General features: G+C 40.2%; 2 protein-coding genes across 7 annotated transcripts; one reads left to right on the top strand and one right to left on the bottom strand.

Annotated features, from left to right (window-relative positions):
- Window positions 1-4607: 4607 nt before the first annotated feature.
- Window positions 4608-6031, top strand: LOC119796487 (the record flags this gene model as incomplete). The annotated part of the gene is made up of 5 exons (XM_038305074.1): window positions 4608-4967; window positions 5049-5132; window positions 5221-5320; window positions 5415-5583; window positions 5715-6031. Coding segments are annotated over 4 exons (707 nt in total), but the record flags the coding sequence as incomplete, so codon positions are not given.
- A 15162-nt stretch (window positions 6032-21193) lies between these two features.
- On the bottom strand, window positions 21194-26836 carry LOC119796484. Of its 6 annotated transcripts, none has more exons than XM_038305069.1 (6): window positions 26711-26836; window positions 22905-23258; window positions 22302-22361; window positions 22118-22208; window positions 21814-22040; window positions 21194-21637 (listed from the first exon to the last, which is right to left on the bottom strand). In XM_038305069.1, exons 1-5 carry the CDS (start codon window positions 26793-26795, stop codon window positions 21965-21967), a joined length of 666 nt encoding a protein of 221 aa, XP_038160997.1. In that variant the 5' UTR covers window positions 26796-26836; the 3' UTR covers window positions 21194-21637; window positions 21814-21964. The 6 variants fall into 6 exon arrangements, with proteins under 6 accessions (XP_038160997.1, XP_038160998.1, XP_038160999.1 ...); XM_038305070.1 differs by having other exon boundaries at window positions 22905-23255; window positions 26711-26835; XM_038305071.1 differs by lacking the exon at window positions 26711-26836 and adding an exon at window positions 23649-23728.
- Between the last annotated feature and the right edge of the window lie 45253 nt (window positions 26837-72089).

Genomic DNA, 72089 nt, shown 5'->3' with positions numbered 1-72089 from the left:
CGATTTATGAAAACCGTCAAAATCGTTCGGTTCGACTGTCTCGGTTCGGTTCGACTGTGTTTCGTTCGGTTCATGCGCTGCTCCTTTTTCTCATAGAGGAAGCGATTACACTCCAGCAGAAGGTGGCGGTATTGCGACCAAAGCCAACCACCAGTAGTAAACAAGAAGAAGAAGAAGCGAAGCAGCTTAGCCGGGTGTAGCAGGGAAAAAAATCAGTTGTTGTGGAGAATTGTGTCGGACTAGCGAGTGGGAAAGAACTGGAGTTGGAAGACGCGCCAGCAGCACTTTATAGGTCTGCTGTATGGGAGCGCTTTGCATTTAGAGTGACCTACGACGACAGCGGAAAGTTGTGGATAAAAGTGCAACAGTGTGCAAGCATTGGGCAACACGTTTTGTTTATGCTAACAGCAACATGTCATGCTAACCCCAAAATCCCTCATACTCCGTCAGCAACCCCCGCTCCGCCCCGCTGCGCTCCAGACCGGCTGCTCAAAGCAAAGCCTACAGCCCCCACTGTGGCTTCGTCTGCTCCCCTCTGAGTTCCTTGGAGATGGTAGAGAGCATGTAACCTGACAACAGCCAGATGCAGAGCGAGACATGCATCTGGCTGTTGTCAGGTTAGAGAGCATGCGCCAGATGATTAAATTCAAAGCAGCAAAACATACTGAAATGATCCAGGGTTTCCACGGATCATTTAAAATAATTACAATCCATTATTTTTGGGGGGATTTTTTCATTAATTTCATAATTTTTTATGGAATTTCGGTGTAACAATCAACATGTATCGAATCGAAACCGAAAACCGTGACCAGAAACCGTGAATCGAACCGAACCGTGGATTTTGTGAACCGTTCCACCCCTAGTATAAAGAGAGCTTTTAACAAGGTGTTTCTGGATTCAATTTCTAGTCCACATGCATCCATCTTTCACACCTTCCGTTCACACAGTGTATAAAATTAGACCTCGACGTCTTACGTGAGATCCCTCTGGGCTTTAAACTTTTTACCTATAAACTTCAGCGAGCCGCTTTTCTGCTAAGGAAGCGCGTCCGTCAACAACTGTGTCTGTCAAGGAAGTGTGTCCGTCAAAAAATGTGTCCGTCACGGAAGTGTGTCCGTCAAGGAAATGCGTCTGTCATTGAAAAGGAAAAAGAAGAAAAAGAGAAGCAAAATATAAAGACAGGAGAAAAAAGAGATTATCAATAAAAAGATGAAGAGAAAAAGAAGGAAAGATATATATAGTACCGCCTAGTTCACTCCACCAACTTTTAGGATTAGACAAACAAGTTACCTAATCCGGGCATCAGTCTCTTCTAGTTTTATGAGGAATATAATTTTATCGTCTCTCTCTTTTCCTTTTATAAGAGAAGAGAAGGAAAGAGAAAAACACCTCAAAGGTCCGTTTCAACCCGATCCGCTCGCTTATTTCCAGTCTCGGTTTTTCGTAAATGTCCTTATGGGAGGTATACTGGCAAACTCTAGCCGGCTATGTGACTGGTTTCTGTCTGTGCGTCTGTTTTCAGAAGTGCATCTTTCGTGTCTGCAGGCAGACCGGGAATAAAATCACCGTCCCTTTCTGCATGCAGAAACCGTTGGGCTCTCCAACCAACTTATCCTAGTGAGCAGTATAGTTCTTGAAGACGTTTGCGCAGTCGCCTTCAGTCGGACTTTCAACCGCTACCCACTTTAGAACGCACGACTTTCTCTCTCTCTTTTTTTTTTTTTTTTTTTTTTTTTTTTTTTTTTTTTTTTTTTTTTATGTGTACACGTTCGCAATGTAAAAAAACAACAACAAATACAACAAAACCAAAACCGCAAAAACAAAAAACTAAAATCACTCTGAGCAATTTCTCTGTCCTCTTTTGCATAAAAAGCTTCAGCTCACTTCAGAAAATCACAACACAGCCAAAGTGTTTTAACAGTAAAAACACTGGAGATATTTTGTAATAAGGAATCTCCTCACCTTATCAGTTGTTAGCGGCCGCAGGCTGTGGAGCTTTTTCCGTCGGTGGCTCTGTTGTCCTGCTTCCAGGTCACGGGCGGAAACACCAATTTGTTAAAGGGGTTGGAGATTCAAAATGTCAGTCAGTAAATCCTGATTTTTGGTAATAAAAAGAGATATTTATATAGGAGAAATAAAATTGGATGATCAGCCTATAAAAAGAGTATCAGCGTTCAAATATTTAGGAACATGGCTAAATAGTTCATTTGCAAGGAAATTACATATTAAGCAGTTTGAAACAAAATGCAAGAAAGTATTAAACCTCAGGAAAACTGTGGCTGGGAATGATTGGAGGGCTGATAAGAATTCACTACTGAAAATTAAAATGAGACATTCTGAGACTTATCTGAGAGGGACATGTTTTACTTCTGTGGTCACCCTAAAAGTAAAATGTTGTCTTTTTCCCCCGTATTTTGAGCCATTCCTCTGAAGTTGCTTGTTTACAATGCTGCGGGCTACAGCGTTGTAGATGAAGTGCCTTAGGCAGGCCTACCCTGCGCAATGAAGAAGGGAGAAACGCTAATCATACACAGTAGAGGTCATGATGTCGATTTATTTTTCCTAAATTATAAAATCATTAAATTATCACGCTGCAGGCATTTGCACAGGAAAATCTTGGCTTGTTGATCTAATGTTCAATTCAAGACATGGTGCCGCCCTTTTAAACATACTGGTTAGCTGATTGGCCTATGTTGGTGATAGACGGACCAAATAAACCAATCAGATCAATGAAGCATATGACGTACTAACAGACCGACGACGAAAACACAACCACAAGCCAGGCTACTCTTTTCGAAACCAGTCAGGAGAAGAGCAAAAACATCTTTTCCTCTGAGAAAAGCCTCCAGAGCAGTGTTTTGCTCTTCTTTCAGTGAAGAAATACTCTGTAATTCCGATAAAACTTGCTCGATAGCCACGCTAACGCTAGTTTCATCGGCTGAAGCCGCCATGTTCTTTAGACTGAACTGTCGCACTTCTCGTTGCGTCACACCTCAACCCGCCTCAAAGCCAATGCTGATTGGACCCTCGTTTGGTGAACGGCTCCAAATTTTCTTTAACGGAAAGTCTCCAGACTGAACTGTGAGTGAAACCTTGAAAGCTCGCGAGATCAGGATGGTCTCACGAGGCTATGATTATGTGACTTATTATTAAGAAATTTTCTAGGGGCGCTCCAAAAATAATAAAAAAAGTTGTAGGGAAGTCGTATTTAAATTTTAAATCATTCTGGCTTAAACATGTATATAAATGTACTCTTTATCAGACCATATTGTCCCAAAAATTTGAAAATGTATATATTTTTTCCCTGTCTTAAAATCTTTTTTTTCTTCTGTTATCTTATGCAGGCCAGTTAGTTATACGTCAGTTTGTACACCTAAATTCGGCAAATCATATATCAACGGTCATCTGTCAATCAAATTTTTACGGTCATAGCATCTTGATTCATATGTCGCAGCTAATATACGCAACGGTTGAAATAGGAATAATTTCCTTTCCCATTGAGTTCCGTCCCAGTGTTCACAGGGATGGACGTCTGTGTCTTCAGCAGGCGTAGAGCTAACAGAACTGGCAGCGTTGCGAGGCAAGGGCTCAAACATGTACGGCTGGAAGCCTTCTACACCAAACCAAGCTTCTGCCGCCCTGGCGTCCTCTTCCACTACATCTTCGTCCCCGCTTTCCTCCTCTAAATAAAAAGTGTATGATGGAGGAGACTCATCCACGACCTCCGACACTAAACTCTCCTCCTCTTGCATGTTTCCTCTGTCCATAGAGTTCCTTGAAAGTGTCATTTCTAAGTCACCAATTTAGTGCTACTTGGTCCCAATGGAATTTCCCATTGGGAACCTACTAGCACTAAGTTGCTAACTGGTTAGCAAGATGCTTGTGGACCTTCCAACACAACAATCCCGCCCCTTTGATAAACAACCAATCACATTCCCTTTATTCACTTGTGTAAAGTGTTAAAGATAGTCTCTGTGTCTGCACCCTGATGCTCTATCTTTCCAGTTCTTTTCCTGAAAAGAGATCACTCAGGACAAAATCTTTGAATAACACTTCATAACTTACATGTATTAAATAACCAGGAGACATGACAACAGATTCTGATAGAAATTGTAATCTTACTCAGATCAGAGTAATTGCATAGAATATACAGAAGGCAGCTGTGCACCTCTAGGCTCACCTCTCAGGAAGTGGCCCAGATTAACAGGTAAAAAGGCATTTTATACATCTGCTGTCTGCCTCATCATCACATTTTACATCATACACATTACCAGATGATTAGACATCCATGGCTCCGGCCTTATCAGAATATTACACTTTGTTCTTAGCTGAAGGACACCGTTGTCAATCCATTCCAAATCTGAGGAACTGTCTTAATTAAAACATTAGTTCTGACGCGCAACAGGCAGCCAATACAAAGGTGTAATAAACTCACACATCTTCAATGATAATCATCCTAACACTCTCTAATCATGAATGTGTTTAACTCCTTTTTTTCCATCTTGGGGAAAATCTATCGGAAGCAGAGCCTGTTTGGTTTAGGAAAAGTTCCTGTTTTTACATTATTCTTATTTACAATAATTTCATGAACTCTCTGGTGTTTCCAGGTAACTATCAGCTGATTGTTCCATCTGAACCAATCCTAGCGGCTCCTGGAGATGATGTCATCCTTCCATGTCGGGTGGATCCTGACTGGAACGCCATGGAGAAGACGGTGGAGTGGTTCAGACCGGATCTGAAGGCCTCAGGCCCACAGAAGCGTGTGGAGTACGTTTACGTGCACCGGTTCAGGAAGATGGACAGGGACATGATGATGGAGACGTACATCCAGAGGACGTCTCTGTCAGAAGGACTGAGACATGGAGACGTATCTCTGAGGATCCACAATGTGAGCTTGGAGGATAGCGGGAGGTTCAGGTGTTTCATCCCAAACCTGAGCATAGAAGCAGAGGTTCTGCTGGTTGTTGGTGAGGAAACTGCTCCAAACTGCAGGTTCTGGTTGGTTTATTTGATTCTGGAGAATCTAATGGATCCTGTTGATGTTTCAGACCCAGACTTTGTTAAAATGACAACAGCAGGCACATTTACTCAGAGAACCAGTCCAGCCCCAGAGGAAGAGACCATCAGAACCGGTGAGTCTGCAGGTTGATCCAAAGACCTTTCAGCATCTAATAACCAAATTCTGCTTTATTATTGACTTCTTTTATTCTTCATTTTCAGGTGGTCGATCCAGGATTATGCTTTTCTTTCCTATTACTGTTTTTTTCTTCATCATTTCTCTGAGTTCAGTTTTCGTATGCAAATTTAAAAAGAACAAGAAGTAAGTAAGAAAGAATAAAACCCATCAACTCTTCTTCCTCCATCACTTAATTGGTTAAGTAATTAACAAAAATTGTTTCTTTTGCTTTTTAAAGGATTCAGAAGAGTCCGCTGTTTCAAGGCCAGACCTGCATTGATATAGATGGAAGCTCCATGAAGTCTTCTCTCCTGCAGCTTCCTCAGGATTCAGATTCTACCCGGCAGCAGAATCCTGCAGATGGACACAGTCCTCATGATCAGTCAGAGTCATATCGGTGAAACCAGGTGAGTCTGACTCAGCAGCTGGAGGGGGTCATAGGATGATGTCATCAGCTGATAGAGTGCAGTGTTGAATTTCACCTCACATAGATGAGAGACTCTTTGTTTGACTCTGGACTTTTTCTTTTCTCCTGAAGGTTCTACATGTTGGCTGTCAGACTCTGCAGGAATCCTCCAAAACTTCAGATGTTCTGATGTTTTTATCAAGTGTAGAAATATTTTTTTAATTTCTACACTTTAAATGCTGTTGTGCTGCCTTACTGCGGCTGCAGGTGGTTCAGAGAAACACCTCTTTGTTTCTCTCCAATAATTTGCAAAGCAAGGGAGATATGAACATCACCTTTTAACATGGAGAAAAATTTGAGAAAAAAAAGAAGGGGCTAGACTGGGAAAGAGGCCAAAAACAACGATGATGTGGCTGTTAATAGAAGAAAAAGAAGACTTTATAGGAAAGTGAACAGTTAAAAAAAAAGATCTGTAGATCAGAATCTGATGAGAAGCTTAAGTACAAAGTACTTTAATTATATTTCCTGACTTTTTAAGTAAATAGGCTGGTTACTATAAGTACATTAATTTATGAATGTAGGTGACAGGTCACTTGCTAATGAACTGTTTTATAAGGAGATGCTGCTGAAAACTGACGTTTTTCTATTTGAAAACCTCAAGCACTTTAACCGACACTGAATGATTTAAAGTATTTGAACAGACGGATCAGAACATGTCTGATAATGGAACTTATTTTTTTTTTTAATTAAAAAGTAAAGATGTGAACTTTAAAATGTTTAAATTATCTTTTGTCTAGTGCTGCTCAATCAGCTCCTTGTGTCTATTACTGTAGTTTATTTTAAAGTGTAAATCACCCAAATATCAAGTTTTTTACAGATAAACTTGAAATTGCTAAGGGAGCGTTTTTAAGGCAACCTATTGCTGTTCTATTATAGTCATACTGTTACTATTGCACTACATTTTTATATTGGTTCATATGATATGTGCCTATGTCATGATAATCTCATGTTCAGGTAACAAACTTTCCTAATCTGTCTAGACCAGGCATGTCCAACCATAGGTCAGTCTGCATGCTTTAGGTTTATCACATCTGATGCAGATGTATTTCCCAAAGGAACAGCTTTGTGCTCCACTGATCGTCTCATTTCTAGAGCTGGTGTATTCAAAAAACAGGACCTGAAAACTGCATGCATAGGCTTTCACACAAAGTTTTTGATTTATTACGAACAATGTTGGAGAGAAAATGTGCCGCCTATTACTCCAATTGAACATCTGCATATATTTTGGAGAGAGAGGGAAATTGGTGAGACACAGATAGTGACTGAGGGCAACTGAAGCCAGATTACACCAGTTACTCTCAGGCATTTAATATCCATTTCTGTATAAAGAGGCACCATTTGGAAATGGAAGAATTAGAGGGGAACGCATTTTCAGGGATTATCAGTGTTTTTCTTACCAGTTATCAGCTGATCAGACTCCATAGAGACCCACAGCATCCCTGCTTACCACAGAAGGTTAGTGTGCAATAATTCATGGTTCTAAAGAAACATAAATGTATATAAACAAGCTGTGGAAATGTAAAATATCTCAATAAATTATAAATGTAAATAATTTAAATGTATGATATATTCTTTCCACCTCTGGATTATGGTCCCATTAGTGCTCACTGGAACATTCAGAAATTTAGAAATCCTTCTGTAACCAAATGCCATCATTACACGCTGAGCAAAAACTGGTTGAAAAGACATAGAAAAGGTGACACGTCCAAACAAGGTCTGAATTTGGTTGAAAAGTGAGAGGTGAAAAGCCGTTATCTTCAGATAGTTGGAAAAAAGAGGACCGACCAATAACAGCCCAATTGTCAACAAATATTTCTGCATTAAATCAGCACTATGGCGGAGCGACCACATTTAGCCTAAAAACCAACAACTAAAGGACGTCTGGTGTTTTGGGGGTAAGGTTGCAAAGGTCTTAATAAACCTCTTTAGTTTTATCCATTATGATATTTCATGTGTGATACCAGAGCCACCTTTTTATAGGCCATCATTTGGTCCTTGCTTGAGGCGTATGAGGTGTGTATAAGCAAGCCGTTGTTGACTGAAATCTAGAGTAGCAGCCATTCAATGTGGCCCTTCCTAGTCAGATGGCAGCTGAATGGCAGCCCACTTTCCTGCAACACCCAGCAGAATCCACTTCAACTTCCAGCCACTGGATTGACCCCCTCCTTCCCCTGGGTGTGCATTTTTTTTTTTTTTTTGTCTGACTCCACCCTCTCACTGAATTGCAGGGTCTGACCAGGAGATAACGCTCCTCTTTAAAGGGTAATGTCTAAAAAACATGACAGAATATTTTAGTACAAAGATTGATGTTTAGAAAGGAATTGTAGGGGACCAGCCAAGGTCCGATCAAAGAAAGTGGGGCAATTTTGAATCACTACCACTGTGAACAATCTAGTGTTTTTAGTACCTGTGGTGTTTCATATTCCAGGTGAATTTACATCAGCCGAAACTAAAATGAAGGCAAACCTTTTGCCTGCAGGAAGGAACAGATGCCACCTGCTAACTAACAAAGCCTCTCATTGGTGTCTGCTCTCCTTTTTCTTCTTGTTTTTTAATGCTTTAAATTAGAAATGAGGCAGTGTCCCTGCTTTCAGCCCAACATAAGACTCTGTTATCACACTTTGGTGTTATGGGTACAGGCATCACTTGATGGTAAAATTTCAAAAAACAAATGAATACATTGCCAGGGTTCTTCAAATGGGAAATTCCATCAAGGGGAGATTCTTTTTAATCATTACAGAAATAAAAACAAATCATAATCATCTTCATGTGGTCTGGTCTACCAGACTGACATGGCAAAGTCAGACTGGCTGGCCAGGCTAGAATATCAGAGTATGTCTGATAACTGCAAGTAATATGGAATTTTTTCAAATAAAATCAATAAATTAACCATAAAGGAGCTTTTTAATGTAATTAATGTTGCCCTATTATGGTTAAACTGTGGCCATTGCAGTACATTTAATTTTGGTTCAAATTGTATCTGCTTTCTCATTGTAATCCTGTGTTCAGGTATAAAACTTTGTCCTACTCTTTCTAGGAAACGCATGTCCAACTCCAACCAGGGGTCGGTGTCCTGCAGGCTTTAGGTTTGACCCTGTTCCATCACATCTAATGCAGATGAATAGCCCTTAGGACCAACTTCGTATTCCCCTTGTTTGCTCATCCTTACAGTTGAACAAAGTATTTCAAAGGGCCTCTGGTTGCATCTGTTATTTGGCCAACAAGGCAAACCTTAAATGGATATCTAATTACTCTGTTCATCTGCAGTCTGTTCATCTGCAGTCTGTTCATCTGCAGTAAACATCTTTGTGGAGTTTAGAATAAACAATTCTGTAATGGACAAGTCTCCTAACTTGAGCTGTGGACATTTATAGCTTCTCTAAAGATTGACTGTTCACCTCTTTTGGTTTTAACTTTAACTGACAGTTAGGGGAATCACCTGAAACTACCCACCTGCACAATAACATTGCCTCTCTGAAATATCTTAAGCTATGAAGTTATCTGATATTTCTCAAGAAAAGTTAAAAATTTCTCTAAAATGACACTGATTTAAGCCATCCCTATAGATTAATCGATAATACTAAGCTGCTTCATCACTATTATGTTCACATCATTATGGTATTTCCATGTATACCTTCTGAGGTGTGATCCAAATCTCTTGTTTTGTTTTTTTTTTGTTTTGTTTTTTTGTGGAAAAACAAACAATTTGATGAACAAGTAATAGTTTTATTTTCTCTGCTGTAGTTTTTCTTTCTTTTAAAATGAACCTGCAAATGAACTACATTGAGACTTTCAGATGTGAACCTATAACAAACAGGCATTTGTAATTAATAAAAATAGAGCTTATGTATTCTACCTCTTTTTTCAGCTGTTTTGTTTCTAAATGATTCTTGAGAAAAAAATGCATTGTTTCATTTTTTTGGCCCTGTCAATTGTGACGATCCCCTACTGTCCAGTAGGTGTCACCATTTCATTGTTTGATTTTTGTTCTTTTCAGAAAGCAGGTACATGTAGAGGGGCGGCTAATTGAAAGCACCTGATAGCTGTTAAATACTAGTCAGTCATTGGCCCTGCTTGCTTTGTCCTCCAGACCAGACAGCATTGATCTACACTTCTCTCTGACTGGCTGAGCAGCTCTTCAATGGCATAATTGGGAGAAAATAAATTATTGTTTGTTTGAATCCGCTCCTCTGTCTCCCATTTTTGTTGGTTCCTATGAGTGGGACGTTACACAATCTACATGTTTAGATGTTAGATTACAGAAGCTGCCCCATCCTACTTATATAATTTCCCTATAGTCTCATGTCCATCTACCTTACAATTCCTTTAGCTCTGCCCTTAGCTGTCATGGTTACCCTATCCACTTTCCATTTTACAGATAAACAGATTTTTTTGTCAAATCGGCAGTAAATAAAATCCTTTTTTTTGTGTGTGTGTTCTTACAGTGTCCTGTCTGGCAATAAGAATAATTGTCTTGATGCCAAAAAGAGCCCAACAGATTTTACTTTCACAAGTGGAGCAGTATGGCAATTGCCATACTGCTCCACTTGTTTCTTGCATATAAATTGCTTTATTATAATTCTGCAGGGAGTTTTACAGTTTATATGGACACTGCAATGTAAGTAGAGCAGAAAAACAGAAGAAGAAAAAGGAAAAAAGAGAGAAAAAAAGAGAAAAGATGAAAGAAAGAGGAGATAGAAAGGAGACAATGACAAAACATTTTCAGTCTGCTTCATCATCTGTAACATGAAAAAAGAACAGCACAACCAAAAGACATGGTACGAGATATACAATAAAGCAACACCTTGAAACTATCGCTAAAATAATATTATGAAGTAAATAAAATCCTGAAAGTCCAGACTTAAAGACGCCTCTGATTGGATCTATCAACATCTTTACTCTAAGTAACTGTGGCAAAATAGGTCACCAGGTGAGTCCAATCTGCAGAGTGAATGAACCTGTCCAGACAAATACATGACATAGAGGTGGCTTGTTGTTATTTATCTATTTATTCTGGTGGCACACTAACAGTGCAGTTTACAGTTATTAATTTAACTGAGACTTAAAGACTGGTGTTTGAGTTTTGTTGGAATTCTTTTTATACATAGGCTATATGTGTCTGCTATGTTTTAGAAAAAAAGTTTAAGTAACTGTATCAGGGATTACTCTGATTTAGGACAAGTTTGCCTCTGTAAATAATTGATTTAGCAAGGTGTCATTATCTGGGAGTCAGATAGAATTAAACAGGAAGAAAGAAAAAAATGTCTTGGGTTTGTTTATGTCACTATGCACGTGGCTATGACTCATAACAGGCGGGGCTATGTCCTTTTAGAGACATGCTCCAATCCTTACAGCAGTTCGGGGTCTACACGTACAGACGACAGAGAGGAATGACGCTCTACCTGCAAAAATGGGAGAGCTGCAGGTTTCCTGTGATCGTTCAGAATTTTCTATTTTTACCTTCTGCCTGCTTTTTATCTGGACACCAGTTAAAGGTAAGAATAGGTTCTACTAAATGTGACTGATGGGAAACTGTTCCAGAAAAACTTTTAGTTTTAAAAGAATAACATTAACAGTTGTGAACTAACGTTATAATAATGTTTAAAGGAACTATTTCAGACTTTGATTTCAGTAATATTTAGTTTTAAAATACAATGCTATTTTTACTCCATTTCATTAACTTTCAGGCATAATTTTCGGAAGGACTGCTATGGTTAGTGAGGACATTCCCCTGATCTCAGAGGGACGTCCTCACTAACTTGGGACAGGCCCCAACCATAATAGACAAATTGATTTTATTTTATCTTTCCGCTAATTTACTAAGAACAGGTGCAGCTTTCAGTTTCAATCAGCACTTTTTTTTTTTTATCTCCCGCTGCTCCTAAGCTCCACCTACCACTGTGACCTCATTGGATCTGTCACTTTGAGATGTAGTGTGATTGGATAGTCACTGCGCCTCCAGCTGTACATGATTGGAGCTGCTTTGTGTTTTAAAGGAATAGTACAACCAAAACATGATTAGCCTTCATTTTCTACTCACCCCCATGCTGAACAACACTCTGGAGTACTTTTTTGATATCTCAAATGCATCTGGAGATCTGGGAGGCTTCTTGCTGTCTGCTGACATTCAAATAATGGAGGTCTACGGTGCCCGAGGCAGAAAGGTCCATAAAAGTCCACAAAAAACGTGTCAATATTCCTCCACACTGCTCGTCCAATGTATTCCAAGTGTCCTGAGTGGGTAGCATCCAGAATTTACTCGAAACAAAGTCATTTAGAATGTTTTTAGAGCATAAACAGTAGTGTATAGGATTTCCTGAAAGCGCGCACATGCGCGATCACGAGTCTACGGAAACCGCGGCAGACCAAACCAGATGAAAGTGCGCATTCAGCGTCTGCTCTGCCAATAATGCAAGCGTAGAAGAAGAAATATGCCGTTTACCTGTGCAAAGAAAGAAACAACGAAAGAAAAATGTCTGAGGACTTCAGTGTTGAGGAAGAGCATGAGTTCTTTGCCGAGCTGAATGCGCTGGTTTGGTCTGCCGGCTTCCGTAGCGTCGTGAACGCGCGTGTGCGCGCTTTCAGGAAATCCTATACACTACTGTTTATGCTCTAAAAACATTCTAAATGACTTCGTTTCGAGTAAATTCTGGATGCTACCCACTCAGGAAACTTGGAATACATTGGACGAGCAGTATGGAGGAATATTGACACGTTTTTTGTGGACTTTTATGGACCTTTCTGTCTCAGGCACCATAGACCTCCATTATTTGAATGTCAGCAGACAGCAAGAAGCCTCCCAGATCTCCAGATGCATTTGAGATATCAAAAAAGTACTCCAGAGTGTTGTTCAGCATGGGGGTGAGTAGAAAATGAAGGCTAATCATGTTTTGGGTGTACTATTCCTTTAAGTTGAGCTGGGTTCACTGTATAAAAAGTGAGATTTTCATCCCAGTAAACTCCCGCAGATCTCCCTGATTTTCGTCAGTTTCCGACAATTTGCAACCCGGGCTTGTCTCCGTTTGTCAGTGCCACAAATTGTCGGAAACGGACTCTGACGTATGTAGAGAGCGATCAGATGTACTAATGGCCCTAATTAGCATATGAATGCAGCGAACCCGCGCGGCTGGCCAGGTCTGGCTTGAATAACCTACTCAGTATTGGCTGAAACCACTATTCTCAAACAAGTAAAATCGCTCGTGATTGGCAGCAAAACCACACGTGGCCACGCCAGGCTTTAATTTTCTTACTGAGTATTGGACGGAACCACTTCTTTTTAAACAAGTAAAATCGCTCGTGATTGGTTGGCATATATATATATATATATATATATATATATATATATATATATATATATATATATATATATATATATTTATTTATTTATTCATATATTTATTTATTCATATGCTGTGTATTTATGTTATCCTACACTACTACACAATTATTAGGCTACCATCAAGGACATGAATGAATTTATACAGGAAATGAACATTTGCCAGGAAGCTGTTTATGCAAAGAAAGAGCTTTATTAAAACAAAAACAACTATATACAACGCGAGGATCTGCCCACACATACGTATCCAAAAATTACAACTCCGTGAACTGTCCGTTTGCCTCCTCGGGGTTGGAGGTAACTGGCAGCATTCCCTCCGAGGCAGGTCCGATGTGCAGACGCCTACTGTGCGTGGCCCTGTACTTCGGCATCGCTTCTAACCGGGACTGCAGCTTAACACAGGGTTCAGTGAGATCCGGCCTACGAAATGGCGGCGACCGTACAATCCAACCAGAGACACCGCCAACGACGCCATCTTCTTCGTCAGACATGAGGTCGACGGTGGCGGACTTCATGAGTTCCACTTCCTCGTGAGCTAGCACACTCTGCCTCGATTCCAGCAGCTGTAAAAAACAAAACAATGAATCAGCACTATGCGATGGGATGCACTGCGTATGGACACAACACATCTATCAATGCACCTGAAAAATAGCCACCAAATAAAGTCTTACTCTCTTTCTTTTCTGAATGCTTGGCAGCTTCCGCGCGCAGCGTGTTCTCAGGCTGCGTATATCTGAAGCTCCTGCGTACCGTCTCATAATACGTCTTACAGGCAGCTGGAAAACAATTAAATGAGAGTGGTATGAATAATAGGAGGTCACCACCTCATTATGAGGCGAGATTAGTCTGTGAAAACAAAATGTACAGTTATGATCGGTATCCGTCCGTATCTATTTCCTTTTATCACAGAATGAAAGCATATTCTTTAACTCTTACCCTTGCTCCGGTTCATAGCGCCTGCAATTAGTCTCCGAGTTGTGAAGACGGCGTACTGCTTCCTGTGAATCACAAAAAATACACTTTAATAAAGCTTGTTCTTGCAAGGCTACTATTAGCCGTAGCTTTAGGCTAGGCTGCTATTAGCTGTAGCTTTAGGCTAGGCTGCTATTAGCCGTAGCTTTAGGCTAGGCTGCTTTTAGCTTAGCAGGCAGTATTCAAACATATATTTACCGCTAGCTTCTCTTCTTTGAGTTCGTCTCTCCTGCACAGTTGTTCGACTGCAGAGTCGCCATCGTGTCCAATAGGAGCTGAAGGCGAGTTGAACGCGAGACGTCCAGCCATTGATCACGTACCAGCAAAATCCAAACAAAGGAACTGGAGATAAAGTTCTTCTGAGTATAGCTCCTCCAATCACATACGAGGTCATTGTTATACGGAAGGACTCGCGAGAACAGCTACCTCTATAATGTTTTTTTGTGTGTGATTTTTTGCTTTATTGGCAATTCCCTGTAACAATACAGAGTAATTCAAACATCAAATAAAGATACACAGCAGTTGGTGACATTATAACTTTAAAAAAATGAGACATAGAATATAAAAAAATTATGAAAATAAAATAAGGGAAACAAACATATAAATAAATAAACAAATAAATAAAATAAACATAAAATAATAATAGCTAGGGGTTTACATTGAGTTTATGGTCATTTAACTTTTTGTAGCTTCCTGTCCTAAACAGTCTTTAAGGAAACATATTAGAAGATGCAATATTGTATATGTGAGAGAGGAGTTGCTGTAAAACAATGGTTTACCACAGATTTAAAACTAGTAATAGCATAAAGAAATATGAAAATTCTAAAACAGTCTTTAGACTTTTTATCAGCAATTACTGTGGGTAGCACAACTTGTGTTACAGAAAATAGCAGGCTTTGGAGATATGTTCTGGAGAATCTTGATTTATACCATACTACAGAACATTTCAAAAGGCTGCTGACTTTTTCTATGTTTATAGGTGAAAATAATAAAAACTACAAAAGAGCAAGTTTGCTGTTCTCCATAAATGTTGGGAAAATTGTTTAAAAGTTTGTTGCATAAGGGCGTGCTTTGGTTGCCCAGTGTTTAGCGCACAAAACCCATGTACAGAAAGATTCCTTAGTCCTCGACATGGATGACCCGGGTTCGAATCCTTGGCCGCATGTCTCTCCCTCTCTCATACCCCCTTTCCTGCAAGCCTACTGCCAAAAAAACGAGACACTAGTGCCGTAAAAACTCCAAAATGTGCTGTAAAAACTCCCAAAAAAAAGGGTGTTGCATAAAAGCTTCTACAACACAATGCTGTTGATGGTAGATTGTTTTGAAGGGTCAGACAGGAAAGCTTGGTAAACAAATCTAACATATCTGAGATGCTAATACCATTTACTGTGAAAGAAAGGACAATGGAGAGAAAATGTAGAGAATAATGTAGGAGTGCTGCTAGAATTCCAGTTCCCAGATCTGTGTTTTCTATTACTTCTACAACCATTAAAACTTATGTTATAAATGTACGTTATTGGCAAGTGAAACCCTGTCAGAGCTCTCCTTAGATATCAGCCCAGTTACAGTTTGCCCTGCAAAAATAATCTGCTCTCTTGAAAATCTCAAACTCTTGCCACATTTCAGGCATCGAACATAAACATTTTTTAGTGAAGAATCAACAACTAGTTTTACCCAATCATGAAGTGTAATTAAAAATATTGGATATTTTTTAACTTTTTTAACAAATAAAAAACTGAAGAGTGACGTGTGCAAAATGAATCGGCCCCTTTTACTTTCAGTGCAGCAAACTCTCCCCAGAAGTTCAGTGAGGATCTCTGAATGATCCAATCTCGACCTAAATGATACTAAATAGAATCCACCTGTGTGTAATCAAGTCTCCCGATAAATGCACCCGCTCTGTGATCGCCTCAGAGGTCTGTTTAAAGTGCAGAGAGCATCATGAAGAACAAGGAACACATCAGACAGGTCTGAGACGCTGTTGTGGAGAAGTTTAAAGCTGGATTTGGAAACAAAAAGATTTCCCAAGCTTTAAAAATCCCAAAGAGCGCTGTGCAAGGAATGCACATTTTACCTTGCTGATTCTGATTAAAACTAATTTTTGAAATAAATTATTTTGTGTATTTTTTTACATAACATTTGCCATTGCTAATGGCATACACAGTAATCTAGCGTACTTTAATTAAATAAATCAATTTAAGCTAAAATGTAAGTTTCTATAATTAGGTCATACTGAGCCTGATCTATTTGTACCATCTATTTGGGGGATATTTATTGCCACACTTTGGGCCACTTAATACCAATTTAGCATCAAATAAATGAGGAAGCCTACCTCAGCATTGTTGCTGACCTTATGTCCTCATGACCACAGTGTACCAATCTTCTGATGGCTACTTCCAACAGGATAATGCGCCATGTTATAAAGTGAATCATCTCAGACTCATTTCTTGAAACTTTTCCACTTAAGTAATTGTGAATTGAGCATATTGACAGACAACATTTAATTTTTTATCTTAAATGCACATTTTTTTAAAATAATTACTGCTCTAAATGTATTGCTCTGTCAGCTAAAGATCTGTTTTGGTCTCTATACTTTAATTAAATAAATCAATTCAAGCTAAAATGTAAGAGGCTATACTGAGCCTGATCTCTTTGTATCAGAGATTTTCTTACCTTTTAGAAAAATGTCACTTGGAGTAAAACCCCCCCTGCAACCCTGGTTTGCATTTGTATAGCTCACAGCATGTTCATTTACATGTTAAAGCCTCCCCTAGAATTCCATGGGGGGGAGGCATGGGGGGAACACTGCCTAAGAAATTCCACGTCAATTTCTGACAATTTATGGGAGTTTTCTGCGATGCCTGCAAATTACCGTAACCTGCCGTTAACCTGAACTTCAATGACAATCTACAGTGCCGCATATTGACGAAAATCTCACTTTTCATGCAGTGTAAGGCGCCGTCAATGCACTTAAACATCTCCAAAAGGATCAGCAGCTAAATCATAATAATAGATTTGCATTTTGTTAGTTCTGTGTCTGTTTATCACATGTTTTATTAACCTTTATAGATGTATCTGCCTTGGCCCAGTTTCAGCTTCTAATCTCTGATGAAAGTGAAAACAGAAGGAGTTTTGGTGAAACTTTGTTTTAATGTGTTACTTAGATTGGAAAAACCCCTGATGTTATTTTCCCTCCTAAATCTTCAAAGCAGCATTGATTATTTAATTTATAGTTGTCATTCACGTTGTACCTGAATAACAGCAATGAAACATTACATTCAGTTCACAGCAAGAAAAGCTTTGTTAAAACAAATTCAGAGCAAATTCTACTTCTCCAATCATTATTTTCACCACACAGAATAGGATTTATGACAATCAGATTTTGTTTTCTGTCTGTTATGAGGTAGAGCAGAGATCTGATATAACAGGACAGCAGTTCTGAGCTCCTACTGATCCAGGATCTGCAGATGTGTGTCTATAGCTCTTCTATGTGCTGCGGCTCTTGATGATGCTAAAAAAATAAGATTGGAATCAGTTTTAAATAAAGGAAAGATATCTTTTAGTATAATTTATAAAGGGGTTTTAGTGTTATTTTGCTGCACATTATTTTCACAAACTACATTAGCTTTATTTTTTTTTAATTTGTTTTCTACAATGGAGTATTAGGGCCAGGCTAGAGATTTTTTTCTTCTATTTCTTCCCTAAAATGAGGAACGTCGAGCGTCATATGAAGTTATACTTTGGCTCTGGTTTGACAAATAAGGAAATCTTTTAGCACCAGCATCAAACTGGGCAGCATGTCAAAGTGGACTCTGGCTGCTGATTGGTGGAGCTGGTCGGCCATCATCTGCTGGTTGGAGCTCGAAGCTTTCTTTGTGAAACGGGTTGTTGAATGATGACTTCATTCTCATAATATTGTGACTTTGTTCTCGTAATGTTACAACTTTATTCTCAAAATAAAAAAATAAAAAAATAATCTAGCCTGGCCCTAATACGCCGTCGTAGTTTTGATCTTATTTATTTATTTATTTTATTATTCTACTTACTGGAAATGTATTATAACTAGGTTTTTCTCTTCGAAATTTGTGTGGATTCCTTATCCTTTCAGAAATCATACGCTTTATGTCTTTGATAGTTAAACATTAAAAATAAAACAGCATTTGTTAAAATTTATAATATAAATAGCTTCAACATGTGATCAGTTTATAAAATTTTAATAATGTTTTTATCAAAGTTGTTTTCTCAGCTCAAGATCAAGCTCATTTTGAAGCTGCAGGGGCAGGTTAGTTGAAAAAGTATTTGTTTAAAAAAATAAAATCAGATAGGGTCAGTTTTGGTCTCCATTCTATAGATCAGGTCTAATAACCAGCAGCATAGAGAGGTCTGGGTTTCTGTGCATAGATGATGATCAGCTGTATGATGATCTAGAAGTAGGAGGATGACTTCACCTGATGCTTCATCATCTGCTGAACTGTTTATACAAACAGTCTGAATACTGGTTCTCTGCTCGTGCCTGAAACTATCAACCCTCATGTTAGCGTAGTAAGAAAAACAAAACCCTGAGGAGCGCTACCGTTTTCAGCCTGTTGTGTAAATATTTAGTCTCTAAAGCTCTTGTATCTCGTTGATAAATGACATCATTACATAAACAGGAAACATTATTAAAGGAATATTTAACTCAACATGACAAGTTTATTGTTTCTCCTATCAGAAAAATCTTAACAATTTGCTGTCATGTATGAATAAAACCCTTTAAAGGTTTTCCTCAACATTTAATTTACTTTGGTTAAAAACAATGAAGGGTAACAGGAAAAAAACTGTCAAAATGCAGATGTGGAAATCCAGAGTTTATAATTAGGTTGTGTTTTTGTCTTATATGAAAAACATCTCTAAGTTTCAATGTGTTCCTTCTTTTGACTTTTATCTCATTTCCTTTTAAAGATGTCTGGTACAGAGGACAAGAGGAGGATGGGATGAGATGAGGACAGAGGTCAAGAGGAGGATGGGATGAGATGAGGACAGAGGACAAAAGGAGGACACAAAAGAATAATGTTACTTTAAAATAAACTGAGGTTGAAGCTTCAGATTGTTCTACATTTATTACTGAGTCAAATATTAGCCTCAAGGAACGCATTGGCTGCAGAGTCCAAACTGCTGATGTCACCAACCTGAAGAAGAGTTTCCACATCGAAGCTATTTTTAATTCTCACGTGTGTCTGTGGTTTTCCTTTGTTCTACATAATTATAAAAAAAATAAAATCCAGAAGTGGTTTCACGTGACATGTCATCACTGGTGAATCAGGTGTTTCCATAACGGCTAATCCACCAGTTTAAATGACATATGATGTTTTTATAATGATAGTTTCTTTTATTCTATTTCTACATGTAATCCCCATAAAATCCTAGATGTTGTTTTAAAGAGAGAGCTGTTTAATAAAGAGTTTACAAACATGAGAAAATTAACATTTAACTAAATTAAATAAGCAAATAAAATATCAAACTAAATCACTATAAAAATTAAATGATATATATATATATAATTATTAACCAATAAGCTTTGATGATCTAGAACAATGGATCTGTTATAATAAAATACTCTAAGTCCTAAAATCATTGGTCTTTGGATTCTTTAACCATCAAAGCAGGTTTATTTCTAGAGAACATTTTAATTACAAGTGTTTTATATATATATTAAAAAAATTAAATAAAGTGCAGTTCTTTGCAGTAGATTAACATAAAATTGTTTTTTTTCCTCCCAGGTGAAGAAGGACCTGCTCAGCAGACTCAGCCTGGGTTTATCTGGGGTCGGTCTATCAGTATGAACTGCTAAGTTCTATTGTTACGATTCCCATGGGAACATTTTACTGTCAGGTTTAGGAAATTTTTAGCGGGAGTACATCATATTAATCATTCCATATGTAGCCCCTGTTCAGTAAAAAATAACCATTTAGTTGCATTACAAAGATTTTAATATTAAAAATATCAAAGTTAGTTTGAAAATTCTGTATTTACACAACAAACCTCTCTATAGGATACTAATGGCCCGATCGTCATAGATTAGATTAGATGATTAGATTCAACTTTATTGTCATTACACTTCATAATAAGGCTTGTGCATTTTTTTTGTATGTGCAAAGATTGCATATTGTTCAGACGTATAAATAGGTTCGACCATTTTAATGAACAGATTATGGGCCGGATCTATCAAAGGTTTGCGTGTATAAAAACGTGAGCTATTTCACTGCGCACGCTAAAAAATGTACAAACTGATCTATCAACAACGTGCTAAAAGGATTTGGTCTTTAAAATGTGCTAAATAGCGCCTCTTATCCATTTAGTACTTTTTCTGCAATGAATATGCAATATGGGGCGTTTACACGCAAAAGTGCGTCTTGTGGGAGGAGAACATGTAAATATATTAATTTAGCACTCGCAAAGTGATTTATTAAACCTGAAAGCAATTTTGCTAACGGTATCTGACTCTATATTTAACACGTTTCAAAAGAAGGTGCAAATGGTCTGTATGCGTAATTGCGCACACATGGCAGCGGTTATTGCCGCAAGAAGGAGACATGGAAATGAAGCAAGGAGACGCAGAGAACGCATTTTTTCACTCCGTGTGAATATTTTTGGAATGAACGAGGAAACGATCATCAAAACATTTCGTTTATCCAGCATTGCCATTTTGGAGCTGCAATTCCAGTGATTTGCTCCTCACAGAGCGTCAGCTGTACTTGTTCCTCAATGCTGGTCAGAGGCATCTCATCTACTGTGCCCCCTCCTCTTTTGTTCGCAGATGTTTTGTTATATGCCAGTTTTTCTTTGGTTCGCCTTCTAATATCCTGGTATCTTCTTTTTACTTCATCCACTGTTCGCAAGGTTTCACCAACAGCGTTTACTTTATTAGAGATTTGTTCACATATAGCGTTCCTCTGTGTGACAGTCACACTTCTTTGCTGTAGCTCACTTAAATGTTTGTTGGCTTCATCCACCAACACCTCCATTTCCATGGGGTCGAATTTCCTTTTGCGCTTTCTGCTGTCCAAACTCGCCATGCCGCAAACCACCAAACGCGCAAAACCATCATTTAAATAGGGCGTCTCCAACAGTTTGGCACCTGCCACCAGTTACGCAATCACTCTTGTTAAATCACCCGCAAACCATGGTCCAGCCCCTCGCGCAAAATTCCAGTTTGCGAGCGCAAATTACTGCACGCAAAACTGGATCTTGATAAATCCGGCCCAATGTGTCCTACAGGCAGTTGAGAGTTGTAGAAAAGGAAAAGATGAGGTTCTTAGCCATGTAGTTGGAGGTAATAATGATAACTATTATTTAATAATGAATAATTACAAAAATCAATATTTATGAAACACTTTACATATGTAGCCTTTCTTTAATTACAACAGAGTAAAAAACAATAATAAAAAAATAATAATAATAAATAACATATATACATGAAATTTGAAGATTCCCCCCAACCGAGGGTTAGCATTTTTTTTATCTGTACTTTGATAAAATGCATTGAGGGAGAAAAAAAAAATCACTGCTGTGAGAAAACAATGCACAATTTCCGAAATGTCTGATTTTCCTCTTCCTGGAGATAAATCCACAGCATCTGATTGTGTTTTGATGTGAAGTTTGTTGGGTTCCTGCAGAGACTGACTGCAAACAGGAAAACAGGAAAAACCTTCAAAAGAACAAGAAAAGGTCCAGTGAGAAACAAATACTCTGTTAGTGAGTGATTGAGAGTAAAAGTCCTCCAGTTTTTGTTGATAAACAAGAGGAATAAACTTTGATTTCAAATCAGTTAATTTTATACAGAGAAGACAGAATAAAAATGGAAAGAAAGTAGCGATAATTTACCTTTAAACATTGAAAAGACTCCTGGTTTCATCAACAGCTTCTAAGGTATCATTAAGACTCCTTCTATCTCCAGGGTCTCCTGCAATTTATTGAACAGTTGGAGACCTCAGAAAGATGAAGGAGAGAAGACTTTGCTCTGATCTCAGCTACATTAACACAAGTTTGCCCTTATGCAAGGTTTCCATTCTGTAATGTAGATGGTTGACCTAGAAGGACTCTTCCTAGAGCTGAAAAAGGCAAACAAAACAAGTTTACTATTATAAAATGCATCATGTGATCAAAATGGGATTTCGTTTTTTCTGACTTCTTATTTTTAGAAATGAAGAGTAAAACCAAACACGGAGAAATGATGAAGAAAATAAAAGGAAATAAAAGGAAGAGCCTGGACCGACCTCCTGAAAAAAGGAGTAAAAAATTTAATATTAGACACAAAAAGAATGACATTAAAAAAATACTGAAACATCTTTGGTTTCAACCTGCAGACTGACCGTTACTGATGGTTTTATCCTGTAGAGTCGGAGTGATGAGGTTTCTCTCAGGAACCGTCTCTGTTTCCATTTTTACACCCAATAAAAAAAAAGAATCTACTGTCATTGTGTAAAAAAAATAAAACATTTTGTTTGGAAACATCTCTTGAGAAGCAATAATGCAAAAGTAAGTTCTGTTTCCAAAAGTTCAGAAAAGAAATACACAACAACACTAATTAATACATTTTAAGAGGAAACTAAAATTAAAACCAACTCAGTTTCATTTGTGTCTGAGCTTTGTAAAGATCCATCCCTGGTTTTATCTCCCATATTATGGTTGATCCTAAACTCTGATAACAAACGGATGTAGCAGCGTTTCAAAGTGGGTTGTATAGAGGGGACTGGAGGTTGGACACATTTTATAGTTTATATTAAAATGTTCAAGAAGAGGTTATTCAGGAAGCAATAAATTTGACTTTAACTACAGCTGATAAAGTATTAGTTGGAGTCAGTCATAAAAAAAGAAGAATAGAATGATACAGGAGAGAAAAAAAAGAGTATAGTGTTGAATCTTTACCCTTCCTATATAATAAACATCTTGGTTCTACTGGGACCGGAACTCACCAGTGATTGTAACGTTGCAGTCTGCAGAACCTTCCCCATAGTCAGTCCTGATGTTACACACATACAGTCCAGAGTCTTCAGTCCTCAGTCTGGACAGATGGAATCTGATCCGTCCTTCTCTGAGGACGTCTTTGTCCATCTGGACTCGTCCTTTAAAGTGTTCATCTGTAAACTCTGTCTCTTCAACATCTTCATAGACTGAATAGAGGACTATTTCTCTGGGAAGAGTCAACACGCAACAGTAGATGATCCAGGTTCTGTTGGGTCTTGTGGTGAAGGTCCACTCCAGAGTGATGTTGTGGTTCTCCTCTGCCTGATAGGAGCTCTGTGTCACATTCACTACAAATGTTGCTGCTGAGGAGACAGAGAGGGAAAGAGAGGAGCAGTGAGACACACTGAGAACTGGAACATGGGAGTCTTTAAACTCCATCTCTAGAGGTTTCTGTCTCATGATGGTCTCTGTGCTGTCAGAGCTCTGCTTGATTCTCTTCTAGTCAAACTGCTTGATCAAGTGCAGCTGGAGGATTGAAGTGTTACCTTCACTGACCTTTGACCCTCATGTGTTCACATTGACAATTAGATGTCGCCATTGGGCTCTTGATACTCTGTAAACCATCAGTTTTACTGCTAACTAGAGCTAATTTAACATCAATAATTTAACATCTAATTTAACATCAATAAACAGACACAGTGACCCTGAAACCTAACAACTGGGTTTAGGACAAAAAGAAAATGGAGAGGGACCACAGAGACATGAGTTGATGATGATAATGAGCAGCAGGATCCAGCAGATCATTTCCTCTCTGTGAGAAGAAGACGAGTCAATAAATCATCACCTCCAAGATCACAAAGAAACGACAAGGAACATCTACAGTCTGCAGATCTTCTCTGTGTGAATATATGACTACAGCGCAGACAGAACTTTGGCGGAGAGCGGAAAAAAGAGAGGAGGGGGTCTGGCGGTGTTTGTGAATGAGAGATGGTGCAGCGCGGCTCATGCTCACGTGAAGCAGCAGATATGCAGCTCAGATGTGGAATGACTCGCAGTGAGTTTAAGACCTTATCATCTGCCGCAGGAGTTTGGTCACGTGATCGTGCTGTGCGTTTACGTCCCTCCCTCTGCTGATGCCGCTGCTGCTTGTGAGCGGATCCACAGCGTGGTAAACAAACTACAGACCGAACACCCCGCGCTCTCCTGCTGATCACAGGAGATTTCAACCATGCCCCCCTCCGCTCCACTCTCCCCACGCTAACACAATACGTCACATGCGCAACCATGAACAATAAAACACTGGACCTTTTTTATGCAAATGTCAAGGATGCATACACCTCTGCCCCCCTCCCCCCGCTGGGTCGTACAGATCCCAACCTTGTCTACCTGCCCCCCCCCCCCTTACATTCCACTGGTGAGAAGGACAATAGTACAGAAGAAGTCATTGAAAGTTTGGTCAGATGACACCACTGAAGAGCTGAGGGATTGTTTCAGCACCACAGACTGGAGCATGTGCCAAAGCTCTCATGGTGAGGACATCAACAGCCTGACTGAATGCATCAATGACTACATGACCTTCTGTGTGGAGAGCATTGTGCCTACACGACGGATACAATGTTTTCCAAACAACCCTCCCTGGCTGACCACTGAGCTGAAAGTCCTCCTAAATCAGAAGAAACAGGCTTTCCACTCAGGCGATAGAGAGGAGCAGCGTAGAGCTTAGCGGGAGCTCCAGTGGAGGATCAGGGCGGCAAAGAAGGACTATGGGAAGAAGATGGAGGAGCAGCTGGCGCAGAACAACGCCAGAGATGTGTGGAGAGGTCTGAAGAACATCTCCGGCTTTGAGCAGAGGACCAGCAGGGCTGCAGACGGTAACACCAAGTTTGCGGATGAGTTAAACAGCTTCTTCAAGCGGTTTGACTCCCCTCACACTGGTCCCATCCCTGCCCTCAATTCTCCACACACCTCCAACCACCAGCTTCCTAGAGACCTTTCCCCCCCACCGCCGCCACTCCCACCAACCCCTGACCCATCCACACCTTCAGTCGTGCCTTCCTCCCCCCTCACAGTAACACCAATGCAGGTGAGAGGGCAGCTGAGGAGGCTGAAACAGAAGAAGGCCTCAGGACCAGACGGCCTCCCCCTCAGGCTGCTGAGGACCTGTGCAGATGAGCTCTGTCAGATCCTCAGCTACATGTACAACCTGAGCCTCAGCCTGGGGGTGGTCCCCACCCTGTGGAAGACCTCCTGTGTTTCAAATACCTGGGTGTTCACGTCAATAATAAACTGGACTGGACTCACAACACTGACACTCTGTATAAAAAGGGCCAGAGCCGCCTCCACCTCCTGAGGAGGCTGAGGGCCTTTGGAGTCAGCAGGCCCCTCCTTAAAACCTTCTATGACTCTGTGGTGGCCTCAGCCCTCCCCTACCCTGTCGTCTGCAGGGCACCTGGCAGCTCAGAGCGGGACAGAAAGAGACTGAATAAGCTGGTGAGGAAGGCCACTTCTGTCCTGGGCTGCCCTCTGGACTCGGTGGAGGAAGTGGCTGAGAGGAGGATGCTGTCCAAACTCACATCCATCATGGACATCACACCTCTCACCGCCTGCACCAGACTGTAGAGGACCAGAGCAGCTCCTTTAGTCAGAAACTTAGACACCCTGTCTGTAAGAAGGAGCGCTACCGCAGGTCACTCTATAATAATGCACTATAACAACAATAACACATAAAACCAATGTGCAGCTACATTATGGTTTTTTTTTTTTTAACTTCTATGCCAGTATGAGATAAGTGAATTTCTCCACTGTGAGATCAATAAAGCTCATCTAATCTAATCTAATCTAATCTAATCTAAGCTCTTTGCATCAAGCAGCGTTTGAACTGAAAGTTCTGGATGGGTGAGGTCGTGTTGTTAAACTGCATATATGAGATTCTGTTGATGACAGAAAAGTGAACCAACAGGTTTGGCAAGTTTCTTTTTTAACTCATTACCGGCAGTCAGCTCTGCAGCTTGTGCTGCTGCTGTAACTTTGGATGGATGGAAGAAAAATAAAGTATTTATTCCCATACAGATTAATTTTGTTATATTGCACAAAAAATTGTCCTGTGATCAGTCAGTTCATTTATTCACTGTTTTCACTCTTTTCACCTTGGCCTTTTATAATCAACAAGTCCTTTACAACTATATTTTTTGTTAATTGTGACTCATGTGCTTTTATCTTTGTTTCAGGTTAAAAATTAATTTCATCGAGGTCGACATGCTGATTATCTGAAATCAATGATCAAATATGTGCATGAAAAAATGGACTAACGATCTGTCAGGAATATGGCTGCCCTGCATCACAAATGTGTGACTTTAGTTAATATGCTGGGCCATAAGGCATATTTTATAAAATGCTTAGTGGTGCATTTCTGCAGGTTACTTTTGGTTTGTTTTTTAACTAGTAAAAAAGTTCACATTTAAACACAATAGGTTTGACTGGTTTGTCAAACTTATTGTGATATTTATATCTACCCATAGATATAAATATCAGTGTATTTTGGTTCTTTTGTGTTCTCAACAATAGGAAAGCATTCAATAAAAAAATGTTTGAGCTCAGTTTTGGAAAATGCAAACCTTATTGAAAGCGTTTGTGTCGAGTAACTGTAGGTCCATCAGCCCCCACCCTTAGAGAGTCCCTACCCACTTTCATAACAAAGTTACACCCTTGCTTTCAACATTATCATAACATTAGTTCACAACTGTTAAAGTAATTATTTTTAACAGTTTTTAGGAACACTTTCCCATCAGTCACATTTAGTGGAACCTATTCTTACCTTTAACAGGCGTCCAGATAAAAAGCAGGCAGAAGGTAAAAATAGAAAATGTTGAATGATCACAGGAAACCTGCAGCTCTCCCATCTCAGCCTGTAGCGCGTCGTTCTTGACTGTTGATTGTACGTGTAGCATCACTGAACTGCTGTAAGAAGGAGTGGAGCATGTCTCTAAAAGGAGGACATGCAATAGCCCCGCCTGTTATGAGTCATAGCCACGTGCATAGTGACATAAACAAACCCAAGACATTTTTTTCTTTCTTCCTGCTCAATTCTATCTGACTCCCAGATAATGAAACCTTGCTAAATAAATTATTCACAGAACCAAACTTGTAATAAGTTAGACTAATCCCTGATACAGTTAATTAAACTTTATTTCTAAAACACATAAAATCTTTTTTTATAGACATATAGCCATTGTATAAAGACATTTCCAACGTATAAAAATATTAAAGTGCAAAACTCAAACACCAGTCTTTAAGTCTCAGTTAAATTAATATCTATATACTGCACTGTTTAGTGGGCCACCAGAATAAATAGATAAATAAATAAAAAATCAGATTCTGCTGACAGTCATCACTGATCCCATAGCAGAGATGGGGGATCTGGAGTCAACAAGCCACCTCTATGTCATCTATTTGTCTGGACAGGTTCATTCACTGCAGATTTGACTCACCTGGTTCAGTGGCTGGAAAGAAAAACACATGACATAGAGATGACTTGTTGCTCCAGATCCCCCATGTCTGTCCCATACTGTAGGTCCACAATGTCTGGTTCTGCTTATCATGCAGACTCAAAGTCTTCAGAAAGTTGCTGCAGACTCCAAACATGCTGCAGTTCCTCTCAGTGTCTCCTCCAACTTATTCTGTAATAAAAATAATTTAGGGGAAGTGAATCCCCCATAAGGCTTATAGAGAACAACATGCAAAGGACAACATGTGCGATTTCCTTATGCTGACATTGCACAATATTTCTGTGATTTTATTCTTTTATTGAACTCTTTAATCCATTTGCTATTACTACCAACAGAACTTCTAAAAATATGAACGTATGTTATTTAATTTGTCATTTTTCAAAACAACAAAAATACATATTTATCTTATGTGTAAGTTAAAATAAACAAAATAAAATAAAATAAACAAATAAACAAGAACAGCTTTATAATGAAACATTCACAGAAACCTGAGATAACATTCATTGATTATAACTCAGAGAAAGAATGTAGTTTCTAGCCAATCAGAAAGAGTGACGTCACACAGGTGATTCCCTGTTGTTAACAGAAGGGAAGTGCTTCTAGCTGTGATTACAGCGACACCTGAAACTGCTGCTTTTTATGCTTCAAGGTAAGTTCTGAGAAATTTAGTTTGACGTTAACTTCTCTATGAAGCTTTGCTAAAGAAGACCGTTTTAGGAGATGTTTTATTCAGTTAAAATGTGATTATTTCATTACAGCTTAGCTCTGTTTATTTTAGCATTAGGATTATAACAGTCTGAAATTCCACTTTCTGTTTCCTGGTCAGGGGTTTATGTTCCAGTGTATTTAAAGACTAAAATATAATTGATTATTCTATTAAAACACCAATAAAATCAGATAGTAGAGGAAACCCAGGGTTATAATGGGACAGCTAGATGATTCTCTGCTGACAGAGAGAGCGGGTTTTAGGAGGAGCAGCAATGGGACTGCTGATCAGAATAAGATCCCAAAAAATAAAAAAAATGCTGGAAAGAAACCCTAAAGTAACAGGAAACTGATTAAAATATTGTAGAAAGAGAAATACCTGATAGATGAGACCAGTGGTGTAGTAGTCACCTCCAAGATCACAGTACATTATTGTAGTGGGTATACTGTGCTTTAAGCACGCCAGTAAGTGCAATGTAATTGACATTTTTTTTTTTTTAAACATATTTAACATTGCTTAATTTCTCTGTTGCTTACATTTGAATCAATGAACAACAAACTGTACTACTGTTGGCTTTGTATTGAAAATACGTAGTATCTATAAAACAGTACAACAAAACATGCTTAAATATCAAGTACAACATGTAAGTACAGAAGTACTATGCAGGTTAAAACTGTGTCTATAAAATGTTCCAGACATGTTTGTTTTGAGTCTCCTTATGTTTCACTTGTCTTCTTGTTTCTATTGCAGAGCGGTGGTTTCGTCCATCATGTTGTCACAAACTTCCTAGGTTCAAGAAGATTAAAAGGAGGCCCATTTATACTGATCATCATGAGATGGCTTATATTTGACAACAACAGAGAAGATCTTTTATCTGTACAGATATTGTTCATTAAGCTGAACCCTCTTTCACACTCAGCTGTGCTACCTTATTTTCACGACCATAAGGCGCAGTCTCAGTTATGTGTGCCATTACTGTTTTTAAGACACACATAAGGTGCACCGGACTATAGGGCGCAGGTTTTATATACCGATACATATCCTCTACTACGTGTAAATACCTCTACTGCGTATTTAAAAATAGAGCGGGAGCAAAACTGAGTATGACTGTGCTTTATTCATGTATTTATTACAAAGTATTAATCTAACCCATCAAAGTCATCATCCTCTGTTTCTGAATTAAACAGCTACCCTAAATCAGACATGTCAGTTTCCCCTTCTTCGCTGTCAGAGTCACTTTCCGTGCGGGGCGGCTCCTCAGAAATAATGCCGGCTTTTGCGAAAGCTCGAACAACAGTGCCAGCAGAGACGTTAGCCCAAGCATCAACAATCCATCCGCAAACGGTGGCGTAACTTGCCCGGCGCTGCCTTCCACTTTTCCTGAAACTGTGTTCTCCGTCGGTCATCAATCGCTCCCACGCCACTCGCAGCCTTACTTGGAACAGCCGCTTCAGACTGATGTCGAGTGTTTGAAGTTCCTTTGTCAGACCCCCGGGATAACAGCGAGCACAGCGTTCATTAGTTTCACCTTGTTTTTCACATCAGCTGTAAGATGGGCACGCATGGAGTCACAGATTAACAGCGATGGTTATTAGTGGAAAAAACCACCTGGTCTCCTCACATACACCTGCCTCAGCCACGCTTTCATCATCTCCTCATCCATCCAGCCCTTTTCATTTGCCTTAATAACGACTCCAGCTGGAAAAGTCTTTCTCTTAAAAATCCCCACAGGCAGCAGTTTCTGTCCATTTGCGTGGCAGCCAATCCACTCCCACACTTCCCCCTTTAACGTTCTCATGGTGGTCTCAACAACGTCCGCAGTAACAACACACATAGGGAGCACCGCACATTTTGAGGGAAAAAAAGACGTTTATATGCGCCTTATAGTCGCGAAAATACGGCGCATGGAATGGTTTCCATGCAAGTGATCAGTGGTTTAAGGTTTTCAGGCTCCCTGCTTTGGTCCTCGACCATGTCTCTCATGCCATTGACAGCTTGATTTTCACAAATATTAAATCTCTTAAAAAAATCTCTTTACCTCTTTCTCACCATATCTTATGGTAGGATTAGATGTCCAGTTGCTTGAATCAAGTATGCTTAAATCACGTAACATTTCCCCTTCGAATGAGAAACGCTTCTCAATGTTATTGATCAAACTTTGCAGTAACTGATTTGGATTTATTGACATTAGTTTGGGATTTCATTCTAGGGAAACAGTTCCAAAATGTCCTGCAGCCTGTGCTTCAATGGCTTCCACTGATTTTTCTCCTGGAGAATCTTTGAAGGACCTCAGCACACGGATTGTATATTTTAGGAGCTGTTTTGCTTTTAAAAGTGTGACAGACTGTGCTTGGAGCTGTTGGGACAGGTTTGATAGTTCAGAAAGTGCATCATACATTAATCCTAGGTCAGAAAGAAATTCTTTGCTTTGCAAACGACGTGCAAGTCCTCTGTAAGTTTCCCTCTCTTTTGTACTCGTTTTGTCTCCTTCAGCATTTGCAGGATCTCCACACTGCTTTTACAGCACGGAAGCTGCTTGCCACCCATCGTGTGTTCAAAACTGCCAATTTGTTGAACATTTTAGCCTACCTCTTGTGCAGCTTCCAAAAGGTCTCTGGAATTTTTTGCTGGACTGGCTGTACAGATTATGAATCTTTTCCATGAATGTTTTAAAATGGTTTACAGATGCATCCTCATCTACAGCATCTGCTACAGCAAGCTCTAGACGATGGTTCATACAGTGCCAGGTGAAAAGGTTAGGATACTTTGCAGTCAGCCTGGTTGCCACACCTAATTTTCTGCCTAACATAACACTAGCTCCATCAGAAACAAAAGCAATCCAGTTTTTTTTTAGCCACTCGTCACTGAAGCCTGCAGTGTCCAAACAGTTTAACAAAGCTTTCTCTACACTTTCTGCTGTTTGGCTCTCTAACTCAACTAGCTCCAGAAACAAAAATTCAGGAGTAGCTCCATCAATAGAGGCTTTAAGACTGACTATTACAGCAGTTTTGTGACTGGCAGATGTAGCCTTCTCAATGAGGACAGACAGCTTGCTTGAAGAATATGGAAGTAAATCTGTGTCGCTAGGATTTGAATTAAAAATGGCACTGAAATTTAAATGTTGTATGTTTGTACTGTTTCAGTGTTAAAATATATTCAGAACACATTTTTGGCCTAAAAAAATTCATTGTCATTATTTCTACACAGTTGAAATTTCATTTGTTATTTTCTCTTCAAGCTAAAAATTTACATTACTATTACAAAGTGAATACATTTTCAATACTCATTTTTTAGTTTAGTTTTTCAGTATTAAAAAATCTGCATTTAAAAAAAAATCCTTTCAAAATTCAAACTTATAATTTTCAGCCTCCAGAGATTCAACTGGCTCTATTTCACTGTCTTAAATTCGGCGTCTAAATTCAGTGTAAAAAGGGAAGGGTTACTTCAGGTCACAGACATTAGCAATGGATTGTGGCGTCCAACACCCAGCCAATCCCGTTACATTTTCTTAGTCACGTCACGTGACGCTTGTGGTGCCTTCATACGGAAGGAAAACCAGCATCACGAGCCCTTTCATGAGCCCTGGACATCTCATGCCATGCAAGCTAACGCTAACTCAACTACAGAAAAATGAAAGTAATAAACTCACCATTGAGTGGATCAATACATCCACAATAACATTCATAATTAACTGCTTACACTTTTGCACTATGACTATAGTATGCTGTTCTAAAAACAGCATCTGGCTCAGCCAGAACAGTGTCTGATAGAGATCTCGCCATATGTCCAACCAAATCTTGACCACATTTTTGTTTGAGCTCCTGGGCTATTTCATGAGCCCTGGACATCTCATGCCGCCAAATCTTGTTCTGAAGGGAAGACAGCGCTGCTTCTCTGTTCTCAATAGAGCCAGATGACTGGATCTTGAAGGAGATCCATTCCTCAGATATGTAAACCCTCTTCTCTGGCAGGACACCAGTTGACTTTATGGTAATGCAAACAGTACATCCTGCAAGTAAATAAAGGTTATCATACTCATATCACTTTAAAATTTTCTTAAGACCTGTATTACTAATAGCATCTACTGGTGGATCAATACATTCACAATAACATTCATAATTAACTGCTTACACTTTTGCACTATGACTAACTAAAACTTGACAATTAAACTATCAGACTTTAATATGTATTATACTAATAAACTTTTTAATTGATGTTTAATGTAAAATGTTTACCAAGCATATAATTTGCTAAACTTTTCTTAGGGTGACCAAACGTCCGTATTTCCCGGGACATATCCGTATTTCACGTCCTGTCCCGGGCGTCCCGGGTTTTTTTTAGAAGGTGAGGAAATGTCCTGATTTCACTGCGCACGACGCTGCGTGTGACGTAATCCCTGAGCCGCATCAGTGCGGGCAGCCCTGTTCTTAATCAGAGGCTCTGTTCAAAAACCTGGGCTGCATCCTCCAAGGACGCGGTCTACCTAGACTGGATCCTTCGAAGTCCTTGAAAATAAGGAGGCCGGAAGAGTTCTGTCTGTAAATTCGAACAGGTCCTCCCTTCGGCGGGTTTTATCGCCGTATGCTCTGTTGCTTAGCAACCGTGAAAGTTGACACACAAAGCAGGAAAAGAATGAATACCGAGGTTTTCAAAACTGTTTGTTTATTTATTTATTTGTTTAAAAGTTAAAGTGAACAAAGACTACATTAACAAGAATCCAGAGTGGAATAAAGGTTCCAACCACCGGGAGCAGGAACAAATCAAATCAAATGTAATGATAGAAACCTTAGTCAGTTAAATAACCTGCTGCTGTCATTCTGCACATCTCTGATGTTGCTGCTATTTTCAAATATCCATTATTGTAAAAATGTCCATAGCTGCATATTGGTTGTTTATTCTACAGTTTTATATTGTTATCAGAATCAGAATCAGAAATACTTTAATAATCCCAGAGGGAAATTACTTGTTAAAACACTTTACAGTATTTTATTTTTTATATTTCAACTCTTCCCTATTATGTTATTCTTATACATTTCTCTAAGGTCCTCATCTGTGTGACCATTTTCAATAATCTTTCTGCTGCTGTAAATTTGCCCATTGTGGGACAATAAAGGGATTTTCTATTCTATAAAAGGGTTAGAAATATATAAGTAAATCTAAACAATGTATCTACAAAATATATCTGCAAAATCTCTAATATTCAACAACAAAAAATACTTAGTTAAGCATATTGTGCAAAACAACAATAAAAAAATTAAAATCCTATCAGATTTATAGTTCCCACTCTGCAGATCTATTAGAATCTGTCCTTAAATTCCAGCCAAACCCATTTACACAGTAACAGATTAAAACCTTTAGGTAAACCAAACATTACCGCCACATATCTGACTCAATAACCATTAAAACAACTATTTTCATTCATTTCAGACGGAACTATTCACAGAGTTGTATTATTATATTAAACTGAACTTAAAATTTTCACAACTGTTCTGCGGCAAGTAACATTTCCTGTGATCCCGGAGCAAATCCCAATGATGAGACATTTGTTCTTTCAATATCACCCCCCGACCCCCCCCCCCCCCCCCCCCCCCCCCCCCCCCCCGCTCCAAGGTAAATAAATAAATTGATGAACTAATCTTTATAACTGCTCCAGTGTTTATCTGGTATTTACCTAACTTTTTCTCCCTCCATTCTAACCAAGGATGTCTGTTTTTAAATTCCCTAGCCTGGCTCTCACTCCAAACTGCAGGGAAGGAGGAGCTCACATCCAGAAAAGGAAACAAGGATTTTTACAACTGTACAAAAAAGCATTGCACTTTGTTGATTGTTTAAAGGAGAAGTTTCTTTTTTTTTCAACTTGGACGTACGTACACTAATTCCCCAGTATCAATGGGCTTTATGCACAGCTCCAGTACTTCCTGAACTTAATACTGCACCTTTATTTCCTGTATTTCAAGATTGGATGAACTGATTACTGTAATACAGGTGTGTCTGACTATTTGCTGAGATCAGAAACACCTGGATTAATCAGTTCAATGGTACTGGCTCGTTTGTTCATTCATTAGTAAGTATTGATGAAATTAAACGAGTTTTTCGGCAGATAATACCTTATATAGAGGCCCGCTCTAGCTGCCCCTCTTCCTCCCATTGTATAAACATAGGCGCTGATTGCGAAAAAATCTAAATATCTCATGTAGGAGTCAGAGTGATACAGAATTGTTACCTTGGAATTAATGTACGTATAAACTCCTAGTAATAAGGTCCAAAATGTATTTGAGTCCACACTGACTCAAATACATTTTTTTCATTGATTTAATGTTAGTCCTGCAAACTCGCACTCAATAAAATACTGTCCTATTACTGCAAATAGCGGGACTGCCCAATGACGCAGTTGCTTCTTAAGCTAGATTCGGCTAACTTTTAAACAACTTATTTTCACTTACCAGGGGTAACGCTGTCATGCACCCTACTGTCGATGATTTCGCTTGTCAAACTAGCAGGTTCCTCTGAAGCTGCCTCTGTGACTTTGTTGGCAGCTGATTTATAAAAACATTTGAAAAGTGCTGCTTGTTTTCGCTTCATATATGTAACATAACTGCTGCTGCGTCTCTCGACTAGTGGTGTGTCTGCCTCATACATCCCGCATACATCCCCAGCTAATCGTAAAGAAGCAGCTGAATAAGAAACTAATCACAGAGCAGAGAGATGTGGGTAAAGGGAAGTGAATGTCATCAGGTAATGGCATCGGAGAGGAGCAATGATGAGTTTATAAGCGAATTTAGTGGCGAACTGATGGCGCAGCACATAGACACGATGTCACGTATTATTGGGCACTTTTCATTTCAAAAAGTTTATTTCAAACCTGCACACATTTTACAATACATATAATGACAAACAATACATATGCATGGCTTGAAAAGGGGATGGAAGAAGCAAAAGCTTATACATGTCCAACCCCTTCTTGCTCATCCCAAGGACACTCCCAAGACCTGCAAACAACAAGACAAAGAAGGGGACAAACAACCCATCCACACTCATGCATACAAGACAAAACACTGGCCCAATGCTCTCCGTCCCTGCAACCCCCTCCCTACACCACACCACCCTCATAGAACATCACTCACTCTCTTCCAGGTATTTTCTCAGGACATTCCTCTTAAATTTTTTTAAACGGTTTATGTTTTCACAACACTTTTAAATGGTTATACGGAAATTCACAAGCTTTTCTAGTGGGTATACGGCGTATACCCACGTATCACATAGACTACACCACTGGATGAGACCATAACTTTTCTGCTTTTTCCATTTGGATTATTAAAGCTAAGCCAGTAAAATCAGAGAGATGATCATTGGAGCCTTTATTATTTGTTTTTACTTTCCTCAGATTCAGGCATTTCTATTTACAAAAATCCAGAAGTGGTCTCAGATGAACCAAAGCAAAAATTAAAACATCATGTTTTCAGGGTTTCAGCATCTTCTCAGTCTTCTGGGAGTTTGATCCAGATAACTGATGCAACTGAATGCTGCTTCTGCGTTCTTAATTCTGGAGATGGAGATTTATAGACTTAAAGAAATATTTTCTATTTTCTCTCTGAGTTTCATAGAGTCAGTTTGTTGTACGTAGTGAAGTATGTAACTTCTAGATTTTAAGGCCAATCTCTCTTCTGTTGTTTGACTTTTCACTCTAATCTGATTCTTAAGGGATTACTAGCTCTGATTAGGAATCATTTACTGCCATCTAATTTAACAGTTTAAAATAAACTTTAAAATAAACCCGACTGAGACCGCAACTCCCGCACACCCCCTCTCACACCGCCCTTTTGACTACGGTGCGGTGCGGCTCTGCGGTTCCGGCAACAGGTCCGGAGATTTAACAGAAGTTCACTTGAGTTCACGTAACTTCACGCGATAACACGGCCCAAATAAGGATATTTGTGAGAGCTTGTTGCGGAGGGCTCCGGCACGCCGCAAGGATAGCTTTCTTGCGGAATTTTCTGCAGCGCCGGAGTGTCTCGGTAACCGCAGCCGGACAGCTCAGCAGCCGGTGAGAGAGGTTTACGTCTTTTTAATGACTTGGAATCACTGCGGCGCCGCACCCACCGCACCGCAACGGTAAGACCGGAGTCTGTGTGAGCCTGGGGTTAGGATACAGCGACAGGTAGTGCTTTGGCTCCCTCTATTGTTAATAAGTTGTAACAGAACAGAATAACCGAAAATGGCTCGAACAAGGTGCCTATAAATCATAATGAAAAGTTAATAACTGTTTATTTGTGTTATCATATGTATAGAACACTTTGAAAATGTTCTCTGTCTAAGGCCCCTTCCACACGAAGCCGAACCCTGGCCTAAACGCACAAATTTTTCACCAAACCAGCCTCTCATCCATACGAAGCCGGCGTTTCGGGGGTCTGTAAACGATCTTTTTTTTATTCAGCCTTCAGAGTGGGAAGATTCTGAAACGCCGTTTTCGCGTTTCCATCTTTAAGCTCTAACCGCTTTTTTTTTTTTTACACGCATGCGTGATAGCGTCGCCTCTAAACACGCATGCGCGACACAGTATCACAACAACAATGGTGCCGTACTGTGTTGAATAGTTGCTGCTAATGCTACTCACCCTGCTGTCGGGCTTACAACAGAATCTTCTTCTTCTGGAATATCTCCAGGAAGAACAGAGCAATATCGACGACATACTGTAGTTCAGCACCTGAATTTGACTGAACCACGAAAATGGACCCGCAGGGCAACCATGTATAAATATTAGTGCGCATGCCCAACATTTCATCACCTATTTTTGCTTTGGCACCACAGCGCCACTTACAGGCCTGGCATACATTTTGCAGCATTCGTTTTCATGCATTCGTGTGGACGATCACATTTATTTTACGTCTCCGTCTTTACGACAAACGTTCTGGAAAATATTAGCGTTTTGTGTTCGTTTTGACTTCGTGTGGACGGGGCCTAAATGTCCTAAGAAAAGTATAGCCTTCTATGACAGGCTGTGTATGTTTTTGCTGTTACTGTCCTGGAACCTGGTGGCCTGGATGCTGTGCAGTTGGGATAATGAGAAGCAAAAATGGGAGATTTAATTCAGAAAAACAGTTATTCTATTTAAGATGTTCAGTTTTCCTGAAAGCCCCCCTCCCCTCTGCAAGTTTGTGTATTCACTCTGCCTTGCTAACTGTCCCTATTGTAATGCAAATAACCTGTGATGTGACCAGCCCTTCTACATGAGACTGGATAAAGGCTGAAACAAACTGGCATCAAGACCATGTTCCAAGCACTTTTCAGTACCTGGCCCTGCAACATCATACCTTTTTGCAGGAATATATTTATAAGGATGGGAATTGAATATAAAATGATCTCAACAGCACATGGCAGGGGTCTAGGTGGATCAGGTTGTGATCAGACCTTCCAAGTGGGGGAGAGGAGCTGTATGCATCTTTAACATTAGCATACAGCAGATCGAGGGTTCTCTCCTCTGTGGTGCAACAGTTAACATACTGGGAGAATGTAGGGAGTGTTGTGTCCATGGTGATATGATTGACGTCACCTGAGATAGCAATGAAGGCATTCAGGTTTTGAGTCTGTATCCAGGCTATGGCTGAGTGGATGGAGTCATTCGTCAAACTGAAAGTTCTGTAAGGGAAAGGAAATGAGCTGCTGTAACAGAAAGAACCAAACCAACCGGCTCTGTCAGTTTTCTTTCTGAACTCAAACATGCCAGTCAGCTCTGGCATGTGCCCTGCAGGAGTGGACTAGTCACACTTTGCAGCATGAAAAGCTGAGGATCTCGGGGCGAGCTGAGCTTTATGGTAATAAATGTTCTGGAATAAAAACAAACTGTTTCTTTTCTCAGTATAAGAGAACAAGATGTTCATGGAGAGGATGTGATGTTTGTTAGATTAACAGAGCAGCCAAACCCATCAAACACCAAAGAAATACAGCATAGAAATTAACCTTTGTATTCGACAATATCTGGCTGTTAGTTTGTAGAAGGTACCACTACATGTAGAAAACAGGAAAACAACATAATCAGCTGCTAATAAACTTGCAGCCATCTAATGAGGAGATTATAAATCTTATTTTCTAAATTTTGTCTGAAATTCAACTGGTTTTCATTGACATAAACTTTTAACCAATCTGACCATATTGTCTCTGCTAAGTGCGTTTAAATGGCATGTATTGCCAAGTGGCTCTATATAAATAAACTGAAATGAATTAATTAAAAATGAATCATGCTGGTATTCTAGCTCATACTTGTTTAGAGAAGTTTCTTTTTAAACTGGCTTCACAGGCAGCTTGTGTCATTTTAAGCCTGATAGATAAATAGAAGCTTTTGTTTCTTGTTACAAATAGTTTTATTCTGTTGTTATATTGCACAAATATGACCTCTGATCAGTCAAATACAACTTGTCACCTGTTTTCTTCATTTATTCACTGTAGTCTGTTTTCACCTTGGTCTCATATATAATCACCAAGACTGTTCCTACAACTATATTTCTGTTATATTTCTTTGTATTTCTTCTATTTAAAAATTAGAGTTAATGAGGCAAAAATGCTGACTGCTTTGTTTTATTTATTAAGCTTTTGTAAAACAACCAAAGCTGACCAAAGTGCTGTACAGTGCTAAATGAAATTAATTATTAATATAAAAAGGACAAAGCAATGAACAGTGTGTTATAAAACCACTTAAATATAAAACCACCTAAAATAAAACTACATTTATCATTAATAAAACATCTTTTCAAAGCTAATGCTGTAAAATGTATCCACAATGGTAAGCAGCATTGTGGATACTGTTGATTGTGTTTACTGAGACCTTATTTTATTCTTTTGTATTGTTTTTGCCCTGTTTGTGTGAGAGGGTGTAGTTTCTACTGTGTGGGGTTGTTATTTAACTTATTTTATTCTGTCTTATTATATTTTATTTTGCCCTATGATATTTACAGTCCTATTTTTCTCTCTTCTGTAAACGGGTACACTGTAAGAAAATAATTTACTGCAAGGGATTAATAAAGTAATTCTGATTCTGATTACTGCAATTCTTTAAACATTTAACCTGATTTACGACTAAACCTTAAATTTACCCAAGCATAATTGTTGTCAACAGGCAGTAAATTCCAGTCAAAATGCATAATGGTCTATTTAGTAGCATGGAAGACGGCATAAAGTGGGTTTTACATACAATAACAGAAGTATAAACATTAGAATGAAGTCAGTTAAGAAACAAAAATGACTATATATTTCTTTATAATTAAAACTGAAATATTAACCATTTGAAAACAGCTAACTGATGGGCTGCTATTTAAATAGAAACCCAGCAATTTTTAAAAATTTTTATATGTTGATTTTTCTGGAATAGTTTAATGTCGTGCAGACATAATTAAGCACCTGAGCTTACATTTAACAGAACAAAAACATCCAGAAGAAAAAAAATACAAGGTACGATCAAAGGAACCTCCGAGGCTCCCATTGCCACATATAGAGTATAGTCCTATGTAGCGTGTTGTTTCTCTCTGTTTACTGTCAGTGTAACATCACTGAACAGAAGGATTGGAGCATAGCTATAAAAGGGAGGACACATCCCCACCTTGTTAGTCAATGCCATGTGCAGTCAGCGGTGTGAACAGTATCTATTAGAGAATTACTATAACTATATAATATATAACATGGTTCATAACTATAGCCATGTGAAAAGTAACTAGTAAAGTCAAAGTAAACTATCTAAGAAAATAGGAAAATAAAGGTAAACAGGAAATATTTTTCTTTTGTTTTATAAATCTTTGAACTTCTGTAGCATAATTCTATCTGACTCCCAAATAATGACACCTTAGTCAATTATTTACCAAACCTCAAAATCAAAATACACCACGGAAAAAAATCTTAGCATAAGATTCATAAATCTGAATGAATAAGACATTAAAAAGACTTGAAAACCCAGTTTCCAACGTATTTTTTCAACTATCTGAAGTCAACAGCTTTTCACTTTTCAACCAAAATTAGACATCGTTTGGACTTAAATCATATCGTCTTTTCGACCAGTTTTTGCTCAGTGTGTAATGATGGCATTGGTTACAAAAGGATTTCCAAACTTCTGAATGTTCCAGAGAGCACTGATGGGACCATAATCCAGAAGTGGAAAGAATATTATACATGGAAATTCTTTACATTTATAATTCATTAATATATTTTACATTTCCACAGTTTGTTTATATTTATTTGTGTTTCTTTAGAAACGTGCCCCCACCTACCCTTTGGATTAATGCGCACTGACCTCCTGTTATAAACAGGGATGCTGTGGGTCTCTATGGAGTCTGATCAGCTGATAACTGGTCATCATCTCCGGTAAGAAAACGCTGATAATCCCTGAAAGTTCACTTTATTTTAATAAATAGTCAATAGTAAATAAAACTTGAAATACAAAAAAAAAGCTTATTTTTAGGTTTTATTATCTTTTTATTAATACTTTATAGAAAACATCAACAAGATTATTTACAAAGAATCCATGAATCTTAAATGAACCAGCATTTGATTTAGAGAAACATCTTTACTTTTTAATAAAAAAAAAATAAGATCCATTATCAGACATGTTCTGATCTGTCTGTTCAAATACTTTAAATCATTCAGTGTCAGTTAAAGTGCTTAAAGTTTTCAAATAGAAAAACTTCAGTTTTCAGCAGCATCTCCTTATAAAACAGTTCATTAGCAAGTGACCTGTCACCTACATTCATAAACTAATGTATTTAAAGTAACCAGCCTATTTACATAAAAAAAAAAATCAGGAAATATAATCAAAGTCCTTTATATTTAAGCTTCTCATCGGATTCTGATCTACAGATCGTTTTTTAAAAATGTTTACACTTCCCTATAATATGCAACAACTGTATGAGGGCAGGTTCTTTTTCTTTTCTTTTATCAACACCCACATTATCAATGTTTTTGGCCTCTTTTCCAGTCTAGTCCACTTTCTTTTTTTTTCTCCACCTTTTCTCCATGTTAGAGGTGATGTTCATGTCTCCCGTACTTTGCAAACTATCAGATTGAAACATAGAGATGTTGCATCTGATCCACCTCCAGCCGCAGTAAGGCAGTACAACAGCATTTAAAGTGTAGAAATAAAAACATTGATGGTTCAGCTTTACCGACTGACTGTTTGGAAACCCTCCCTAACCTGCTCGCTTCAGCCCTGCCTTCAAAGCTGGCTCTCATTCTGCTGGTGAGGTGTCAATGCATGTGTTCACCTGCCTGCAGGTCCTCAGTGTGTAAGTTAAATGGTCGATATGCTAATAAATAATGAGAGTAGTGTCCTGACTTTCATCATTATGGGAAAATATGCAAGTGAGAATCCTGAACAGGCTAAAAAATGACATGAAATGCATTAAAAGTGAAAGATGACTGAAACCAGATCATTCAGTCACGTGGTTTCCCACACGACTGTTATGCTGACAACACCCAGCTCTATCTGTCATTTCCAGCTGATGACCACACGGTCTCAGCACGCATCTCATGGTGTCTCTCTGACATATCAAAACAGATGAAAGCCCATCACCTCCAACTGAAATCTCTCAAAAACTCAAATGCTTGTTTTCCAAGCCAATGCAGCCACACACCAAAATATTCACATCAAGTGTGGATCCCTGTCTCTGACTCATCTCATAATTGATGACCAGCTGACCTTCAAAGATCCTGTTACCTCCGTCTCTCGATATTGACCCTTCAACCTACTAAACATAAGAAAGATCTCGCCATAACCTAACCCACCATCCCACCCAGCTCCTGGTGCAGTCTATGGTTATCTCCTGCCTTGCCTATTGTAACCCACTCCTGACTGGTCTCCCAGTCTGTATAATAAAACGAAGCGGCGCGTCTGGTGTTCATTCAGCCCAAAAAGTCTCACGTCACCACTCACTGGCAGCTGCACTGGTTACTCCTGTCTACATCAACCAAAGGCTTATGTTTCAACTCTGTCACTCCAGTCATCAATGGACTGTCGTCTAGCAGGGCCTACCGCACACTTAAGACAATCCAGACCATTCATGTGATGTTCCAAGATGGTGGAATAACCTACCAAGCACTACAAAAACAGCAGCATCCCTGTTTATCTTCAGGAAACTCCTAAAACCCACCTCTTCAAAGAGCATCTCCTATCCTAACTCTTAGCCTTAGCTCTGTACCCCTCTACTAACACTGCATGAAAAGTGGGATTTTCGTCAATATGCGGCACTGTAGATTGTCGTGGAAGTTCGGGTTAACGGCAGTTTACGGTAATTTGCAGGCATCGCAGAAAACTCCCGTAAATTGTCAGAAATTGACGTGGACTTTCTTAGGCAGTGTTCCCCCCATGCCTCCCCCCCATGGAATTCTAGGGGAGGCTTTAACATGTAAATGAACATGCTGTGAGCTATACAAATGCAAATCAGGGTTGCAGGGGGAGTTTTACTCCAAGTGACATTTTTCTAAAAGGTAAGAAAATCTCTGATACAAAGAGATCAGGCTCAGTATAGCCTCTTACATTTTAGCTTGAATTGATTGATTTAATTAAAGTATAGAGACCAAAACAGATCTTTAGCTGACAGAGCAATACATTTAGAGCAGTAATTATTTTAAAAAAATGTGCATTTAAGATAAAAAATTAAATGTTGTCTGTCAATATGCTCAATTCACAATTACTTAAGTGGAAAAGTTTCAAGAAATGAGTCTGAGATGATTCAGTTTATAACATGGCGCATTATCCTGCTGGAAGTAGCCATCAGAAGATTGGTACACTGTGGTCATGAGGACATAAGGTCAGCAACAATGCTGAGGTAGGCTGCCTCATTTATTTGATGCTAAATTGGTATTAAGTGGCCCAAAGTGTGGCAATAAATATCCCCCAAATAGATGGTACAAATAGATCAGGCTCAGTATGACCTAATTATAGAAACTTACATTTTAGCTTGAATTGATTTATTTAATTAAAGTACGCTAGATTACTGTGTATGCCATTAGCAATGGCAAATGTTATATAAAAAAAATACACAATAATTTATTTCAAAAATTAGTTTTAATCAGAATCAGTTGGTAAAATGTGAATCAGAATCAGCAAGGTAAAATGTGCATTCCTTGCACAGTGCTCCTTGGGATTTTTAAAGCTTGGGAAATCTTTTTGTTTCCAAATCCAGCTTTAAACTTCTCCACAACAGTGTCTCGGACCTGTCTGATGTGTTCCTTGTTCTTCATGATGCTCTCTGCACTTTAAACAGACCTCTGAGGCGATCACAGAGCAGGTGCATTTATCGGGAGACTTGATTACACACAGGTGGATTCTATTTAGTATCATTTAGGTCGACATTGGATCATTCAGAGATCCTCACTGAACTTCTGGGGAGAGTTTGCTGCACTGAAAGTAAACAGGGCCGATTCATTTTGCACACCCCACTCTTCAGTTTTTTATTTGTTAAAAAAGTTTAAAAAATATCCAATATACTTAATTACACTTCATGATTGGGTAAAACTAGTTGTTGATTCTTCACTAAAAAATGTTTATGTTCGATGCCTGAAATGTGGCAAGAGTTTGAGATTTTCAAGAGAGCAGATTATTTTTGCAGGGCAAACTGTAACTGGGCTGATATCTAAGGAGAGCTCTGACAGGGTTTCACTTGCCAATAACGTACATTTATAACATAAGTTTTAATGGTTGTAGAAGTAATAGAAAACACAGATCTGGGAACTTGAATTCTAGCAGCACTCCTACATTATTCTCTACATTTTCTCTCCATTGTCCTTTCTTTCACAGTAAATGGTATCGGCATCTCAGATATGTTAGATTTGTTTACAAAGCTTTCCTGTCTGACCCTTCAAAACAATCTACCATCAACAGCATTGTGTTGTAGAAGCTTTTAATTCAATTCAATTTTCAATTCAGTTTATTTATATAGCGCCAAATTCACAACACATGTCATCTCAAGGCACTTTACAGTTCAACCAGATCATACAGTCAAATTGATACAAAGTTTTCTATCTAAGGAAAACCAGTTGATTGCATTGAATCATTGACTCAAATACAATCCCTCACACTAAGCATGCTTGTAGCGACAGTGGAGAGGAAAAACTCCCTTTTAACAGGAAGAACACACCGAAGCAACACTAATTTTAGTGACCTCCGATCGGCATAACCGGGTGTCATTACCACCAGCATGAATAACAATCTTATTGTATTTAACCTTATCCTTAGCCAGTAGTTTCAGGTAGGATTTGATGTCGCCCGTTCTGGGCCCCGGCAAACATTTGACTATGGTCCCTGGTGTCTCTAATGCCACGTTTCTGACTATGGAGCTGCCAATCACCAGAGTGGGCTTCTCAGTGGGTGTGTCACTGAGTGGGGAAAACCGGTTAGAAACGTGAACGGGTTGGTGGTGACCAGTGGGCAGAGATCCACGACTACGCTTTCTGCGTACAGTTACCCAATCGCCTGGCTGCTCAGGCACTTTTGGAGGACAGCTACGTGGGGGGCCTACTTTAACTCCTGGATGTTCAACAGCCTGAAGCCTGGATTCTAACTCTGAGACCCTTGCCTCCAAAGCTAAAAAAATACTACACTTATTACACATCCCATTAACACTAAAGGAGGCAGAGGAATAACTGAACATCTGACACAGAGAGCAGGAGAGAGGAGAGGAAGAAGGAAGAGTTGGAAAAGAGTCAAAGGAGGGAGAGAGAGAAGCCATAGCAATGCTAAGCTAGCGCTAGCCTAGGCTAGCTACTCCTTGCTATCAGAAATAAAACCATGCTTAGTAGAAAAGTGCAGGAGAAGGTGCTATGTTTTAAAGTAGTCAGTTAGAGTTACTTAGATACAGAGATATCACAGAGAAAATAACTTAACTTCAGATGGAGTTCCTCTGGACAGCTGCAAGAGCCTTTTTTTGGGAGTTTTTACAGCACATTTTGGAGTTTTTACGGCACTAGTGTCTCGTTTTTTTGGCAGTAGGCTGGCAGGAAAGGGGGTATGAGAGAGGGAGAGACATGCGGCCAAGGATTCGAACCCGGGTCATCCATGTCGAGGACTAAGGAATCTTTCTGTACATGGGTTTTGTGCGCTAAACACTGGGCAACCAAAGCACACCCTTATGCAACAAACTTTTAAACAATTTTCCCAACATTTATGGAGAACAGCAAACTTGCTCTTTTGTAGTTTTTATTATTTTCACCTATAAACATAGAAAAAGTCAGCAGCCTTTTGAAATGTTCTGTAGTATGGTATAAATCAAGATTCTCCAGAACATATCTCCAAAGCCTGCTATTTTCTGTAACACAAGTTGTGCTACCCATAGTAATTGCTGATAAAAAGTCTAAAGACTGTTTTAGAATTTTCATATTTCTTTATGCTATTACTAGTTTTAAATCTGTGGTAAACCATTGTTTTACAGCAACTCCTCTCTCACATATACAATATTGCATCTTCTAATATGTTTCCTTAAAGCCTGTTTAGCACAGGAAGTTACAAAAAGTTAAATGACCATAAACTCAATGTAAACCCTAGCTATTATTATTTTATGTTTATTTTATTTATTTGTTTATTTATTTATATGTTTGTTTCCCTTATTTTATTTTCATTTATTTTTTATATTCTATGTCTCATTTTTTTTTTAAGTTATAATGTCACCAACTGCTGTGTATCATTGTTTGATGTTTGAATTACTCTGTATTGTTACAGGGAAATGCCAATAAAGCAAAAAAAAACACAAAAAAAAACCATGATGACGCAGCTGTTCTCGCGAGTCCTTCCGTATAACAATGACCTCGTATGTGATGATTGGAGGAGCTATACTCAGAAGAACTTTATCTCCAGTTCCTTTGTTTGGATTTTGCTGGTACGTGATCAATGGCTGGACGTCTCGCGTTCAACTCGCCTTCAACTCCTCTTGGACTCGATGGCGACTCTGCAGTCGAACAACTGTGCAGGAGAGACGAACTCAAAGAAGAGAAGCTAGCGGTAAATATATGTTCGATTACTCCCTGCTAAGCTAAAAGCTAAAGCTAAGGCTAATAGTAGCCTTGCAAGAACAAGCTTTATTAAAGTGTATTTTTTGTGATTCACAGGAAGCAGTACGCCGTCTTCACAACTCGGAGACAAATTGCAGGCGCTATGAACCGGAGCAAGGGTAAGAGTTAAAGAATATGCTTTCATTCTGTGATAAAAGGAAATAGATACGGATGGATATCGATCATAACTGTACATTTTGTTTTCACAGACTAATCTCGCCTCATAATGAGGTGGTGACCTCCTATTATTCATACCACTCTCATTTAATTGTTTTCCAGCTGCCTGTAAGACGTATTATGAGACGGTACGCAGGAGCTTCAGATATACGCAGCCAGAGAAGACGTTGCGCGCGGAAGCTGCCAAGCATTCAGAAAAGAAAAAGAGTAAGACTTTATTTGGTGACTATTTTTCAGGTGCATTGATAGATGTGTTGTGTCCATACGCAGTGCATCCCATCCTATAGTGCAATTGTTTTTTTGTTTTTTGTTTTTTTTACAGCTGCTGGAATCGAGGCAGAGTGTGCTAGCTGATGAGGAAGTGGAACTCTGAAATGGCCGCCGCCATTTCATAGGCCGGATCTCTCTGAACTCTGTATTAAGCTGCAGTCCCGGTTAGAAGCGATGCCGAAGTACAGGGCCACGCACAGTAGGCGTCTGCACATCGGACCTGCCTCGGAGGGAATGCTGCCAGTTACCTCCAACCCTGAGGAGGCAAACGGACAGTTCACGAAGTTGTAATTTTTGGATACGCATGTGTGGGCAGATCCTCTCGTTGTATATAGTTGTGTGTGTTTTAATAAAGCTCTTTCTTTGCATAAACAGCTTCCTGGCAAATGTTCATTTCCTGTATAAATTCATTCATGTCCTTGATGGTAGCCTAATAATTGTGTAGTAGTGTAGGATAACATAAATACACAGCATATGAATGAAAAAATATATGAATGAATAAATATATGAATGAATAAATATATGAATGAATAAATATATATTCATAAATATATATATATATATATATATATATATATATATATATATATATATATATATATATATATATATATATATATATATATATATATATATATATATATGTAAATTTATATGTAAATATATATATATGCCAACCAATCACGAGCGACTTTACTTGTTTAAAAAGAAGTGGTTCCATCCAATACTCAGTAAGAAAATTAAAGCCTGGCGTGGCCACGTTTGGTTTTGCTGCCAATCACGAGCGATTTTACTTGTTTGAGAATAGTGGTTTCAGCCAATACTGAGTAGGTTATTCAAGCCAGACCTGGCCAGCCGCGCGGGTTTGCTGTATTCATATGCTAATTAGGGCCATTAGTACAGCTGTTGGCTCTCCACATACGTCAGAGTCCGTTTCCGACAATTTGTGGCACGACAAACGCGGACAAGCGTGGGTTGCAAATTGTCGGAAACTGACGAAAATCAGGCAGATCTGCGGGAGTTTACAGGGGATTACGGGGACGAAAATCTCACTTTTCATGCAGTGTGTTGTTGTAGTAGGAGCAGCAGTTGTTGTGGTGGGAGCAGCTGTTGTTGTGGTAGGAGCAGCTGTTGTTGTGGTAGGAGCAGCCGTTGTTGTAGTGGGAGCAGCAGTTGTTGTGGTGGGAGCAGCAGTTGTTGTGGTAGGAGCAACTGTTGTAGTAGGAGCAGTTGTTGTAGTGGGAGCAACTGTTGTAGTGGGAGCAGCTGTTGTTGTGGGAGCAGCAGTTGTTGTGGTAGGAGCAGCAGTTGTTGTGGTGGGAGCAGCTGTTGTTGTGGTAGGAGCAGCTGTTGTTGTGGTAGGAGCAGCTGTTGTTGTGGTGGGAGCAGCAGTTGTTGTGGTGGGAGCAGCTGTTGTGGTAGGAGCAGCTGTTGTTGTGGTAGGAGCAGCAGTTGTTGTGGTAGGAGCAGCTGTTGTGGTGGGAGCAGCTGTTGTTGTGGTAGGAGCAGCTGTTGTTGTGGTGGGAGCAGCTGTTGTTGTGGTAGGAGCAGCAGTTGTTGTGGTAGGAGCAGCTGTTGTTGTGGTAGGAGCAGCTGTTGTTGTGGTAGGAGCAGCTGTTGTGGTGGGAGCAGCTGTTGTTGTGGTGGGAGCAGCTGTTGTTGTGGTAGGAGCAGCTGTTGTGGTGGGAGCAGCTGTTGTTGTGGTAGGAGCAGCTGTTGTTGTGGTGGGAGCAGCTGTTGTTGTGGTGGGAGCAGCTGTTGTTGTGGTGGGAGCAGCAGTTGTTGTGGTAGGAGCAGCTGTTGTTGTGGTAGGAGCAGCAGTTGTTGTAGTAGGAGCAGCAGTTGTTGTGGTGGGAGCAGCTGTTGTTGTAGCAGGAGCAGCAGTTGTGGTGGGAGCAGCTGTTGTTGTAGTAGGAGCAGCAGTTGTTGTGGTGGGAGCAGCTGTTGTTGTGGTAGGAGCCGCTGTTGTTGTGGTAGGAGCAGCTGTTGTTGTAGTGGGAACAGCAGTTGTTGTGGTGGGAGCAGCAGTTGTTGTGGTAGGAGCAGCAGTTGTTGTGGTGGGAGCAGCTGTTGTTGTAGGAGGAGCTGTTGTGGTAGGAGCAGCTGTTGTTGTGGTGGGAGCAGCAGTTGTTGTGGTAGGAGCAGCTGTTGTCGTAGTGGGAGCAGCAGTTGTTGTGGTGGGAGCAGCTGTTGTTGTGGTAGGAGCAGCAGTTGTTGTGGTAGGAGCAGCTGTTGTTGTGGTGGGAGCAGCAGTTGTTGTGGTGGGAGCAGCAGTTGTTGTGGTGGGAGCAGCAGTTGTTGTGGTGGGAGCAGCTGTTGTTGTGGTGGGAGCAGCTGTTGTTGTGGTAGGAGCAGCAGTTGTTGTGGTAGGAGCAGCTGTTGTTGTGGTGGGAGCAGCTGTTGTTGTGGTAGGAGCAGCTGTTGTTGTGGTAGGAGCAGCAGTTGTTGTGGTGGGAGCAGCTGTTGTGGTAGGAGCAGCTGTTGTGGTAGGAGCACTTGTTGTTGTGGTGGGAGCAGCTGTTGTTGTGGTAGGAGCAGCTGTTGTTGTGGTAGGAGCAGCAGTTGTTGTGGTGGGAGCAGCAGTTGTTGTGGTACGAAGAGCAGTTGTTGTGGTAGGAGCAGCAGTTGTAGTTGTTGGAACAGAAGTTGAGGTGGTTAGAGCAGCAGTTGTGGTCGGAACTGCAGTTGTGGTGGTTGGAGCAGAAGTTGTGGTTGTTGGAGCCGTAGTTGTGGTGGTTGGTGCCACAGTTGTAGTAGTTTGAGCAGCAGTTGTGGAGGTTGCAGCATCAGTTGTTGTGGTTGGAGCAGCAGTTGTGGTAGTTGGACCCTCAGTAGTTGTTGCCGGAGAAGCAGTACGGGTTGTTGGAACAGCAGTAGTGGTTGATTGACCCATAGTTGTTGTGGTAGGAGCAAGGCTTGTGGTGGTTGGAGCAATAGTGGTGGTGGTAGGAGCAGCAGTTGTGGTGATTGGTGTCACAGTTGTAGTAGTCTGAAAAGCAGTTCTTGTGGTTGTTGAAGCAGCAGTGGTGGTGGTTGGAGCAGCAATGGTGGTTGTAGCCGCAGTGTTGGTGGTTGGGGCAGCAGTTGTGGTAGTTGAAGCCTCAGGAGTGGTGTTTGGAGGATGAGTTGTGGTGGTTGGAGCCACTAGTAGTAGTGGGAGCAGCAGTTGTGGTTGTTGGAGCCATAGTTGTTGTGGTTGGTGCCACAGTTGTAGTAGTTGGAACAGAATTTGAGATGGTTGGAGCAGCAGTTGTGGTTGGAACTCTAGTTGTGGTTGTTGGAGCCATAGTTGTGGTGGTTGGTGCCACAGTTGTTGTGGTTGGAGCAGCAGTTGTGGTAGTTGGAGCCTCAGTAGTTGTCGGAGAAGCAGTAGGCGTTGTTGGAACAGCTGTAGTGGTAGTTTTAGAGGTGGTTGTTGTTGGAGCAGTTGTGGTTGGAATTGCAGTTGTGGTTGATTGACCCATAGTTGTTGTGGTAGGAGCAATGCTTGTGGTGGTTGGAGCAGTAGTGGTGGTGGTAGGAGCAGCAGTTGTGGTGATTGGTTTCACAGTTGTAGTAGTCTGAGAAGCAATTGTTGTGGTTGTTGGGCCAACAGTGGTGTTGGTTGGAGCATCAGTTGTTGTGGTTGGAGCAGCAGTTGTAGTTGGAACTGTAGTTGTGGTTGTTTGAGCAGCAGTTGTGGTTGTTGGAGACGTAGTTGTGGTGGCTGGTGCCACAGTTGTAGTAGTTGGAGCAGCAGTTGTGGAAGTTGCAGCATCAGTTGTTGTGTTTGGAGGAGCAGTTGTGGTAGTTGGAGCCTCAGTAGTGGTTGTTGAAGCAGCAGTTGTGGTGGTTAGGGCTGCAGTTGTAGTAGTTGGCACCACATTTGTAGTAGTGGGAGCAGCAGTTGTGGTAGTTGAACCCTCAGTAGTTGTTGTCGGAGAAGCAGTAGGGGCTGTTGGAACAGCAGTAGTGGTTCGAATTGCAGTTGTGGTTGATGGACCCATAGTTGTTGTGGTAGGAGAAAGGCTTATGGTAGATGGAGCAGTAGTGGTGGTGGTACGAGCAGCAGTTGTGGTGATTGGTTTCACAGTTGTAGTAGTCTGAAATGCAGTTGTGGTTTTTGGAGCAGCAGTTGTGGTCGGAACTGCAGTTGTGGTTGATGGAGCAGCAGCTGTGGTTGTTGGAACCGTAGTGGTGGTGGTTGGTGCCACAATTGTAGTAGTTGGAGCAGCAGTTGTGGAGGTTGCAGCTTCAGTTGTGGTGGTTGGGGCTGCAGTTGTAGTAGTTGGCACCACACTTGTAGTAGTGGGAGCAGCAGTTGTGGATGTTGGAGCCATAGTTGTGGTTGTCAGAACAGCAGTAGTGGTGGTTGGAGCCGCAGTTGTGGTAGTTGGAGCCTCAGTAGTGGTTGTCGGAGCAGCAGTAGTGGTGGTTGGAACAGCAGTAGTGGTGGTTGGAGAGGCAGTTGTTGGAGCAGCAGTTGTGGTTGGAACTGCAGTTGTGGTTGATGGACCCATAGTTGTTGTGGTAGGAGCAAGGCTTGTGGTGGTTGGAGCAGTAGTGGTGGTGGTAGGAGCAGCAGTTGTTGTGATTGGTGTCACAGTTGTAGTAGTCTGAAAAGCAGTTGTTGTGGTTGTTGGAGCAGCAGTAGTGGTGGTTGGAGCAGCAGTTGTGGTGGTTGGAGCCACAGTGGTGGTGGATGGGGCAGCAGTTGTGGTTGTTGGAGCCATAGTTGTTGTGGTTGGTGCCACAGTTGTAGTAGTTGGAACAGAAGTTGAGGTGGTTGGAGCAGCAGTTGTGGTTGGAACTCTAGTTGTGGTTGTTGGAGCAGCAGATGTGGTTGTTGGAGCCGTAGTTGTGGTTGGTGCCACAGTTGTAGTAGTTGGAGCAGCAGTTTTGGAGGATGCAGCATCAGTTTTTGTAGTTGGAGCAGTAGTTGTGGTAGTTGAAACCTCAGTAGTTGTTGTCGGAGAAGCAGTAGGGGTTGGTGGAACAGCAGTAGTGGTTGGAATGGCAGTTGTGGTTGATTGACCCATAGTTGTTGTGGTAGGAGCAAGGCTTGTGGTGGTTGGAGCAGTAGGGGTGGTGGTAGGAGCAGCAGTTGTGGTGATTGGTGTCACAGTGGTAGTAGTCTGAAAAGCAGTTCTTGTGGTATTTAAAGCAGCAGTGGTGGTGGTTGGAGCAGCGATGGTAGTTGTAGCCGCAGTGTTGGTGGTTGGGGCAGCAGTTGTGGTAGTTGGAGCCTCAGGAGTGGTGGTTGGAGGATGAGTTGTGGTGGTTAAAGCAGACGTTGTGGTGGTTGGGGCTGCATTTGTAGTAGTTGGAAGTACACTAGTCGTAGTGGGAGCAGCAGTTGTGGATGTTGGAGCAATAGTTGTGGTAGTTACACCATCATTAGTGGTTGTCAGAGCAGCAGTAGCAGTGGTTGGAGAGGCATTTGTTGGAGCAACAGTTGTGGTTTGACCTGCAGTTGTGGTTGATGGATCCATAATTGTTGTGGTAGGAGCAAGGCTTGTGGTGGTTAGAGCAGTAGCAGTGGTGATTTGTGTCACAACTGTAGTAGTCTGAAAAACAGTTGTTGTGGTTGCTGGAGCAGCAGTTGTGGTGGTTGGGGCATCAGTTGTTGTGGGTGGAGAAGCAGTTGTTGACATCACAGTTGTAGTAGTTGGAGCACCAGTTGTGGTTGTTGAATTATTACTTGTTGTGGTTGGTGCCACAGTTGTAGTAGTTGGAACAGAATTTGTGGTGGTTTGAGCAGCAGTTGTGGTGGTTGGAGCTGCGGTGGTTGTGGTTGGGGCAGCAGTTGTGGTTGATGGAGTAGTAGTTGTGGTTGAAAGTGTAGTTGTGGTCGTTGGAGAAGCAGTCATGGTAGTTGGAGCATCAGTGTTTGTGGTTGAAGTGGCGGTTGTGTGCTCCACCGTTGTAGTAGTAGTAGTGGCAGCAGTTGTGGTTGTTGGTGCAACAGTTGCAGTAGTTAGCGCAGTAGTTTTGGAGGTTGAAGCATCAGTTGTTGTTGTTGGAGCAGCAGTTGAGGTAGTTGGAGAATTAGTAGTTGTTGTTAGAGCAGCAGTTGTGGTGGTTTGGAATGCAGCTGTAGTAGTTGGCGACACACTAGTAGTAGTGGGAACAGCAGTTTTTGATGTCTGAGCCATGGTTGTGGTTGTCAGAGCAGAAGTAGTGGTGGTTGGAGGAGCAGTTGTGGTAGTTTGAGCCTCAGTAGTGGTTGTTGGAGCAGCAGTTGTGGTGGTTGGAGCAGAAGTTGTGGTGGTTGGTGCCACAGTTGTAGTAGTTGGCAACACACTTGTAGTAGTGGGAGCAGCAGTAGTGGATGTTGGAGCCATAGTTGTGGTAGTTAGACCCTCAGTAGTGGTTGTCAGAGCAGCAGTGGTGGTGGTTGGGGCATCAGTTGTTGTGGGTGGAGCAGCAGTTGTTGATGCCACAGATGTAGAAGCTGGAGCAGCAGTTGTGGTTGTTGGAGCATCAGTTGTTGTGGTTGGTGCCACAGTTGTAGTAGTTGGAACCGAATTTGTGGTGGTTTTACTAGCAATTGTGGTGGTTGGAGCCGAGGTGGTTGTGTTTGGGGCAGCAGTTGTGGTTGTTGGAGCAGTAGTTGTGGTTGAAAGTGTATTTGTTGTTGTTGGAGAACCAGTGGTGGTAGTTGGAACAATAGTGTTTGTGGTTGAAGTGGCAGATGTTTGCTCCACCGCTGTAGTAGTCGGGGCAGCAGTAGTTGTGGTTGGAGCTGCAGTTGTGGTGGTTGGAGCCGCAGTGGTGGTGGTTGGGGCAGCAGTTGTGGTAGTTGGAGCCTCGGTAGTGGTTGTCAGAGCAGCAGTTGTGGAGGTTGTGGCTGCAGTTGTAGTAGTTGGGAACATACTTGTAATAGTGGGAGCAGCAGTTTGGGATGTTGGAGCCATAGTTATGGTTGTCAGAGCCGCAGTAGTGGTTGTCAGAGCAGCAATAGTGGTGGTTGGAACAGCTGTAGTGTTGGTTGGAGAGGCAGTTGTTGTTAGAGCAGCAGTTGTGGTTTCCATTGCAGTTGTAGTTGATGGAGCCATAGTTGTTGTGGTAGGAGCAAGGCTTATGGTGGTTGGAGCAGTAGTGGTGGTGGTTGGGGCAGCAGTTGTGGCAGCAGCATTTGTGTTTGGAACTGTAGTTGTGGTTGTCGGAGCAGCAGTGGTGGTAGTTGGAGCTGTAGTTGTGGTGGTTGGTGCCACAGTTGTAGTAGTTGGAGCAGTAGTTTTTGTGGTTGCAGCATAAGTTGTTGTGGTTGGCGCAGCAGTTGTGGTAGTTGGGGCATTAGTAGTGGTGGTTAGAGCCACAGTAGTAGTGGTTGGAGCCATAGATGTTGAGGTATGAGCAGCAGTTGTGGTGGTTGGGGCTGCAGTGGTGGTGGTGGTGGTAGGAGCAGAAGTCATAGTGGTTGTTGGAGCCTTAGTTGTTGTGATAGGAGAAAGTGTTGTGGTGGTTTGAGCAGCAGTTGTGGGCTCCACAGTTGTAGTAGTTGGAACAGTTGTTGTTGTTGTTGGAGGAGCAATTGTAGTAGTTGGAGAAGTAGTTGTGGTTGTTGGAGCCACGGTTGTGGTGTTTGGTGCCACAGTTGTAGTAGTTGGTATAGCAGTTGTGGTGGCTGGAGCAGAAGCTGTGGTGGTTGGTATCACAGTTGTAGTAGTTGGAGCAGAAGATGTGGTGGTTGCAGTGGCAGTAGTGATGGTGGTAGTAGGAGCAGCACTTGTAGTTGTTGACGGAATAAGCGTTGTTGTTGATGCAGAAGTTGATGTAGCAGAGGTCAGATCAATGCGATTCAAATGATTACAGTTATTACTATCACAGCAAGCTGGTCCCCTTGTAATTGATCCTAAATTTTCCATGAATGGTAAGGTTTTTAGATCCTCGCTTGCTGCGCAAGTATTTGGGGACACACAGCCCTGTCCTGGGTAGGTTTTAGAGTCTTCAGTAACTATGGATAGTAGAGACATATTAAAGTTAACTTAATTTTGGCAACATGTCACAGACAGTTCAAAAGTTTCAATTTTAAACGTTTTGCGCATTCCCTCACGCATTATGTTTACTACTGAGCATTTGATAATTGGAACTTATATGAAAGGTTCACAAATTAGTTCTCTAGTTCTCAAACATTAACCTGGTTTATATTTATGTAAATAGGTTTTATATTTTGTGTATTTACATTTAAATTCATAGATAAGATTTCTTAAGTTCTTAGATCTTAAAACTTACAATACGCTGCAAAGCAGTTTGTCTCCACCCCCACACATTGTATCGAATTGTCTTGCTTAGATGTTTCACTATCAGAAACAAAACATCGTAGTCCATTTCTTGTTCCAGAATTTGGCTCTAAAACAAGTAGAAATATATGTTTTCACTTTGCATAAGATCATAAAACTATGGCAAATTTTAATCTCTCAATATATATTGGGACTTACCATTCAGTGTTTGTGTATTGCAGTTGTCAGTGTTGCAGCACTGAGCAGATGCAATTACACTTTGAAAACCCAAGTTTGCTGAATAAGTCTGAATGCCTAAGCTCTGACACAGCGACGATGCAACACAGTCCTTGTAGATTAGTTTTGCTTGGTTTCCTGTAGAAGTAGCTGCATAGTCCAAGTAAAGTTTTTTTAGTAGACACAAACTATTTTTTATTTTAAAAAATCATAATAAAGTGAAACTTATTAAAAGGAAAATACCTTTGATAGAAGCTGTTATACACATTGTCTCTGAGGAACAGTTCTTAGCCACTGGACTTGAACAAAGTTCATCTTGGCAAAAGAGACACTGTAAGGCTCTTGCTACAGTAGGAGAAAGAAATATTTTGTTAAATAAAAAACAGGCCGATAAGCTCACACAGTTTTCATTTTTCAATTGTTTTATAATTGAAAAACTAAAACTTCTAGCAACAGCAGAACAGTCTAACATATTTTTCTTTTAAAGGCTTTTTATCAGAAAATTTGGGTTCAGTTTTAAAGAAACAGTAAAAAATATACTACACAATTCTACCTTTTCCGATGAGGATACAGATGAGAGGAAGAAAAAACACAGTGTTCATTGTTATTTTGTTGGTGAGTCATGCAGATCAGTTGTCCTACTTGTCTGTACTAAGACCTGAGAACTCCTTAGCACTTTTTATACTCTTCAGGGGAAATTACTCCTGAACCTTAGCCAAAAATCAAACGTGTCATTTCAAAGTCTCCTCCCATTTATCAATCCATCATTTTGACAAGTCACTTCTCTACAGAATTCCTTTTTTGTTTGTTGAAACCAACACAACTTGCATTCGTGACTGCAGCCAATTGCTATAAAAACTTGAATAGTTTTAGACTAGTATAGATGTGGAATAAGTTTTTCTGATTGTCTTAGTTATCCAATCATAATTTTCTATTTTTATTTTATTAGCGAAGAAATTGTTGCACCAAACACTTAATCCCCCCATCCTACCTTAGAAAAGCTTAACTATAAAAATAAAGCAAATTTAGTCTTCTCCATTGACTAGATTTTTAGCTTTGCTCCCCTTCGGGACTTTGTCCAAAATAACCAAAACAAAACCTGATTGAAATGTTTGGTGTTGTTTGAAATCTTAAGGGTCAAATGTGAAATAAAAGTTTGTTTTAAAAAAAACTATTTCAAAGGAAGGGCTTTTAGTTTCTCTCATTAGTTCTGTATTTACTCACATTCTGTTCTTGTTTGTCTAGAATGTCCAACTTTAATTACTTAAAGGCATCTATTGAAGAAGGTGTGGCAACTGTTTTAAAGGGGTTAAGGACTTGAATTTCAACAGAATAGAAGTATATATTTAAGTCAATTCTCTTGGTAATTGAAAACTAATAGAGAATTTTAGGATTTAGGTCCACCTATTGATGTAGATTCTCCTCACTACAAAAAAAAAACAAAACAATATTGTATACAAATTTAGCAGTTCAAGTTAACTGTCTGGTTATTGGAAAATAGTTTATTTATACTGTCAAAGGAGGATCTGCTATCTTGTTCGATGTGCACAGATAACTCACTCAGGAATATCTGCTTGCCCAGAGAAGCAGTTAGCTGTAGAGATGCTAATTGTAAAAATTCTGAGCACATTAGATCCATTTGTTCTGTGTATAATGAAATAGTTAATGTTTTGATTGCATCAACTAAACACTTTCATAAAGAAAAATAAGATCAGGCCAGGTTGGAATGCCCACGTGGTTGAATTTTTTAATAGAGCTAGAGAGGCTTCTAAGGAATGGGTTGAGGCAGGTAGACCAAGATCAGGGCCTGTCTTTGAACATAAAAGCTATACCAATGTCCAATATAAGTATGCTGTGCATTATATTGGTAAAAATGAAAGAGCAATGAGGTCTGACTCAGTGGCCACAAAACTCTTCTGTAACAATACCCAAGGCTTCTGGAAAGAAGTTAGAGGTATGACATCCTACAAAACATCCCTCCCATGTTCGGGTGATGGTATATCAGGCACTGCTAACATTGTGGAGCTGTGGCTCCAACATTACAGCAGATTATTTAATTGTATCCATAGTGAACCATGCACTGTAAATAATATTGACCATATAGATGAAATCCTGCCTTATGAGGTGCATAAAGCTATTTCTAAATTATCTAACAATAAAGCCACTGGGCTGGACGGAGTCTCAGCTGAACATTTAAAGTATGTAAATGCAAGGCTAGCTCCTCTACTTTCCATTTGTTTCACATCGTTTCTTATTCATGGTCTTTTACCTGACTCTATTTTAAGTGTCCTGTTAGTACCCGTCAATAAAGATAAAACTGGAAACATTGGCAATTCTGATAATTACCGTCCGATAGCGCTGGCCAGCATAGTTTCAAAAATTATTGAATCATTCCTGCTGGACATGATTTTAGAGGTTATCAATTCTACAGATAACTAGTTTGGTTATAAGGCTAGGCTGGGCACAGATATGTGTATATATGCTCTAAAAGAGATAACTTATAAATATAATAAGCAGAACTCTTCAGTGTTTATGTGTTGCCTGGATGCATCAAAAGCATTTGATAGGGTAAACCACAGAAAACTATTCACAAAACTGACACAAAAAGGAGTACCAGAGTATATTGTTTGTATTTTGAAGGTGTGTGTGCAGTGTTGGCTGGTATACTCAGCCAACACTGCAGATTAAATGGGGGGAATGTGTCTCGGCTCCATTCAAAGTTAGTAATGGGGTGAGGCAGGGCGGGATTTTGTCCCCAGTTCTCTTTAACTTGTATCTGGACGAACTGTCACACAAGTTGAGAGCTTGTCACACTGGTTGTGTGGCTGATGACTCGGTGCTTAATCACCTTATGTATGCAGATGATTTAGTAATATTTAGCACTAGTACTGCTGGGTTACAGCAACTACTTAGCATCTGCTCTGAGTATGGTCTGGAACACGACATAAAGTACAATCCATCTAAAAGTTCGATCATGATCTGTAGGAGTAAGGAAGATAAATCTACTGAGTTTCCAGATTTTCTGCTGTCAAATACTGTGCTGGGTGTTACAAACAAAACCAAGTATCTTGGGCACATCATCACAAAAAATCTGTCAGACGATGATGATATTTGCAGACAAAGTAGATTGTTGTATGCTCAAGCTAATACTCTTGCTCGTAAATTCGGTTCATGTACTGATAAAGTCAAAGTGGAACTATTTAATGCATATTGTACCTCTCTGTACACTGCTCACCTGTGGACTACATATAGAAAAGTCAACCTGCAAAGGCTGCAGGTGGCCTATAATGATGCTATGCGGTTACTTTTGAAACGTCCAAGATGGTCCAGTACAAGTGAGATGTTTGTCACAGCAAGAGTTAATACCCTACAAGCTGTTCTACGAAAGTTAATGTATAAGTTTATTTGTAGGTTAAATGCATCTGAAAACGATATTATTTTGTCACTTACTGATACCACACGTAGTGCAATCCGATATCAGTCTAAGCTGTGGAGACACTTGTATTCCTGTCTTCTTAAAGATCCTATTTAATCGATAATGGAACTTGTATTGTGTTTTTATCATTAACTATTTTTATTTTATTTTTATGTATGTATTTATTGGACCATGAGTCCTGAATAAAGTTAGGCAGGCAGGCAGGCAGGCAGGCAGGCAGGCAGGCAGGCAGGCAGGCAGGCAGGCGTTTTATTTGTAACCAAATCTTTCATCTCAGAGCCCTAATCAATTCTCACACTAAAAGTAGAGGAAGCCATAGCTTAAAGGAGACATTATGTAAGGTTTCACTGTAAAATATCTTTAAATTAGCATTTTTATTTGACCATTTATGACTAAAACGTTGTTTGCAATGTCGTCAGCAATGATCCATCTATAAGCCTGTAGTCTATGGATGATAAACACAGCAGCAGTGTTGCTGTTTTATTTAGGAAACTGCAATGCAACAAAGTATATATATATATATATATATATATATATATATATATATATATATATATATATATATATATATATATATATATATATATATATATATATATATATATATATATATATATATATATATATATATATATATATATATATATATACTACTTTTAACCTCTTTTCACAGGTTTCTGTTCAGTTTAGCTTTTTCCGTTGTGGAACCTTTCTAGCCATCAACAGGTCTCCAAAGAAGAGTGTCTGCATTCCCTTTGCTGATTTCACCTACCTTAATTATACTAATTTTGATGTTGACCACCTGCACCCCGTATTAGAAACAACACAACTAAACAGAAATCTATTTATCACTTTGGTTTAGTTGTAGGCCGTTATTGCCGTGAATGTGCTGCGTTATCTCCAGACTCTTATCAGGCTATAAACAAAATATTGCCATTAACCTATTCTAAAAGTTCCGTTGAGAGCTGGGTCTTTATTGATGATGCATTTCACAAATTGTAGTGTGTTTGGAAGCAATTAAGTAATTCACATTAAAACTAAGACCCAATGTTGGAGCAATTTATTTATTTTTACATTATAAATAACAGGTAAATGCTTGTTCCTTTATATTCAACCAATTAAAAGTTCTTCCAGCGGTACCGTTGTTAACACTTACAACTGCAACCATCAGAACATAATGTTAGCTTAGTATGAACAGACTATCAACATAAACAACCCTCTTTAACACATAAATAGGGTAGAATGATGATGTTTTCCCCCATCTTGATATTACCAAGCAGCCCTTGCAGCTACTCCAATCTCACAGGACATTACTTTTACTTATTTTTTAGGTAGGATACACATATCATGCTTATCTTATTTTATTCTTACCCACATCATATTTTATTTGTATCCCTATCTTATTTTATTCTTATATCTTATTTGTACTTACAATCTTATTTCTCTCTTCTGTAAACGGTTGCAATGCAAGACACATATCCTGCAACAGATTAATAAAGTCTGATTCTGATTCAAGAAGCCATTTGGCAGAATTCAAATGAACAATTTTAATTAAAATTAAGAGCCTGTATGGGGGCCCAAGCAAAATTCAATTGAAAAGGTTTTGCCCCTTGAGGCCTATTCCAATACAGTGTAATTCTACTTTTCTGCTGTGACAGTCACTGAACTTAAGTGAGCGCTCACCAATCTTCCCTCCTTTTCAGAACTTTTCATGACTGGGCATACACAGAAGCCCCCTCAGCACACTTAAGACCACTGTGAGCAACATCAGTTATGCAGATTGAGGCCCACCTTCAATTTTTCACTCTTTGTTTCATTGCAGCCATTTGCTAAAATCAAAGAAGTTCATTTTATTTTTCATTAATGTACACTTAGCACCCCATCTTGAAAGAAAAAAACATAAATGTAGAATTTTTTTGCACATCTATAAAAAAGAAACACTGAAATATGAAATGGTCATTAGTGTTCAGACCCTTTACTGTGACACTCATATTTAACTCACGTGCTGTCCATTTCTCCTGATCCTCCTTGAGTCCAGCTTTGTTTAATTAAACTGATTGGACTTGATTAGGAAAGGCACACACCTGTCTATATAAGACCTTAGGATTCACAGTGCATGTCAGAGCAAACGAGAATTATGAGGTTGAAGGTACAGTAACACTTGGAGTGTCAGTCTAGCTGATTTGCAAGTCATCAGGTCAACACAGGACATACATATAGATAAAACAGGAACTTGGGCAACTTGGGAGCTGACTGTAGGATGTCACTGATATGCAAAAAACAGAAACTTAAAATAGAAATTAATCTGTTAGACGACAGTAACTATTGTTTCTCTGTAAGTCAGGAATGTTCTGTAAGGACCTCAATTAAACATTTGTGCGTCATGAGGTGTGGCAAATTACTCTAACAGCCCCAGGCTTAAAGGGAAGCTATGCATTTGAGACAGAAAAACTTGGTAGGAATGTTGTTTTTCTGTCATGTTTTCCCTCTGAGAATAGATGTCCCAGAGCTAAATGATAGCCCAACAGCTTTGCTTTCACAAGTTGGCAAATTATGATTGTTTCCATAAGGTTCCGCCTGGCACTTGTTCATAAAACTTTACTGACAATTATTTAGGAAGTAAAATAATATACAACTGCATGGAGATTGAAATCGAGACACGGAAGAAAGAGGGAATAAGAACTGAGGGGAGACAGAAATAGATAGACAGGAAAGGGTGCATCAAATGATAGAAAACAAAACAAAAAAGCTAAAACTCCTAGAAGTCTGCTTCCTCACCTGTATGAGTTGAACCCTGACCCCTTAGTGGCCAAACCCCAAAGGGGCCCAGTCCCTGATGGTCCTGACCCCATAGGCCACAATGAACAGCGCCCACAGGACCACAGCAGCAAACCCATAGGCTCAGCCAGCGCCCAGTCATGCCCAAGGTAAATCTAGATGAGAACCCCAGGGTCCGAGGTCCTGTACTGCACAACTATCTCCTGGGGACCACACAGGGCCACGACCCCCAGGTTTGGCCTGAAAACCACCAACAATAAGACCGCTCACTGAAGTACCCAACCCCACATCTAGAGAACCGTCAGCGTGCCAGCAGGGACCTGTCACTGGCCAAGGTAATAAAAAGGGGAAGATGCCAGCCCCCATTCTGATCAGATATAGTGTTCTTGCCTGTTGGATTACTTGGCATTTAAAATCGTGGGAAGGTAAGTGTGATGCAGTAGGTGGTGGCCTAGTGGTTAGAGCAGTACGCTTGTTCTCTGGGAAGGCTGCAAGTATCTGCTTCAATCCCCACATCCTTCACTCTGGGTCTCTGAGCAAGACACTTAAACCAACTCTGCTCCCCAGGCGCCCCAAAATGGCAGCCCACTGCTCCCCAAGGGGATAGGTTAAATGCAGAGAGCGAAATTAATTGCTATGTACTTCTTACAGCGTAATGACAATAAAGTTGAATTCTATTCTATTCAAATGTCATGATCTGGCCTGCTTGCTCTCCCTTAATTGTTATTTCTTTCACTTGTCGTTTTCCCTCCCGGCCTCAATTATCATTTATTCCTCTCACCTGTTTCCTTGGGTTTTTATTCTGTTCAGCCTGATAATTATTTGTTTTTCTGTTAGCCTGTCTGTTATGTTGATTCCAAGGTTCTTGTCCTGAACCCTGGCGGCCAGTGGAAGGAGGGTTTTGTGTCTGTCTCATCTCCTGCTCGTCCACTGTTCCTCCCCTGATGAGTCATCTGGGTTTTTAGCTCTGTAGTGTGGCGAGGTTCAGTTTTTATTTCAGTAAGCCATTACTGTCCAGGAAACACAGCCAGGCAGACAGCTCTGAGCCAGCTCCCATGTCAGAGGATGAAGAGAGCACATCCAGCCAGTCACAGTCAGAGAAACAGGACTACACTGGAAAAACAAGCCGATCTCCAACATCTATAAACAAGGGTGTTGGTGGCAGCAGTACAGCTGCTATTTCTCTCCAGGATGGTGTAACATCCAACAGGAACCTACTATGAGAAAAAACGGAGAGTATAATGTTAGATATTGAACTAACAGATTCTGCAGTGGGAGAATCGAGATAGAATGAAGCAGAATGATGAAATAGGGGTCCCTTTGTCCTCCAGAAGTCTAAGCCTATAGCAGCATAACTATAGAGATAACTCAGGATAACCTGAGCCACTCTAACTATGAGCTTTATCAAAAAGGAAAGTTTTAAGCCTACCCTTAAAAGTAGTCAAGGTGTCTGCCTCACAGACATAAACTGGTAGTTGGTTCCACAGGACAGGAGCCTTATAACAAAAAGACCTGCCTCCCATTCTACTTTTAGAAATTTTAGGAACCACTATTAAACCTGCAGATTAAGAACGAAGTGCTCTGTTAGGGACATAAGGAACAACCAGATCTCTGATATAAGATGGAGCTTGGCCATTTAAGGCTTTATATGTGAGAAGCATAATTTTGAAATTGTATTCTTGATTTAACAGGAAGCCAATGTAGAGAAGCTAGCATCGGAGTGCAGTCTCCAGATCTCAACCCCATAGAGAATCTTTGGAGGGAGTTGAAAGTCTGTGTTGCCCGGCGACAGCCCCAGAACATCACTGCTCTAGAGGAGATCTGCATAGAGGAATGGGCCAAAATACCAGCAACAGTGTGTGAAAACCTTGTGAAGACTTACAGAAAACGTTTGATCTCTGTCTGGCCAACAAAGGGTATATAACAAAGTATTGAGATGAACTTTTGTTATTGACCAAATACTTATTTTCTACCATATTTTGCAAATAAATTTTTTAAAAATCAGACAATGTGATTTTCTGGATTTTTCTTTTCTCATTTTGTCTCTCATAGTTGAGGTATATCTATGATGAAAATTACCGGCCTCTCTCATCTTTTTGAGTGGGAGAACTTGCACTATTGGTAGCTGACTAAATACTTTTTTGCCCCACTGTATACATATATATAAATATATATATATATATATTAATATATATCTATATATATATATATATATATATATATATAAATATTTAAAAAACTGTTTTCTCACCCCTCGTGGGGTGGTATGTGTCATCCTCAAGCTCGGGTCCTCTACCAGAGGCCTGGGAGTTTGAGGGTTCTGCACAGTATCTTAGCTGTTCCTAGGACTGCGCTCTTCTGGACAGAGACCTCTGATATTTTACCTGGAATCTGCTCCCAGATTGGGGGTCACAGCCCCCAGTGCTCCAATTACTACTGGCACCACTGCTGCTCTTACTTTCCACATCTTTTCCAGCTCCTCCTTCAGCCCTTGGTATTTCTCAACCTTCTCGTGTTCTTTCTTCTTGATGTTGCTCTCGCTTGGGATTGCCACATCTATAACTACTGCCTTCTTCTGCTGTTTGTCGATTAACACTATGTCTGGTTGGTTAGCCATCACCTGTTTGTCAGTCTGGATCTTGAAGTCCCATAGGATCTTAGCTCGGTCATTCTCAACTACCTTAGGAGGTGTCTTCCATTTTGACCTTGGGACTTCCAGCCCATACTCATGGCAGATGTTCCTGTATACTATGACAGCTACCTGATTGTGGCATTCCACGTATGCACTTCCTGTCTGAATTTTACACCCTGCTGTTATGTGCTGTATTGTTTCAGAGGCATCTTTGCACAGTCTGCACCGGAGGTCCTGCCTGGTGTGGTAGACCCCGGCCTCTATTGATCTTGTATTGAGTGCCTGTTCTTGTGCTGCCATGATTAGTGCATCTGTGCTGTCTTTCAGTCCAGCCTTTTCCAGCCAATGGTAGGATTTTTTGATATCAGCCACTTCTTCTATTTGTCTGTGGTACATGCCGTGCAGTGGCTTGTCCCTCCATGATGGTTCTCCATCATCTTTCTTGTCCTCAATTTCGGTTTTCTCCTGCCTGAGGTATTCACCAAGCCATTTGTCTATGGGGGCCATCTTCCTGATGTACTCCTGGATCTTAGTTGTTTCATCCTGGACAGTGGTCTTGACACTCACTAGCCCTCGGCCTCCCTCGCTACGCTTGGTATACAGTCTCAGGGTGCTGGATTTTGGGTGAAATCCTCCATGCATTGTGAGGAGCTTTCTTGTCTTGATGTCAGTAACTTCTATCTCCTCTTTTGGCCAGTTTATTATACCAGCGGGGTATCTGATGACTGGCAGGGCATATGTGTTGATGGCTTGGATCTTGTTTTTCTTACTCTTTGTAGGTATTTAGCTGTGGCAGTCTTTCTTGCTGTCTGCTCGTGGTTTCCGTTAGCCTGTGGTACCCCAGGGTATTTGTAGCTGTCCTGAACATCTGTAATGTGGCCTTCTGGTAGTTCAACCCCCTCAGTTCTGATCATCTTCCCTCTCTTTGAGACCATGCGACCGCACTTGTCCACTCCGAATGAGATTCCAATGTCGTTGCTGTAGATCCTGGTAGTGTGGATCAGTGAGTCGATGTCTCGCTCACTCCTGGCATACAGCTTGATGTCATCCATGTAGAGGAGGTGACTGATGATTTTTCCGCTTCGGAATTGGTATCCGTAGCCAGTCTTTGTGATGATCTGGCTAAGAGGGTTTAGACCTATGCAGAACAGCAGCGGAGATAGTGCATCACCCTGGTATATGCCACACTTGATGGTGACTTGTGCAATTGGCTTTGCATTGGCGTCCAGACTTGTTTTCCACAGCTTCATTGAGTTCTTGATGAAGGCTATTAGAATCCTGTTGATCTTGTACATTTCCAAGCATTCCAGTATCCACGTATGTGGCATTGAGTCGTAGGCTTTCTTATAGTCAATCCAGACAGTGTACAGATTTGCCTGCCTGGTCTTACAGTCACGAGTGACTGCTCTATCCACTACTAGCTGATGCATGGCTCCTCTGGTGTTACTGCCTATTCCCTTCTGGGAAGGGTGCATGTATTGAGCCATGTGCCTACTCATCTTAGCCGCTATGATGCCTGACAGGAGCTTCCATGTAGTACATAGGCAAGTTATTGGCCGGTAGTTGGATGGGTTTGTTCCCTTCTGGGGATCCTTCATGATCAGGATTGTCCGTCTTTAACCATTCTGGGTGGGTCCCAGCACACATGAGCCATCAGCAGTTGGTTCATTTGTGCTGCAAGGCGTGCATGAAGTGCGGTTAGTTTTTTCAGCCAGTAGGTGTGGATCATATATATATATATATATATTCAAGTTCAGTTAACCAGAAGCTCAGCAGAATCCAGGAATAAATCCAGACTAACAAAACTGACAGAGCAGACAAGGGCAAGGCAAAACTTGGGTATCCAAATGCAGAGACAGGTCAGAATCTAAATTACAGAACAAATACTCAGATCGCTAGAGTTATTCTCACCAAATAGCTCTAATAATCTGGTGCCAATGGTAGGCAAACAGGCAGCATAAGTAGCACCAGGAACCAGGTGGAAAAGATTATAAAGGTAACAGGAGTAAATGAAAATGGTTGACCATGTAGGCTGGGCCCCCATTAATGCACCAGGTGAGTGGAGGTGACCTAGAGCTGGGCACAAACCTGAAGGTTACAACGGGTTTAACCACGAACACATGGAACGTGTGGTAAATTCTCAATGGTTTCTCCACCTTGGAAATGGAAAATGGCCCAATAAAACGGAGAGCCAGCTTTTTACTGTCCACCTTAATTAAGGGGCAAATCCTTTGTGAAAGCCAAACTCTTTGATCCACCCGGTAAGTGGGCGCTGGAACCCTCCAGCTGTTGGCAGTAGAAGTGGGCAGATCGATCCTAGGATAGATACTATCCATTCCAACGCTGGTATTGATGCTGAACAATATTCGTTTAACAAGATCGATACTGTTTATCCTCTCCCACATGCACCTGCATCTGCTGCAGATTCGTCAGTCTGCCCATCTATGTAATTACAGCGCATTCTCAGCTTTCACTCCACTCCCCACACAAACAAACCTGCTGCTCAGACGCCGGAGAGAGAGAGAGAGAGAGAGAGACCAACAAAGCAGAAAATATCATCAATGAAAACAACTGCAAGCTGTAGGTTTGTAAAAAGCCGGTTAAATGCAGTTTAAAAAGCACATGAAAAAGCATGAGCAAGAAAATGTTGAGCTACGGAAACAGAGAGAGGAGACCCTCAGTCAGATAGGATTGACAGAGGCATTTCAGTCCTCCAGAAAATATCCAGGTAGGTAAGACTGATCACCTTCAGCAGCACTATAAATTAAAGGTCAGACTCACCACCGGTATTATTACCATTTATTTTGATGATCCACCTGGAAAAAGAACATTTTCCACTATACCACTATACCTCTAACTATACCTCTAACTTTCAAAATAGATATAAGTCATATATTACTGGAGCCCACTCAGAAATGTAATTAAGACCTTGAAAGAACCCTGTACATTTATCCCATTAAGATGTGTTATATGAGTGTGCTAACATTAGCTAATCCTTTATTTATCCCACAATGTGGAACTTATGGAATTAAAGTAACAGGCAAGTGCACACAATACAAACAAAATCACATAAGGTTTGAAAGTTATAATAAAAGTGGCAGATTATAAACACTACATTACGTTATTAATGCTATTATTCAATTGTAATAATAAATAAAAATCACTGAAACACTGAAAGATTGACAGATCCATGATACCTCAAGCTTAAATGTTAAAATGTATCGGTATTGTGTCAATATCGGTGATACTGAGCCTGTATTTACTTGGTATTGTATTGATTGAAAATTCCCAGTATCATTGGTCACGCTAAATTTGGCAGCTTTAGCGTCACCAACCACAGCCTTTGAGATGGCCCTTCGGGCTCTTCTCCAGTGTAGCTGGCACCTGAGAGCAGTAAGACGGGCAGAGGGAACCTTGCATTCCTTCTCCTGAATGGTGAACACACCGATGGTGAAAACCAAACACAACAGAAAATGGAGAGAGCCCAGTGGTGCTAGAGGGAGCAGAGTTTACATCTTGCTCGAGTTGGCTGGCCCACTTGGTGGGATCAGCCTCACAGAGGACACGGATCTTGGTCTCGATCACTTGGTTGGCCCTCTCTGTCTGATCATCTGTTTGGGGGTGAAAACCTAACTACTTACTGACAGAGACCCCTAACAAAGAGCAAAGCTCCCTCCAGAACCTGGATACCCATTTGGGGCCACTGTTGCAAATTATGTCAGTGGGGAGACCATGGAGCCTAAAAACCTTGTGGATGAGAACCTCCCCTATCACTTTAGCAGAGGGGAGTTTTGGCAGAGGAACTAAATGTATCATTTTGGAAAACTTGCCAATGATTGTGAGAATAACGGTGAGACGGGATGGGCAGCGGCTGGAGAAAGCCAGAAGGATGTCTTTTGGATGTCTTAGACTGGTTGCAAAGGGAGCAGGCTGCCATAAACTCCCGCTCATCTGCAGACAGAGAAGGCCACGGAAACCTAGTCTAAACAATGCTTATGGTCCTAGTATCACCAGGATGTCAAAATAGACGAGAATCATGACAGAACTCTAAGACCTTCCCTCTCAGAACATCTGGAACAAACAAATAATCATTGGGACAGGCACTTGGAGAAGGTTGGTCGAGGAGGGCCTGTCTGACTTCCTCCTCAATGTCAACCATAGTGATCACATGCCTAAAAGACTCAGGCAAAACCTATTCCTCAGCACCACTGGAAAGCTCCTCGTCCACCTGGACAAAGCATCAAGTTTGACATTCTTGGACCTGGGTCTGTAAGACAGAAAAACATTAAACGACCAAAAAACTGTTAAAAACGCTCTTAAAAAAACAAAAACAAAGGGGGCATAACAGAGATGCTCACAGTACTCTATGTTTGTGGGGTCATTTTATTTTTTGAAAAGATAATTAAGTGAGGTAAATATTTATCAATTAGACAGGGGTGTAAGCATCTCAGAAAATATCATCCCTCAGAATCTTAAAAATGTGAGCATATGCAGGAAACAAGAAGGAACCCAGTACAGGACAGAGAAGGTATTTTTTTATTTGCTATTAGATATTTAAAGCTACAGTGTGTAATTTTCAGCGACATCTAACGTCCAGACTGCAGACGGCAGCAACATGAACATCTCCCCCCCACCGCTTCTCCCCCCCAACAGTACAGCGAGCGTTACGGGACAAAATGTCTTCCACGACGTCCGCATCACCTACCTTCTCAAGTGATGAGGTTTGTTTACATAGATAATTTTACAGATAGTATTTCATTAGTCTGTGTGTTCAGTACCGTCTCAGTTCATCTCTCTCAACTTGCCGTAGTTACTTTCGAGCGTAATGGGCGATCTCGCAATCGCTAGTTTGTTGGCTCTGCGCTGCCGTAGCGCAAAGATGTCTGCCTCCATGGCTGCGAGACCCGCTCCTATGTAATTATAAATAACGAATTCTAAGGCAACGCAGACATTAAGGTTAAGAGGCTGAGCTCGTAGATGATGATAAATAACATAGTTATGTATAATATATTACATTTCTGACTGTATATCCCTGTAATTATTACACACTGTAGCTTTAATAGAAATAATGCAAATTAGTAAGAAATCTCTAAGTACTAACAAAATTAATTCCAATAATTATAAAAATATAATTAATCATGATCATGTAGCAGAGAGAATTAATTTACCCCACTATGAGATCAGATTGAGTAGTGGCACTGAACAAGATCTTTTCTTCTCATTTATCCTCACCCTGCAAGGCTAATAATTTATCAGTCTCGTTTACATGAAAGAAGAAACTGTACATGTTTTACATTCCAAACATAATTCAAACACAATAGTTGTTGCTACACTTATTGAAACACACATTTTTGAGGTGGAAATAGGACGCCTCTCCAACAGTGGCTTACAAAGCTCATAAGGTTTTTAGCATTTAGGAAAGATGAGATGTACATTGGCAGGTTCAACTGCTAAATTTTTCAAAGAATGGCAGCAAATTTTACAATTTTACAATACAGAGAAACATATGAGTACATTGTCAAAACAAAATCACTCCTATATTGTTATAGTTTGCTGGAATGTGAAAATATTTTTTGTATTTTCTTTTATAACTATATATTTTTTTACATGTATGTTTGCTTTTTGAGGGTTTGTATGAATGCTGCAAAGATTCTTTTTCTGGGTCCAAGACCGATACCCGATTCCTGGCTGTGCAGTATTTGCCCATACTGATACATTGCCGATACCATCTGTTTGAAATTGATGTGTGTGTGTATATATGAAGAACTGCGTACTACTTGGATGTAAAATAATTGCCATCATGGCTTTGTCAAGCTGCTGCCTACTTTTATGAAGCAGGAAAAAGACTAATACAAAGTGCAGCCAGTAGAACTTGTATTGCCTACCTGGAATGGGTGACAATAGTTGAATCAACTTTTGGCTCTCAAAATGGTATCGGTGCCCTCTTTTTTTTTTTTTTTGTCGCCGATACAGATACCACCATTATAATGCTGCAGCGGGGCCGGCCCGATACTGGTATCGGTGCAACACAAGTTTGTATAATAAAGTGAATAAACTATTGCTGAGCCATTTTCTAACTGACCCATCATTATCTAAGTCTTTTAAGATCCTAGTTTAGGCTTCAAGTCACACTAAAGTAGAGCTCAGGGGAAGACTTACAAAACTAGCTTTTAAGTTATGACATACTTTTTAGAGAGATGGAATCCAAAGTGTTTTGAAAATTGCTAGATCTATCTTCTCAGACTGACAGGCAGATCATAGATAATTATAGGTGTCTTCCCCATGCGCTAAGAACAAAGACACGACCCTCTCAAGAAAATAATAGAACCAATTTATAAATAGTTCTTAAAACCTCAGTGTCCTAAATAGCAATCTTTCTCAAAGAACAAAGAGTCCGTAAAGTCATTGCTAAACCAACAGGTCAAGATAACATTTATGTAGGCCTAGTGGTTTTAAATTTATCAATAATGAAAGCTTGACAAGTCAAAGAGCTTTACATAAGAACCAGACACAAGATGTGGCAGAAAAGTGTTTTTGTAGATCCAAAATAAGTTTTGGTCAGTGGTCCTTTTCAGTCGAGGGTATAAAATTGTTGAAATTATTACCATTTAAACTCAAGAAAATTATAAAATGTGGTTGTTTTAAGTTTCAAATAAAGAAATGATAGACATTGGAACAAGTCTGTAAAGATTATTTTCAATGGTTTTCTCATTCAAGCTTGAGTGTGGGTGTGTGTACAGTATGCATCTGAGAGTACATGCCGTCACCATCAGTGGAAAGTAACAAGTTACATTTACTTTACTACTGTACTTAACCACTTAAGCCCTGAGGATCTTAGGGGCAAATTCTGCCTGAAATTACATATGTGAATTAAAGCAAATACAGCTACCAAACTATAAATTGGAAATACAATTGTTTGTATTTGTGTGACAGAAGTTGCGATGGACTGGCGACCTGTCCAGGGTGTACCACGCCTCTCGCCCATTGACTGCTGGAGATATGCACCAGCACCCCTCGCGACCCGACTCGGGACAAGCGTGTCAGATAATGGATAGATGGATGTGTGACAGAAAGGCATTGAGTAATATTTTTCAGGTGGAACCACTATTTTAAATGTCACCATGTGTTGTGATTTTATGTTCTTTTCAATTCCCAGCCAGCTGGGAGTTTATATTTCTGATATTTTAAGATGTTTATTGCCCTACCTGGTAGGGGCTGTAAAATATCTAATATTTCGGCTGTTATATACTGTTTATGAACACACGCCCTACCAGCTGTGTGTTAGAACAATGAAAGAGTGATTCGAGCACTAATCATGGTCAAACAGTTAATTCTGCACATACATGGAATAAATTCACCACAACTTCTGTTCAAAACAGTTTATTAACAAAAATCATTCAGCTCCAAGTAAAACATATTTCAGTTTATCACCCTTAACTAAGATTAGTGAATCTAAACTGAACTAAACTAAACTAAACTAAACTACTATGTACAAAGATGAAGGGGAACATGGTTGAAAAAAATATTACAGTTTAAGATGGATTTTGTGTTTGAGGACCAAAGCTTATCTGGAAGTATTTGGGATACAATCAAATTAGCTTCTCAGTAATTTAGAGAAATTGGAATGTTTTCAAACCAATTCAAAATGCAAATCCATCAGGTGAATAACACATTATTTCGCCAAATAATGTTTTATTAACTGATTTGCTTATTTAAGAACCAATAACCTGTGGTTAGTGATTCTTTACCCTCTTTGAAACAGCTGTGAATAGACATCAGGATTCCATTATATGACTCTTGTTCATACTTTGTAATCAAAATGTAAGGCACATACGAGGAACACATGAACACTAATGTTATATCATTGTTTAACCCTTAGTGAATAAAGCTTGTCCAAGCTTCAACAACAGCTCAACACATATTCCTGTAGCATAGCGTAGCACGCAGTCCATTCTGTTAGCGTTGTCTTTACTCATCAGTAAACACATTTTTTTGTTTTAACCTTAATCATGCCAGACCTGTAAACCTTTTTTCCAGGTCCAGTTGAAAAGCTTGAGTTTCATCCAACTGCAGCTCAGCAGTCAGGGCAGCAACCAGGGGTTCTTTGTCTCAGTGGCAAACAGCAGGGTCCTCTTTGTCTCAGTCGTTCATCAAGACAGGGTAGGCCTTGTCTCCAGTCTGGCTCTATAAGTTCTGAAACTCAAGAGAAATGTGTTGCAAAAGGTCT

This window comes from Cyprinodon tularosa, unplaced genomic scaffold, assembly GCF_016077235.1.
Source record: "Cyprinodon tularosa strain WSP-4 unplaced genomic scaffold, ASM1607723v1 ctg550, whole genome shotgun sequence".
NCBI lineage: Eukaryota > Metazoa > Chordata > Actinopteri > Cyprinodontiformes > Cyprinodontidae > Cyprinodon > Cyprinodon tularosa.
The sequence above is the reverse complement of the archived record's forward strand: the minus strand, read 5'-3'. Positions and strand labels throughout refer to the sequence as shown.

Excerpts from the sequence above, each read along its gene's own strand:
- LOC119796484 (XM_038305067.1), bottom strand. The coding sequence starts at position 23,355 with ATGAGACAGAAACCTCTAGAGATGGAGTTTAAAGACTCCCATGTTCCA. Across the intron at positions 22,362-22,904 it reads CTGCAACGTTACAATCACTG|AGACGGTTCCTGAGAGAAAC; the intron begins GTGAGTTCCGGT and ends AAATGGAAACAG. Across the intron at positions 22,209-22,301 it reads GGATAAAACCATCAGTAACG|GAGGTCGGTCCAGGCTCTTC; the intron begins GTCAGTCTGCAG and ends TCCTTTTTTCAG.